This window comes from Suricata suricatta, chromosome 14, assembly GCF_006229205.1.
Source record: "Suricata suricatta isolate VVHF042 chromosome 14, meerkat_22Aug2017_6uvM2_HiC, whole genome shotgun sequence".
Classification (NCBI taxonomy): domain Eukaryota; kingdom Metazoa; phylum Chordata; class Mammalia; order Carnivora; family Herpestidae; genus Suricata; species Suricata suricatta.
The window spans coordinates 68,360,085-68,429,995 of NC_043713.1; the positions used below are offsets into that span (position 1 = coordinate 68,360,085).

The following is a 69,911-nucleotide window of genomic DNA, read 5'->3' on the forward strand; positions in this document are numbered from 1 at the left end:
AAGGGAAGAATACACATAGATTCCTGGGCAGTAATAGTTTGTCTGGTCAAGGGTCTGGAAAGGAAAGGATTAGAATGTAGAGATAAGGAGGTCTGGGGTAGAAGTATGTTGATGGATGTGATGGTGAAAGTAATAGAGAAAGCACTGATCCCTCAATATGCCACTGTACCTTGAGGTGGACAACTAGCCACTCGATGGCAGTTCAGCTACAATGCACACTTTTTGTCCTTTCAGTCACTGGTTTGTCCTCACAGGGGTAGATACATAATCTGGGTAGGGGCTTGTCTTTTTTTCCTGGGGAGTCTTAGCCAACACCACTATCCAGCAGCCTACGGAATTCTTGATACAGGCATGAGGAATTCCTGATACATGTCATTTTATTCAACCAGGGGACCCATTTCACATGTAAGGTTATACAGGAGTCAGCTCATGGCCATGGGATTCAGTGGTTTTATTACTTATTGTACCATCTAGAAGCAGCCAGCACCACAGAATACAGGAATGGCCTTCTAAAGGCATAGCTGAAGCATCAGGTTGGATAAAATACTCTGCAACCATGGGAAGCCATTCCAGTTATACCCAATGATCCAATGGGAAGATATTATGCTTCCCATCCTTGTAACTCTGGGCTCTGAAGAGTTGAAGACCCTGGTCCTCAAACAGGACATGATTTTTCCAGAATCCACAGAAAAAGTCCCATTGAACTGTAAGTTATGGCTGTCACCTGGATGCTTTGACCTCCTGTTGCCCAGGGACCACTGGATTTAAAGAGGAGTCCCTATACTGGTAGGAGTAATTGACTCTGACCAGCTGGAATAAAAGGTCAGTTCACTTTATACAGTGGGGATGGGGCAATATATACAGAGCACAGGTGAGCTGTGGGAGCCTCCTGGTACTTCACTGCCCATTGCAGCTGTGAGTGGATGTACAGAATGCCCCTGCCATGAAGACAGCATTCCAGGGGCTCAGGACCCCCAGCAATAGGTTTGGGTTATACCACTGAGTTAGCCATCAAGACCTGCTGAGGTGAGAGCTGAGGGTCAGGTAAATTTAGAATGAACAGTGGAAGACAGAGAGGGGGAGTACCAGTTGAGCCCCAAGAACAATGGAAACAATGTGAGGTTGTAACTTATTCCACTAACTTCCCTGTTTTAAAGTTCTCCTCAGGAAGTGAGGCCTGTGGAGCTATTCCCTGAACCTGTGTGGAGAAGCCAGTATATATAGCACAAGGGGTGGACTCTACTGGCTGCAAATACACCCCTTAGATCTCCTACTATGGGAAGCACAACTGTCCAACTGCCCCAGCTGTGCTATGAAATCTATCACATGTTAGTGCCAAGATGACACTTCCCATGGGGCTGCTCTCAGTCAATGACTGAGCACAGCAAGGATGCAGACTTGTTCCTTAGAGTCACAGGACTCCTCTACTGGGTGATTATTTTGTGCCCATCTCAGCTAGGAAGGCCTGGGGCAAACCCCTGGGGCTGTACAACTTGTGGTGGGCCCCCACAGACATTGCCCAGACTGGAGGCATGGTTGTGGTCAGACTGGCCTTTGTGCTTATTATGACTGCAAAACCTGTCTCAACAATAACCATCAGGGAACTAAAAAATGAAAAGAATAGAAAAGAAAAGAAAAAAAAGAAAAGAAAAAAAGAAAGAAAGAAAAGAAAGAAAGTTTATTACTTACAAATTCTAGAGGGTGCATGACATGCCCAGGGTCACACAGCAAGGTCATGGGTGGAGGGAGATAGAGCATGCATAGGGGTTTTGCCTTTATTAGAGTCAAGGGTGGGCTGCCTAGGGTTTTAAGGGTTCACTCTTCATTGGCAAATTAAAAACATAAGAACAGGAAATAGGCCACCGGAGGAGAAAAACAGGGTCACTCAATGGGCAGTCATATAGGTTATCCAGGGCTTTCTAACAGGGAGACTACATGAATGGGGACTGCTTGTCTCCACAGTTGGCAATAACATTATTTCAGATGGATGTCCTTGAAATGGATGCCTTGGCAATCAAAAGCTTGATGTCAGGCACTTATATTACAATTTTTAAAAAGCTCATTGTCAGACACGGTCACTGTAGTGTGCGCGCAGGGGCGCACAGAAGCAGGGATGTGAGGATAAGTGAATGAGGAAAAGAAGAGAGAATCAAAGAATGGGGACAGGAGGAACAACATGAGTGATGCCCATATTGTCACTTTATTTCTCACATGCAAGTAGTTTTATACAAACAGGCACAGCTAAGAGAAGGTTTTTTTCTAGACAAAACTTCTGTTTTCACGATTATTGTGCCATATTCCTGGGAACTTTATACCCTCTTCTTATTGTTATTATAAGAGTGCCAAAGCGTGAAGGACATTTGTACAATAACATTTCAACTCAAGAAGCTTGAAGGACATTGGTGCAATAACATCTTAACTCAAGTGAATTAACCTCTGAGGAACTGGATCAGCCGCAAGGGCTGTAAGGGCACGAGAGCTTTGCTCGATCACACTCTCCTTACTGGCTCCTTGCTGCTGCTGCTTCCCACAGGTCACTATAGTGACTGATTTGAGGGCTCATTATTGGTCTTCCTAAAGCTTTCTTAGAACTATATACCAGGCATTATCTCCCTTACTTATTTTCTTCCTTCCCTCTCTCCTTCACAGGTTCAGACCTGTACGCCAAGCTGATGGGTTTCCTGGCCTCCTCTATTTCCTCCCAGAGAATTCTCCCCAATCAATCCTATGCACCCTTAATCTCATCTTGGCATCTTCTCTTGGAGAATCTGGACTAACATAAGCAGTCATAGATTCATAGCTTGATGATTCACAAAGTAAGCATATCCATGGAATCAGCACCCAGATAAGGATGCCCTCCCAACTGTGTTCCTTTTAAGTTCCTATTCCTCAAAGCGAGTCACTAATTTGACTTCCCAAATCATATCTTAGCATTGCCTGTTTTTGAACTTTGTATCAATTGACTCAATTGTTTAGTTAAGAACTGTGAAGGGTCCAAGATGTTAACCCACTCTCACAAATAATGTAATTTTAAATATAAACACTGCAGAAACATGGGGTCTCTGGGTCAAGGGAAAGAATTTTTCTTGATACCCACAACCAGATCAATAGCCAGAGTAGCATTGCAGCATTGGTTCCCTGCACCTAGATCCACAGATATATCAGTAAGAGCTAATGGAGGCTTTCTATGTGAGTGGTAGGTCATACCTCATAAATGAGGAATAGAGGACAATGGATTTTCTCCATTTCTATATGTAAGAGAAAAGCAGCTGCGTTCTTCCCTCTTGAAAGAGAAACACCTCTGCTTATTGGACATTGAATGCAAAGCCTCCTAGGTACTTACCCTAATCTGACAGATTGTAAATACATCCTTCCAAGAACTAGATAAGCCCCAGTATCTGACTTTTATGATGTAGAGATGTTTGAGATGTCTGGGCTTTATCCATCTTGACAAGTAAGTACATGGGGAGAATAGCACTCTAGTCTTCCTGGAACCTTGCGAACCTAAACCAGGGACCTAGTTGGACTATCCCCATTTGGCCTTCTCAGGGAAATAAGAGAAGTTTTATTATGCTTTTGATAGGACCAATTAACTAGACAAATGGCTACAGATTAAAGTCTCATGGTACCTAAAATGTTGATTGTTGAAGTGAAAGTGAGCATTTCCTATATTTACATCATATGCATTTCCACATCTCAGGAAACTAGGGTTTTCTGTAGGAGCACCAAGACAGCCATGGAAATTTTATTTTCTTCCATATTGTTTTGTCTGGCTTCATTCAACATTATGTTTATGAAATTCATTTTTATTGTGTGAATGTCCATTCATTCTCATTGCTGTACAGAATATGCCATCCTTTATCCATTTTATTTTTGGTGGAGATTAGATAGTACAAATAGTTCACCAACTAGGAAGATAGGGAATAGTCCATACTTCTGACAATAATTGCAAATTCAGGGGTTCCCAAGATCATCCTCAGGTTTGATAATTTACTAGAAGGACTTTCAGAACTCAGTGAAAGCTGTTATACTCATGTTTACAATTTATTACAGGCAAAGGATGCAGATTAAAATCAGCCAAGAAAAGGGACCTTTAAGGTGGAGTCTAGGAAAGTACCAGACGTGGAGTTTCCAATCATCCTCTCCCGTAGACTCAAGACACTGTTAGCACATGGATTGTGATAGCTGATATATTTGTGTTTATGTCTTCTAACTTTTGTTCTACCTATTCACTTTATCTAGGTTTCTCCCCCACCACCCATTGCTGTTTTGTGTTCTTTGGGATTAAATTCTCCCCATACTAATTCTATTTTTCCCCTCTACTCGTTTATATACTGTTTTTGTTCTTTTAATGATTACCGCCAAATTTTAACCTACACTTTTGACTTAGCAGATCCTAAAGTTAATCATTATTTTATTCTTCTCAGGAAAAATACACCGACCTTCATATCTTTTAATTCCAATCTGAACCCTCTATGCTTACATACAATTGTTGTACTTTTTATCTTGATTTTTATGTCCTGTATATTAGACATTATTGGCATTGTTTTACGTAGTCAGTATTTGTTTACATTTGTCCTCAAGCTTGATATTTTCTTTGTTCTCATTCTTTCTTACATCCTGGACTTTCCTTCTATTATCATTTTCATTCTTCTGGAGGTATGTTAGTGAGGTTCTGTTTCAGGTAAACTCTTGATTTTTGGTTGTCTTAAAATGTCTTCATTTTACCCAATTTTGTTTTGAATGATAGATCCACTGAGTATAGAATTCCAGCCCATGGTACAGAATGCCATTCCAGTGGTATACTGTTGGGAGCTATCAGAACTCACCCGTAGAGTGAAAATTCCTGGTGAGAGTACGGCAAGTTTGCACTGTCTCTTGTCCCCAGACAGCTCCCAAAATCTACCCTCTTGAAACTTTCATTTCTGCTTGGGCACCAAACCTCGGAGTGCTTTACTGATTAGTGTCAGGAGCGGCCTGTCCCCCTGCCCTGTCCCTGAGGCGTGATTGCACCTGGTCAAGGAAAAGATAAGTTGCTGGGAGCAGTGTCGGCCTTGCTGGATGACACAGTCACAGCAAGAAAATGGCAAATGTTTGCATAGCTCCTGCCATGAAGCAAAACTGGTATCTCCTTCTACTACTGGCTCATATTGGAAATGGGATTCCTGTTATTAATTAGTCTTCACAATGTTTCAAATCAGACTGATATTTCCCACACAGATACCTCATGGGAAGAAGCATATTCCCACCTCTACAAAGAAGAATTTAGACAAAGCACTGCCGATGTTTGTTGAAAGGCTCTTCTAATGAGCTGCACAAACGCAAGACAGAGAAAATAAAGGAGGTTAAAAAACACAAGGGGTGCTATTAATTCTGGCCCAGAGAAAAAGAGCCTAACTTAGAGATAAGAAACAAACAAGAGCCAGACATAAGTTACTGCACATACCTTTGTTAATTGGTGCCACAAATACCTTCCCTTACACTGACATCCGTTATGAGGATGGGTAGGAGTAGTTAAAACTTAAACTCATACACAAAGGCCAGCACATCTAGGACCCTTATGGTGCTTACACCTTCAACATCAAATAACAAGGTTTACACAAGCAACTTACTAACCAGCGCAAATACATTCTTCCATTTGTGAGCCAGACAGAATGACTCCTAGCCTAGTCTATGCCTGAATCTTAGCGTTATTGATATAGACAAATGTATTTGCCACACTGTTATCTTCATATTTGTAAGATTTACTACCAGTTTAAACAAATGTGTATGTTATCTGCTTTTCACTGAGAATATCTTGTTATCCTATTTGTAAAAATTAACTACCTCACTGAAATTAGAGTAATCCAGCAAAAATGCCTCTGTAAAACCTGTTTCTGTACACTTTTAAAAACATTTTATCACTGAGAAGTATTTGTAGTAAAAATTCCACGTTTTTGATGTCATGTTAACACTTCATCTGTAAATAAAGCGATGCCTGCCAGAAGGGCAGAGACGCCTGACTGGTGATCACAAAGAAAGCCGAGGCTCTCTCACTTTCTCTTTCGCCAACACCGTCCAACCTTCAGGGGGCCCTGGGCTGGCTGGAGCCGGACTCGGACTCTCAACACAATGAAAACATTAATGTAGTGTGTTTTGGCTTCTATTGTTACTATTGAGAAGTTTCTATTTGTCAGTAGAATTATTGTTTCTTTGTAGAAAATGTGTCTTTTTCTAGCTTCTTTTAGGACATTCTCTTTATCTTTGAATTTTTAGTTATGTTATGATGTACCTTTTGGATTTGTTTTTATTATCTGGCTTGAGATTCACCGATATTCCTCATTCTGAGGATTTATATCTTTCCTCAACTGTAAAGGCGCCCTTCCTCCTACCTCCTTTCTATACTGTACTCTTCAGAAGGAAGTCACTGTGCACAGCCCATACTTCGAAGAGTGGGGAGTTATGCTCCCTCTCCAAGAGGGCAGAGTATCTACACACATTATTTGGAATTCTTCTGCATAAGATATTTGTCTCATCCATTTATCTTAGTCTATTCAGGCTGCTATAACAAAATACTGTAGCTTAGGTGGCTTGTAAACAGCAGAAATTTATTTCTCACAATTCTAGAGGCAGAAAGTCCATGATCAAGATGCCAGCAGATTTAGTATCTGGAGAGGACCTGCTTTCTGGTTTGTTGACAACTGTCTTTTTACTGTGTTCTTACGTGGTTGAAGGAGTCAGGGAGCTCCCTGGGGGCTTTTTCATAAAGGAACTAATCCCATTTATGAGAGCTCCTAATCACCTCTCAAAGGCAGCACCTCCAACTACCATCACATCGGGTGGAGATAGGATTAAGTTTCAATACATGAACTTTGGGGAGACATAAACATTCAGCCTTTGGCACCATTTATTTACTTTTTCAATCATTTATTAAATCAGTATGGACTCAATTATATTGTTGCTTGGGGGGTTATACTCTAATACTTCTTTATTTTGTTGCTCAAATTGTTCCAGCTTTGGGGTTCTTTTCATTGATTTCTATATTCCTAATGGCATACTCCATCAGTGTGCATACATGCCTCTGTGTGTGTGTGTGTGTGTGTGTGTGTGTGTGTGTGTGTGAGCTCTTGAATGCACACTTCTTTACTTTCTGGCACTATAAGAGGTTCTAGGCTCATCTTGTATATTTCTTGCCCCAGTCCTAGAATCAACCAATTCTCCAAAGACAATTCTCCTTGTCTCTCTTATTGGAGAATAGTATTATAAACCAAAATCTGGGCACTAGGTAATCTTATTGCTACTGTGGTGTCTTTGCTTCTAAACCTTCCCAGCTGACAGCATAAAATATATGCATGTACATTGTTAACCTTAGAAGTAAAAGTGCCATTATTGTACCAGTAAAAGATGGGTTTATTTGGAAATAGCTGAGAATTGCAATCCAGGACAGGCAAGCTACAGCAAAACCATCAATGAGTCAGGAGAACAAAGGAGAAGAACACTTTTTTTTTTAATAGAGAAAAGGGGCAATAGTCCATTGGAATAGACTGGGAATTCTAATTATAGTGACTTCTTATTGGCTGAACTGTGACTGTCTCTCATTGGCTATGTGGTTTCCAGGGAAGAAAGAAACCTTCCTTCCTCCAGCTAGGACTATGGTATCCATGTGCAAAATCTCTTACAGAGTCTGCAACTGAGGACAAGTGGTAGGGCATGAGAGTTTTCCCTGCTGGCCTCCCAATGCCATTGTAAACAAGAGTTCCTTCTATTAATTTTCACAATACTGTTGTTTTATACACACTATCTATACATGTTCTATATATAACCGTCTTTGTCTGCATTAAGCTAAACATGAGTTCATAGTGATGTCTTCAACACTAATCTATTATCGTATGGATCATCCTAGCCTCCCCTTGCTTATCTGTAAATTCCCACTCCAGCTGTGAGAAACCCACTTTCCATAATCTGCCATCCATTTACCTAACTGTTCAATCCAGTACGCATGTCTAATAGTATCAGAATTTACTCATACCTTCATGATATCCAACTTAGAGTCCAGTATGTGTGCAGATCCTTTTGTCATTATTCTTACAGAGCCCACTCATTTTCAAAGTTTCTTAGGTCAGCATCCTTTCCTCTACCCCTTCAGTGAGTTTTTTTTATATCTTCGTAAGACAAACTAGATTGCTTGTCACATTCTGCATTCTATCCTGGGATCTCCTGATCTCTTCAATGATTTTTTAAAAATTTGGATGTATTAAGTTCACTCTATGTGTTGTAAAGTTCCATAAGTGTTGGCAAATATATGGTATCATGTATCCACCATACTACTATCACACAGAATAGCATTACCGTGCTAAAAAGAATTCCCTGTTCTTGCTTTACCTATTCAACCCCTTTCCCCCAACCTCTGGGAACTCCTGATCTTACTATTTCTATAATTTTGCCTTTTCCAGAATGTTACATTATTACAATCATATACTAGGTAGACTTTTCAGACACTTCTTTAAGTTTCATTCGTGTGTCTTTGCGGCTTGATTTCCCATTTCTTTTGATTGCTATTTAAATTTATACCATAATTTATTATATATGTGTGTAAGAATTTGCTTACATTCACCCATTAAAGAATATCTTGGTTGCTTCCAGGTTTTGTTAATTATGAATAAAGTTGTAAATTTACACATACAGATTTCTATGTGGACCTCCACTTGGGTAAATAGCTAGGAATATAACTGCAGGATCTGATAGTAGGACTATGTTTTGCTTTTAAGAAACTGCAAATCTGTCTTCCAAAGTGACTGTTCTATTTTGCATTCCCACTAACAATGAGTGGCAGGTCCTGTTGATCTGCATGCTCACCAGCATTTGGTGTTGTCAGTGTTTTGGATTTTGACCACTATTGGTGTGTAGTGGTATCATTGTTTGAATTTCCAATTTCCTAGTAACATACGATGTGGAACACCTTTTCATATGCTTATATACCATTTATATATTGTCTTTGATGAGGTGTCTTTTGGCCTTTTGCCTATTAAAACAGTTTTTTAAATGTTTTTAATTTATTTTTGAGAGACAGAGAGAGACAGTGCAACCAGGGGAGGGTCAGAGAAAGAGGGATATACAGAATCCCAAGCAGGCTCCAGGCTCTGAGCTAGCTGTCAGCATAGAGCCAGATGTGGGGCTCGAACCCACGAACCTTGAGATCATAATCTGAGCTGAAGCCTGAGCCACCCAGGCGCCCCGCCCATTTTTAAATTGGATTGCTTGTTTTCTTAATGTTGGGTTTTAAGAGTTCTTTGTATGTTTTGGATAAAAGCCTTTTACCATAAATGTCTTTTGCAAGTATTTTCTCCCAGTCTATGGCTTGTCTTCTCATTCTCTTGACTGTGTCCTCAGCAGAGCAGAAGTTTTTAATTTTAATGAAGCTCAGCTTATCAGGTAATTCTTTCACAGATCATGACCTTGATGTTGTATCTAAAAAGTCATCACCTCAGGGCGCCTGGATGTCTCAGTCAGTAGAGCCTGAGCCTGTGACTCTTGATCTTTGGATTATAGGTTTGGGCCCCAGGTTGGAGGTAGAGATTACTTTCAAAAAATTAAAAACTCTTAGGGTGCCTGGGTAGCTCAGTTGGTTAAGCATCTGACTTTGGCGCAGGTCATGATCTCACAGTTTGTGGGTTTGAGCCCCGTATCAGGCTCTGTGCCGACAGCTCAGAGCCTGGAGCCTCCTTCAGATTCTGTGTCTCCTTCTCTCTCTGCCCTGCCCCCCCCATCCCCACAATCATGCTATGTTTCTCTGTGTCTCAATAAATAAACATTTTTTTTAAATTAAAAAAAAATTTTAAATCTTAAAAATAAAAAATCATCACCTCTTCTAGAAGCTTTATAGCTGTGTATCTTACATCTCATCTTTTCATAAGACGTGTCTAAATAGACTTTTTTTTTGCATATGGACATCTAATTTGTTCTAGCACTTTTGTTGTGCTAGAATTCAAAATTATTATCTTTTTTCCATTGTCAGTTTCCTTTAATCCTTTGTCAAGATATCAGTGGACAGTTTTTGTGTGGGTCTATTTCTGGGGTCTATATTCTGTTCCATTGGTCAATCCATGGATTCTTTGACCAGTTCTACACCATCTTTTTATTTTTTTTAATGTTTATTTATTTTTGAAAGAGACAGAGCACTAGCAGGGGAGGGGCAGAGAGAGAGAGAGGAAGACACAGAATCCAAAGCAGGTTCTAGACTCTGAGCTGACATCATCAGCACAGAGCCTGATGCAGGGATTGAACCCATGAATCACCAGATCATGACCTGAGTCGAAGTTGGATTCTTAAGCGACTGAGCCACCCAGGTGCCCCAACACCATCTTGATTACTGTAGCTTTATAGAGTAAATCTTGAAATTAGGTAGTGTCAGTCCTCCAACTTTTTTCTTTTACAGTAGTTTGTTGATTATTCTGTCTTTTGCCTCTCCATACAAGCTTTAGAATCAGTTTATCATCATCCACAAAACAGCTTCCTGGGATTTTGAATGGGGTCATTTGAATCTCTAGATCACATTGACATCAGTGTCACCATAACATCTTAACAATTTTGAATCTTCCAGTTCATGGACACAGAATATTTCTCCATTTATTTAGATCTTCCTTGATTTCTCTTATCAGAATTTTAGAGTTTTCTACATATAGATCTTATAGTTTTTTTTTTTTTTAAGTAAGCTCCACACCCAATGTGGCTTGAACTCATGACCCTGAGATCAAGAGTTGCATGCTCCACCAATTGAGCCAGCAGGAACTCCAATTCCATACATATTTTGTTCAGTTTACTGCTCACATTGTTTTATCTCTCTGACTTTTGGAATTCTTTGAAGCCTTTTTTAAAGTTGTTTTTTTCTTTTTGAGAGAGAGAAAGTGAGCTGGGGAAGGGCAAAGAGAGAGAGAGAGGGAGACACAGAATTAGAAACAGGTTCCAGACTCTGAGCTGTCAGCACAGAGCCTGATTTAGGGCTGAAACCCACGAGATCATGACCTGAGCTAATTAATGTTCAGTGTTCAACCAACTGAGCCACTTAGGTGCCCCTGAAGTACATTCTTAAAGAGCTACCATTTCATTCTGCCACGTGCTGAGATGTTTTTCCAAGCCCATTTCTTATAAAATGGGAGCGTAATACTGTACTCCTGAGTTTCTCAGGGCAAAAGAGAATGTTTGTGAAATGCTTAGCACAATGGTAGGCGTATGGTTTGAGCTCATTCCATTTTAGTGTTTATTAATGGCTAACTATCAAAATCCAGGAAAGAATGCTACAGGGAAAAGTTAAATGTCCACTTACCAAGTTTCCTGTCTCCAAAGGTCTGGATTCCAGCTTAGTAATAGAAAACAATCTTGCACTTTGTGACACAAGACTGTTAGACTATCTTAATCCATGCAGTGCTAGGCAACAATCAGACAATCTGAGTAATCCTGTCTGACAGCCTTTTTTTCTTTCCCCTGGACCCCCTCCATCCTCAAAGGCTGGATGTCCTGAGTAGGACCCTGGAGGGAACACATGGATCCCTTTGGGCAGGTCCCAAGAGAACTTCTTTTTTTTTTTTTTTTCTGTTTTTTATTTATTTTTGAGAGACAGACAGAGACAGCATGAGCAGGGGAGAGTCAGAGAGAGAGGGAGACACAGAATCTGAAACAGGCAGGCTCTGAGCTAGCTGTCAGCACAGAGCCCGATGCAGGGCTCGAACCCACGAACTGTGAGATCATGACCTGAGCTGAAGCCAGACACTTAACCGACTGAGCCCCCTAGGACCCCCCCCCCCAAGAGAACTTCTAAGACAGATCCTTGGGACTGTTTTGAATCTGCAGGTTCCTCTTGGAGCAGAGCAACTGTGGGGGTCTGACCACACAAACGGAGAGGTTATGGAAGTATTTGGCAAAAGGCTGTAAGTGAAATGTAACCCAAGCAGTGTTTTGCTAGGGTCAATGCATTGCAGGGCTGAATGAGAAGGGTCAACTAAAGACCTGGGCAGCAAAGTGGACCCAGAATCCTGTTCCCTTGGAAATTACAAGGAGAGGTATGTAATCTTTCACCCAGAAACTTTTGATCTGAAGCTGTTTGTGTCAAAGTGACTTAGCTCCTCCAGGCATGTTTCTTTCTTAAAATTATGATTTCAAACAGCAAATTTATGATTTTAGGGGGAAAATAAAGAAATCTCAGTAAAAAAGTAATAGTTACTCAAAGAACATGATTATTGGGACACTTCACAGCTGTAACATGACCTTGTGATGTTTCCTGTTAATGTTGCAGCTGACATTATTTGTATCTGTCCTGATGCATGGACAGGGCAAACTTTCACTTGTTCATTCCAAGCTAACTTTTATTTTCTCAGTGTAGACCCCTAAATAGAAATCCTGAACCAAACACTTTAGTCATCCTTCTTTTTTATTTTTCTGGATGGTATTACCTAAAACAGCCCAGCTTTGCCCCCATTCTGTTTCTGATAGCTATGAAAATGTGCGTCCTTCCAGGTTGGTCACTACAGTACTTTTGAGTTTGTGGGAATCAGAGGTGACCCTCCTAAAGGAAACTGTTTCTTACCAGAGGCTGGGCGATAGGGAGCCCCTCCATCACGGTCACCTCCTCCAGGCTGCCCTCCTGGAAGTGGCAGGAATCAGAATCACCACCCCCTGCCACAGGCAGAGGGTTGGGTGGGTCAGAGCAGTCCTGTCCCAGATCACAGCAGCTTTCTTGCACACAGATTGCTGAGGGTCCCCTGGAGGTCCAAGCCTGAGAATCTGCCAAAGTTGGGCCTCCAGCTGGCCTCTCTCCTTCCCCAGAACTTACTCCAATGGGCCACACCCAGCCTTCTTGCAGCAGACAATCTAATTTTAATTTGTGAAGTACTTCTGTAAACAGATACATATACCTGTATTTATCAATGACAAGAGCGTGAATTGTGATAAGTCAGGCACAAAGCCAGATTATCTTGAAAGGATAAACTCTAGCAATTAGCCATAATATGACTGCAATAGAAATCTCATTAGAGGAAATGATTATAGGTGTTTTAAGATCATAACATTTCTACAAGTTGAGCTGGAAGCGAGCTTAGTTAGAATGATCTTGTCCAACCCTCTCATATCACACAGAAGAAACTATTTCAAACTCAGGGAGGTTAAGTGACCTGGCCAAGGCCACACAGCACTGCCAGGGTTAACTTTTGGACATTGAACCTCCTGTGAGGTTAGGCAGATGAGGAATGCTTTGTTCTCTCTTATACTTACAGGTTTTGTTTGTTTGTTTGTTTTTTTAAGGTTACTTTCCTAGACCTAACAAGTAAGCCCTGCTGCAGGGCTTTGTGTCTCAAAAGATTAAATCCTGTTCCTTGTTTCCTTTTGTCTTCAGGAGGCCTCCAGCTTTCTGGTTGGTTGAGAAAACTGGCCCAGGTCCAGCCCCTCCCACTCCCAACTCTGGGCGGGCAGGCAGAAGACAGCTGACGCCAGCAGTTGCTCATGTGACCACTATAGTTTTCTGTTTGCTACCTGTCCCAGAACCGGGTGGGCACTTCTGTTGGGAGGGCACCAGATAGGCACCCTAGCCCTTCCTGTCCACCGCTGGAACAGTGAGAGGGCGCAGTTGGACAAACTTGGACAGCTCAGATGTCAGGCCTTCTGTGCCTGCCCAGGGCTCTTTAAGGCAGCAGGACAGAATGTGAGTGGCCTCAAGAAGTCTCACACCATTCCTACTTGCCCTCCCCCCGCCCCAGGCTCCCTACCTCCAGGAAGGCTGCTCTGCCCTTCCTTCCTCTGTTTTTTGGCCTTCCTTTTCCCTCAGCTACAGATATTATCCTCTTTGTTTCTGCTGATTTAGCAGCTTGCTGCCTGGTGTGGAGGGATTAATCAGTGACAGGAAGCTGCCTCTTCTAGAGCCGTGAGCAGCCGTGGTTAGGAAAGCTTCTACAAGACCAGCCCTAGGAGTCTGTCCAGCTTCCCGCCTGCTGCCCACCCACCTGCTCCTGCCATGGGGCACCTTGGGGCCTTCCTCTTCCTGCTGGGAAGCCTGGGGGCTCTTGCTGATATCTGTGGTGAGTAACAAGATCTACCCTGTGCCCCTTTCCTCTACCCTGTGCCCCTTTCCTCCAGGGTTCTTAGGCGGGAGGACTCTTTTGTCTGAGCCCCTCATTATATAATAGCTGGGAAAACAGGCTTGGGTGTGTGGGAGGGTGTGATTTATCTGCCCCATTTGGGCTTCCACAGCAGTTGAGACTTAGCTGGACCTCAGTGTTTGATACTAGAGTCGACCCTCAAAAAAAGTGGGTTAGGGCTGCCAACCCTCCATGCAGCCAAAAATCCGTAACTTTTGACTCCCCCAAAACTTAACTATCGATAGCCTACTGTTGACTGGAAGGAAACCTTACCGATAAGATAGTCAATTAACACATATTTTGTATGTTATATGTATTATATACTGTATTCTTATGATAAGGTAAGCTAGAAAAAAGAAAATGTTATTAATAAAATCATAAGGAGGGGTGCCTGGGTGGCTCAGTTGGTTAAGCTGTCCGACTCAGCCTAGGTCATGATCTCACCATTTCTGAGTTCAAGCCCAGCATCGGGCTCTGTGCTGACACCTCAGAGTCTGGAGCCTGCTTCCAATTCTGTGTCTCCCTCTCTCTCTGCCCCTCCCATGCTTGCACTCTGTCTCTTTCTCAAAAATAAATAAACGTTAAAAAAAAAAAAAAGAAAATCACAAGAAAATTAAAGTACATTTATTTTTTTAAGTTTATTTATTTATTTATTTATTTATTTTGAAACAGAGAAGGAGTGTGAGCAGGGGATGGGCTGAGAGAGAGGTCATGACTTGAGCTAAAACCAAGAGTCAGGTGCTTAACTGACTGAGCCACCCAGGCGCCCCAGGAAATACATTTAAAGTACTGTACTGTATTAAGAAAAATTCACATATAAGTGGACACATGTGGTTCAAACATGTCTTGTTCAAGGGTCAACTATATGTCTGATAGCCCACCATACAAAAATGTTCCTATTCATTCACTCATTTGTTTTTTTCTCATTCAACACATGTTGACTGAGACTTTTCTGTGTCAGTTCAGTGTTAGGATTTGGGGAAAGAACAAGGAGAAAGACAGGTCCTATCCTTGTCTTCCTAGTGCATCTGTTCTAGTAGAGGGGACAGACAAAAGAAGTCAAGAGACAAATCGATGCTGCGTTTGCGGGCCGTGGTGAGCACCAAGGCAGTGAACCAGACATGGAGGTGGAGAGCTGGGGGAAAGGAGATTCAGGGAGAGCATTCAGGGAAGGATTTCCAATCACCCAGAGGAGGAAAAGGAGCTAGCAAGAAAAGGAGTGTGTTTGGGGGGTGGTGGTGGTGGTGGAGCAGGCATCCCAGGCAGAGGGAAGCTAGTATGCGGGCACCCTTACAGGAGACAAGTCTGAGAGAGGCACAGGTGGCAGATTATAGCAAGGCTTTGCATTCTGTTGCGTGAGCAGGAGCTGGCTGCTTCAGCTCTGTGTTCCAGTGTCCCCGGGTCCCCAGGACCTCTTGGGAGTCAGGCACATAAGCATGGGGCTATTTGTGCACTGGCAAGAGGCAGGCAAGGAAGGCTCTGTATTCTGAGGCTACCCATCTCTCCTTCCTCTTTGTATTCTGTCCACGGCCTTACACTGTGCAATATGCTTTCACTCGCAGGATCTCTTATGATCTTTGGAGAAATCGAGAGGCAGGTTCAGTCATGTCCAAGTCATGGATGAGTCAGTTAAGGGTTGGAGGAGCCAGGTGACTTGTTGGGGCTTTGCTGGACTCAGTCCTCAGAATGCCAGGCTAGGGTCTTCCCTGGGCACCAGGAGCCTCCAACCTGCGTTCCATAAGTGCAACCAGACCCCTTGCCTTTGGATCTTAGTTCCTGTCCAGATGGTCCCCAGGGGAGACCTGGGATCCAGCCCTCATCCTCACTGGATCTGAACCATTCAATAGTTGGCCCATAGTCTCAACAGAAGTCCTGGATGGGGTTTGGGGCTGCAGCCCACTACTGCTGAGCCACTGCCCAACCCTCATTTCATTACGTGCAAAATGGGCTAAGAATGCTTCTTGGGCTTCCTCCTTGGTGTGGTATGAAGGATCCCGCAACACCTGCTTTACCAGCTTAAAGCTCTGTGCAGTTGTGAAACTGACAAGGATGCTGCACGAGTGCCCAGGGCCACTTTATTACTGAGGTGAATCCTATGCTTATGAATGTCAAAGCCAGTCAGCTGGCAGAGCTGGGTGGCCCTGTGAGCAGGAGGCACCATGGGAGGGAGCTTGCCTAGGGCCATGTTTATTACTGAAGTGAATCTGCCTGGCTCCTTCCTTTTAAGGAGGCTGAATTGTGGTTATCAGCCTCTCTTTATAGTTCTGGCTCCTCTTTTTATCAGTTATAACCCCAGAGCTGACTCACCTGCTGGAGGTCAAAGCCTGGAGTAGGGGTGAGGCTCCCCTACCAGTTTGAAGGAAAAAGAGAGGGAAAGAGAGGTACAGAGAGACAGATAATCAGAGAGATAGGCTGAAAGAGGTAGAGATTAAGACAGATCCAGAGGGAGCAGGGGAAATACCTAGAGAAATGGAGGCAGACACAGAAAGGCACTGAGAAAGAGAAAGGGGAAAGAAAAGCCACCCTTACCTCTTACCTCCGCCACCTCCACAGGTAGCAACAGATACCTGCGACTTTTGGGAAAAGAGGCATAAGATGGTGGGACCCGTGGGGCCTCTGGCTGGCTCAGTCTGTAGAGCATGGGACTCTCAATCTCAGGGTTCTGAATTCCAGCCCCACATTGAGAGTAGAGATTACTTAAAAGAAAAAAAAAAGTTGGTGGGACCCAAGCCAAGAAAGCTGAGCCTGTATGAGAGGAACCCTGTCCTCATGCCAGAAGAGGCAGGTGAAGAGCTCTGGGTGACACCTGGGAGGGGCAGGCTGCCCAGCATCCTAGGATGCGGCCCTGTGGAAATACCTGGAGCCCTGTTGCAACTGGGAGGCAGTAAATGGGGAAAAGTCCAAAGTGCCTCCAGGGCCACTTACTGAGCTCAGGTTTCCTTCCCTAAGGGAGGAAGACAGTGGTCAGCTGGAGCTGGGACATATCCCCGAGACTTCCATGGGTGTCAGCATTTTGGTTACACAGTTTCAGGCAAATGCCAAAGCACACAGAGAAATGATTGCAAACGATGGTGGCTTTCCAAGGATTCACCCCTCAGTCTCAGGTCCCATTCACCTAAACAGATGTGGTGGGAAAAGCATTATTTTGAGATCTCTACAGAGGAAGCTCACCAGGCAGCCCATTAGCTATGGGCAGCCTACAGACTTTTTAAATTGGGTATGTAACATGTTCTGCATGTGGGTTGCAGTCTTTGCAAATGCATAAAACATGCATTTAGCTGAGCACCAAAGACAGTGTTTTGCAGGCAGGTTTATCCGTGGCTGTGCAGCCTTCTGTAAGACACAGCATGACTTTGAACAGCTGTTTCCTCTTTTGTGCAAAGCAATGATGACAGTACTTATGTCACTGGGCTGGCATGAGGACCAAGTGAGGTTGGGCACAGTGGCTGGGGCATATCACACACTTGGCCTCCACTCTCTATTACTCCAGGTGGTTGCCTGGTACCAGTTTCCTCTGCCCTCAGCCCACCACCTCTCCCTGGCCCACTCCCACTGCTCTTTTGGAAAATCTGCTTTCCCCTATTTACATACTGTCTTTTATTACCGCCGTATTTCCCCCATACAAGTAGGGTATATGCTGGATGGAAAGGGGGTAAAGATGTTTATTTCCAGGAAAAGGCCCTGGTAAGGTAAAAGCAATTCCTTGATAGTGGCCTGGCCTTGAATCCTCACTTTGCCTGTTCTCTTTCCTAAGAAATACCACAGGTGGATAGCAAGCTGGTGGAGAGCCTGGGCCAGCACCTCTTGCCCTGGATGAACTGGCTCTCCCTGGAGCACCTGAACCCCAGTATCTACGTGGGTCTGCGCCTCTCCAACCTGCAGGCCGGGGCCAGGGAAGCCTTCTATCTGCACATTCTCAAGCTCAATTACCAGCACAGCCTCCTGGGGTACTGCTGTTCACTTTCTTCTCCTTTCCCCATACCTTGCTCCTAAGAGACAGGAGAACTGTTCTGATTTGGGCTGCCACTACTTTGTTGGGAGATTTTGGGCAAGTTTGTCTCCTTTGGCACTTTCTCCATCTGTAGAATGGGTCTGGCTTGACCAGATTGTACGCAGACATCACTAATCAATGACCACAGTTCTCCCCCTGCCCCCATACTGAGTCCAGAAGCAGCATCTGTCTGTGCTTCCCTCCTGTGCTGAGGCAGACATCACCAATCCACGACTGCATTGTTTGATGCTGAGCCCAGAAGCAGCATCTAGCAGTGTCTAACTCTGTGCTCCTTTTACAGGGGCATTAAGGAAGGCCTGTTTTGAGGCTCCCTGTGGGAGTTTGAATGAGAGGTGAAGGATCAGGGATACCATGAAGCCTGTCCTGCTTGGACTCTTTCTCAAAAAGTGGACACAGGGCAGGGATAGGGAAGAAAGGGAAGACTGTGTAGGCAAAGTATGATCAAAATGGTGGGGTCAGCACAGGTCATTTGGATGTGAGAGTCCTCAGGGTTTGTCCTTGAGTCTAATTTTTTATCTTTATGAAATATGTGTGGCATGCACCTTACAATTTGCACAGCTGGTTTTATCTGCTTTTGGCAGTTCTAGCAGTTTCTCATCGCTAGGACTTTTTTCACTTTATGATGTTGAGGGTGGGTGCCCCAAGCCAGGCTCACCAGGGGGGCAATTTCTTACAGAAGTGTTGTTAACTGGCTTTTTCCTAGGCTTACCTTCAGCGATGACAACAGTGACTCCCAGGACAAGCCCTCTATGGGCCAGCTGGCCCTCTACCTGCTAGCTCTCAGAGCTAACTGTGAGCTTGTTGAGGGCCGCAAGGGGGACAGGCTGGTCTCACAGTTGAAACGTTTCCTGGAGGACGAGAAGAAGGCCATTGGTGAGGGAGACATGGTCTGCCACGTATTGGGGGGTGGGGCTCATCAGATAATATTCTGTGGGGAAGCATCTGAGTCAGAACTTTGGGTTTTCTCCCCAGGCTTCTTTCCTGTCCCCCGTTCTGCCTGTCTCACTGTCCACCTAGAGGCCTGGGCCTGCTCCAGTAGCCATCCTTGATCGAGCATTTCCTGCACACCACATATACTCTGTTGGCAAGTTCTACTGCTCAGCCATCACGATTGACCTGACTATCTACCTCTGGACAACTGCATAGCCCATGTTCTTCTTACTCCTCAGTCTCTCTCTGCGAACAGTTCTGCCTCTTGATTTGACCCAGCACATGACAGCCACAGCAGGCGTTTTAAATATAAATCTGATCTTGTTAGTCCTACTCAAACCCACTGCTGTGTCCACAGCCCCTCAAGCCCAGCCTGTCTGCCCTTTTTCTCCTCTCTAGGACCTGCTCTCCCACTCTCTGGCTCACTCACTCACCTGCCCCTCTGGTCTGGCCACACCAATCTCTCAGCTTGCAGATCAGGGTCTTCATATATGTTCTCTCTATATAGAAGATTTCCCGCCCCTTCTAGCTTACTCCTGCTCCACCTTAGCTCCCCCCACTCCTCCTCAACATCAGTGCCTTAGGGAATCCTGGTCCTACTCCCCAGCTACTCAAGACCTCTATTATATGGCCCCAGAGACCTCGGTCGACATTTCAATTCTAATCATACTGTCACGAGTGCAGGTTGTATTACTGTTGGAGACCCTGGCTGTGCTGTGCCTGGCTGGTCACCACGGGCTTGGTCATCACTCTGAGCACAACACCTGACACGTAGTGGATCCTCAGTAAGAGTGGATTGAGGGGATGAAGGAGTGGAGGATCCTGTGACCCAAAGGAGGGTGTCAGGAAGTGTAGGCAACGGGGGTGCTGTGTGCTGGCTGGGCCGGTTGCTGGGAGTGGGCAGAGAGGCCTGGCATGAAGCCCCTGCCCCATGGTTTTCTCCCTCCCAGGGCACAACAACAGGGGCCAGCCCCGCACCAGCTACTACCAGTATGGCCTGGGGATCCTGGCTCTGTGTGTTCACCAGAAGCGGCTCCATGACAGTGTGGTGGGAAAGCTCCTGTATGCCGTGGAACATGAACAGCATCTCCACCAGGGCCACCTTTCTGTGGGTGAGTGGGCTAGACCTGCTAACGCCAGGCTGGCACTCCTCCAGCCCCCAGCCCAACTGAAGGCTTCCACCCCTTGGCCCCAAGCTCACCTTTCCTTGGGGCCCCTCCTCATGAGGCCCTTAGGAGTGAAAGAGCCTTAGGGCTCTTGAGTGTGGTACAGTGGTAGTGAGCCGTGTTGGGGCTGAACTGGGATCCTGACCCCAGCTCTGTCACACACTTACTATAGGACACCCTGGGCAAGTCAGCTGGCCTTTCTGGTCCAGCTTGTCCTGTAAAATAACCTCTCAGCAGTATCTTGATAGAAGATGCCTTATAAATAAAGGGCTTAGATTGGTGCTTGGCACAGAGAAACTTCTGGATACATGGTTATGATCTTGTCATTATATGAGCTGGGAAGTCTGAGACCTGGATTCTGGAACTGCTACCTCACTATGTGACCTTGGGCCTCCAGTGCCCTTTCTTGTCAATGTGATTCAAGGGCTGTTCTAGTCCTGGTATTCTGTGAGTGAGTGTGTGTGCTTCGCATATAGTGGGGGTAGGATGGAGTTGGTTGGGAGGGTGAGGAGCTGCCCCAGAGAGAAGGAAGCAGGGAGCTCGCTCTGCCCAAGGCTTGTAGAAAAACCACTGTGGACACAGTAATCACCTCAGGGCCCAGGCAGCCCGGGACCTATTAAATCTACCTGGAGGTGGACCCAGCCATCAGTGTATTCCAGATTTCCCTGATGATTTCAACGTGCAGGCAGGTTTGGGAATGAGTGGTGTAAGATAAAGTCCTTTTGGATCTCTCTCCTCCAGGCTCTCTCCCTAACCTCTAACAAACAGTAGACAGGGATAGGGTGACCAGTCGTCCCCATTTGCCTGGAACTAAGGGGCTTCCAGGACACTGGACTTACAGTGGTCACACTGGGCAAGTTCTGGACAAACTGGGCTGAGTTGGTCCCCTTACCTGGTGAAAACTTTCTAAATTGCTGATCTGACTATGGCCCTTCTTCAAGGCCTCTGGTGGCCGCCCATTGCCCCAGGGCTCTCTGGTCTGATCCCCATTGACTCTGTCCCCTGCAGACACACTGGCCATGGCAGGCTTGGCCTTCACCTGTTTAGAACATTCCAACCTCAAACCCAATCAGAAACACCAGATCACCCTGGCCATCAGGAAAGTACGAGAGAAGATCCTGAAGGCCCAGACACCTGAGGGCCACTTTGGGAATGTCTACAGCACCCCTCTGGCGCTACAGGTAGGAGGGAGAGCTTGGGGCCACAGTCCACCCTCGTTTTGGTGGGTGGGGGCCTGGTCAGGGGTTGGAAGACCCGGCTCCTCCATGACAGCTGACCCACCTCCTCCTTCTCTTCCCCCTTCTATCTCCAGTTACTGATGAAGTCCTCCATGCATGGGGTGGAGCTGGGTACAGCGTGCCTCAAGGCAAGGGCTGCTCTGTTGGCCAGTCTGCAGGATGGGGCCTTCCAGAATGCTCTGGTGATTTCTCAGCTGCTGCCTGTCCTGAATGGCAAGAGCTATGTGGATCTCATCTCCCCGGACTGCAAGGCACCAAGAGGTAGCTGCGCCTTTCACAGCAGCCTTGTTCTTTTCAGTCTGCAGAGCGCTCCCTGAACTCTGCACGTCCCAGGGAAGGGGGGTTGCTTAGTCCTGATTTGCTGAGTCAGCAGGGGTTCGTGGTATATGTGGAACACGCTGGCAGCTAAGATGCATTCACAGCTTCTAGAAAGCCACAGTGTGAGGAAAGAGATACCAAATAGCTCTGGGTGGGCCATGAATCTGCAGCCCCTTGTGTGATACCCAGCACAGAAATGTTTGAATGGATGAATGAGAAGAGACCTATTTTGGGTAGCTCTGATACATCATAATGAGTTACAATTAGCAGCTTGAATCAGGCTTCATCTTGAAGAAGGACTTGAGTTGGAGAGTGAGTGGGATTTGTTAGTGGAGGAAGAAGGTAGCAAGAGCAGAGCAAAGAGGAGGCAGCAAGAACAAAGGCACCAAGGTGGAAAAGACTGGGATTTGGGGGAAGGGTCTTACTAGAGGTGGGGCCTGGGAGAATGAGCTGGGCTTGCAGGCAGGAGAATGAAGAGGGGAGACCCTTGGAGGTAATAGGGGAGTCATATGAACAAATGCATGTTCTAGAAAGAGCCCTCTGGGATGCTACGTGGGGTGCTATGTGGGGAGGGAGATACTGGAGGCAGAAAAACCAGTGATGGACCCAACTTTGAGCAGCCGGGGGATTTGGGGGCTAAGAGACAGAGGAGGCTGGAATGACTGGTGGTGGTGCTGGCTGAGATGGGATCATGGGATAGGAAGAGGTGCTGATAGGCGATAGTGTCTTCAAGGGAAGAAAGGAAGACCAACACCTGGCTCCTTGCCCTCACACCAGCTGCCCCTTCCTCTCTCCCTGACATAGTCATGTTGGAACCAGTTGTGGAGACCCCTTCACAGACTCAACAGGTCATCAGAGTCGTGCTGAAGGTCCCCAGTGTCTCGCCACAATACATAAACTCCATCTCTGTCCCTGCTGGATCCTCCTTGGAAGATGTCCTTAAGAAGGCCCAGAAGTTCCGAGGATTCACGTGAGACCCCCCACCTCGCAGCCCTCACTCCCACCTGACCTCACATCCCTGAAACAGGACTTGGATGGGACAAGGATGGAAGAGACACTTCCTTTAGGAGAGGTGCTGGCGTAGGCTCTGCTTCCACCTTCTCCAGTCCTGATACCCCACGCTGCAGTGGAAACAGACAACTGTAGGCCAGCATTGTTCTGCAGCTATGAGAACATGGTCTGGAGGCAGAGCACCCACATTGGAATCCCAGCTCCAACACTCCCCAGTTAGGCGCCCAGAACCAGTTCTTTCCAGCAAGTCAGCGAGGACACCAGCTGTGCCCTGCTCCTCAGAGGGTCCATGCAGGGAGTGCAGGAATTAGTGCACAAAGAAGGCATGGAACATGCTTATTGTATATGCAGGATCCTGCACTTAGTAAGCTCAATACAGGTTAGCTTTCACTAGAATAAGAATTTTTATTATCAGATGGCCTTGATCTACTCCCTGTGATTAATTACCTACTAAGCCCACCTCAGTTCTCTTTCCGGTAGCCTGCAACCCATACTGCTGGGAGCCAACAAAGTCCCAGATGGCCACTCAGTGTGTGTTAGGCTGCAGTCTAACAGGCGCTGAGATTACTCAGAACCTGCTGGCATTCCTGTCTGTATAATGTCATCAAAATGAAAAAAAAAAAATAGAACTTAACGTTTTAGTGTAGAATTCCAAAGCCTCTGAGAACACATCAGGGATACTAATCAGAGAAGCAATTCTGTTAGTGAAAGTAGGTGTTTGAACTGGGTACAGAGGCAAGGCAGCAAGGCCATGTCTGGAGGCAAATGAATGCATGGCAGGGAAAAATGGACAGCAGAGAGATCCTAAGAGAAAGAGAGGAGAGAGAGAGAGAGAGAGAGAGAGAGAGAGATGTGCTCCAAGAAGCCACACGGACCCAGAGACCTAGGGAGTGACAAGGCAGTGGGGGCTGCTCCATGGCACCCCCTCAAATAACACTTTCCTTTTGACTAAGTCACCCTGAGTGGTTTTCTGTTTTTTAAACCTATACAAACCCTCCCTCTCTAAGACAGAAACATTATAAGCCTTTTGGGGAGAGGAAGAACATGACCCATGGGTTTAAGAAGATCCCTTTGGCAGTAGCATCCACATGGTTTGGAGAAACAAAAAGAGGGGAGTGCCACTGAGCCATAGAAACTTCCAGAACCAGAGACCCAGTGCCACCATCAGGGGTTTCCGTCTTGCATGTCCCTGCTTCTGTTTGCATGCTGGCTACACCCTCTCTTATTGGGCATTGGCATCTCATATATGGTGCTGGCAGCTTCTCATCCTCACCCCTGCAACATCAGCTCCCACAGAGGGGGCAGCTGCTGAGTCGAAAATGTAATAGGTGTCCCTTCCTGTAGGCCATGGTCCTGGTCCATGTAGAGGGGGTAAAATCCCCCGGGTGGGCAGTGTCAGGGAGCTGTAGAGGAGGTGTGGAGGTGAAGCCCGTGGCCTGGAAAGGACTCTGGCTCTGAGAGAAAGGCCAGGACTTTCCTGGTGGGGGCACTTCTGCTCCTGCCATTGGGTCAGTGGAAGCAAAAGTCACTTCTCCCTCTGTCTGTCGCTTTGGTAGGTATGGAACACAGAACACCTTGTCAGGCCCCTTCCTGACCTCAGTGATGGGAAAAACAGCTGGGGAACGTGAGTTCTGGCAGCTCCTCCGAGCCCCTGACACCCCACTGCTACAAGGTAAGTCGTGGCCACCCACCTCTGGACATCTCCCCCAACCAGCCTTGTAGTGAGGCCAGCTCACCTCAGCTTTCCCCTGCACTTTCTAGGCCTCAGCCTCAGATAATCACTGATGCTCAAGGTTGCTTGTACATTATTTAACTGAATGCTTAAGAATTTTTATGTAAGTTATTATGGTAACTCTAGGAAATCAGATAGGCAAAAAAGAAGAAAGTTAAAATTACCTATAGTTTGCTACCTGGAAATAACTTCTTTTAACGATTGGTGTGTTTTTTTCTTTTCTTTTCTTTTCTTTTCCTTTCCTTTCCTTTCTTTTCTTTGTTTTTGTTTTTTGTTTTTAACTCTTAGTGTATTTTCATCCAGCTAATTTTTTAAATATATAAGTTAATTTTTTCATACAAATAGAGCCATACTCTGTAGCAATGCTGTCCAACAGAAGTAAAATGCAAGGCACATGAGTAGTTCTAAATTTTCTAGTTGGTGACACTAATATTAATAATGGATCTTATGTAACCAAATATATCCAAAATATTATCATTCCAAGATATAATCAATGTAAGATTATTAACGACATATTTTGCATGCTTTTTCTTTTTTTTAATTTTTTTATTAAAATTTTTTTTTACATTTATTTGTCTTTGAGAGAGAGAGACAGACAGAGCACAAGTAGGGGAGGAACAGAGAGAGAGGGAGACACAGAATCTGAAGCAGGCTCCAGGTTCTGAGCTGTCAGCACAGAGCCTGATGCAGATCTCAAACTCACAAACCGTGAGATCACAACCTGACCCAAAGTTGGATGCTTAACCAACTGAGCCACCCAGGCTCCCCTTGCATGCTTTTTCTGTACTAAGATTTCAAATACTCTATAGCTGCATGTGGCTAATGCTAGCATACTGCATGGCACGGCTCTGTGTACTGTTTTGCAACTTATTTTTTAAATTTATGCTTTTTTTTTTTTTAACATTTTATTTGTTTTAAAGTAAGCTCTGTATCCAGTGTGGGACTTAAACTCATGACCCTGAGATCAAGAGTTGCATGTTTGGGGCGCCTGGGTGGCTCAGTCAGTTAAGCGTCTGGCTTCGGCTCAGGTCATGATCTCACGGTTTGTGGGTTTGAGCCCCGTGTCAGGCTCTGTGCTGACAGCTCAGAGCCTGGAGCCTGCTTCAGATTCTGTGTCTCCCTCTCTCTCTGCCCCTCCCCTGCTCACACTGTCTCTCTGTGTCTCTCAGAAATAAATTAAAAACATTAAAAAAATAAATAAATAAAAAGAGTTGTTGGACCAACCGAGCCAGCCAGATGCCCTGATGCCCCGCAACTTATTTTTTCACTCTTTAAAAAAATTTTTTTTTAATGTTTGTTTTTGAGAGACAGAGGCAGAGCATGAGCAGGGGAGGAGCAGACACACACACACACACACACACACACACACACACAATCTGAATCAGGCTCCAGGCTCTGAGCTGCCAGCACAGATCCCAACACAGGGGTTAAACCCACGGTCCGTGAGATCCTAACCTGAGCTGAAGTTGGATGTTCAACCAACTGAGCCACCCAGGCGCTCCTTTCTTCATTCTTAATGTATTGTAGACATATCTCTCTGTTGCTGTATGTAGATCTTTCCCTTCCTTTGTAATAGTCACGTAGAATATATCACTCAGGAGGGTGCTTTGGGCTGCAAGTAACAGGAAACACAATGCAAACTAGCTTCCAATGTATGACATCCAATGGCTCCTGTGACCAGAGTCCAGAGGGAGTGAGGACTTCAGGGCTGATGTAACCTGGACTCCAGCTCTGCTCCTCTGTGACTCCATTCTCCTCTCTCTGTTGGCTTTCTTACCCTTCTTGTGCCTTCCCAGGACTGTTCCCTTTTAGAACTTTGTTTGCCCCCAGTAGACAAAGGTGGAATTGGGGCACAGGCATGTTTCCTGGACCCATCCCTGTTGCTAGGAGCTGGCTCAGGTTCTGCACTCACCATTGGCTAGAGAGCAAGGATTGCCACACACCTGGCTGAGGCCAGTCAGGGCCTGCCCTGGCACTGATACTCCGGCGGGGTATGGAGTGAGATGCAGCTTCTGATTCCTGCTAGATATTAGGGTGTCTCCAGTTTTAACTCTTACACCTCAAGCTGTCATGAGCATCCTTGTGCATCATCCCCCAGTCACCAGGCAGTCTCTTACGGTCATCTATCCCTGCTCTTCCTACCTGGAGCTTCTGTTGGGCACCTGTCATGTGCCAGACATTGAGCTAAGTGCTTTCTGGAATGTGGGACTTTCTGAGGGAGCCCAAGAGAAAGCATTCTCTTTCCCTGCCTCGCTTCTGAGAAGAATGAGAACTAAAACAAAGAGGTGGCAGATGGAGACCCCAGATCTGGTCTCTATTGCTGATAAAGGCTGGTCTGTGAGGGGGCAGCTTGGGGAGGGCAGCCTGTGGCAGCTCAATCATGAGGCAGATGGGGGCCTCTGTGTCCTCTGTCTCCCACCCCCTAGCCCTGCAGTCCAGCTCGAAGCCCACTCTCATGGGGAAAAAGGAATACCTGGTTGTTGATACCATTATTGTCCTCATTTCAGAAATGGGAAAACTAGCACTCAAGTTAAATAACTTGCTCAAAGTCATACTGCTGATAAGTGCAGAGCTGGGGCTTGAACCCAGGTACCATGCTGGAGCCTGGTTTGTCTCTAGTGAGCAGAGTCTGGCTCCGGGAGACTTCACTCATGGTCTTGATTCTTCCTTCAGACCACACTGAGCAAGTGCCTCTTCCCATTGGCCCCTCAGGGGACTATGAAGACAGTGACCCTGCCCATCAGGTGTTGTCAAGGGGTCTCTGGTTCCTTTCACCCCATGTTGGTTATCCAGAATGCTGTTCTGTATACCCCCCTGGTGGAGGGGAGCTCCCCCACCTTAAAATGAGCCTGTGGGTTTTAGGGACCCTGAGGTCACAGCTGATTTCAGAGTTTCCAAACTGGCTCTGGACAGCTCCCACTTTCGTACCACCAAGCCCTGAGTGGATCTTAGACCCTGGCCTCAGGATGCTTGTCCTTAAGAAGAGATGGGGAGGGGCGGGATTCTCTGCCCTATTAACACCCCTGCTCAACCTGTTTCTGCAGGTATTGCTGAATACACCCCCAAGGACGGAGAAACCATCGAGATGAGGCTGACTAGCTGGTAGCCTCTGCACTCACCTACCCCAGCAGCCTTGTCCACTCCCTGGGCTTCTGCCTTCCCTCCAGACATCACTGTAACATGCACATGCCCAACCCTGCTGCTACCTCATGTGCACTTGGATAACGTCCTCTGGATCACCCCAGCTACCACCCTTGCGAATGCCCTAAGCCACCGTCTACCCTGGATCAGGGAACCAAGTACCTTCCTTGGGAGGGCTGTCTGCTCCAGTCTGTCCTGGCCTGGCCACACAGGAATCCCTTGAAGGCCACGCATGGTCTGTAGGGTGTAAAGCATCTCAGACTCCTCAACACAAGGAGGAGAAGTCACTGGCTACTGGTGCTATGAGGACTGTCACCTCTGGGATTGGGGCCCTGCAAGACCTCTGTGGCCCAGGGGCTGCAGTCCTGATCCCAGCTCTCAACTCCACCTTCAAGGCAGTGGCCCTAATGCTGGCCCTGGCATGGTAGCTGATGGGGGCTCAAAACCTGCCTCTGAAATGATTAAAGTATTTGTGCACCTGCCCCGGCGTCCTGATGCCTCAAGCTGGCCAGTGAGTGCCGGGGGCTGGAACACAGAAGGAGGAAGTACCTGCAGGGGAGAGCAGAGGAAGGTGGGTGAGCCCCTGGGTGCTGGGGGCAGTGATGTGGGCCGTGGCAACAGTGATCGCTGTTTAGGGAACATGTACCTGCTAGAAACTTTCTTGTATGACTCTGAGGTTGTGGATATTTTTGTATGTATCTCTGCTTTGAGATAAGGAAATTGATACTCAAAGAAAAACTCACCCACAATGTCAGGTAGGGGGTGTGCCTTAGGAGACAGACAGACCTGGCCTGGGGTGGCCTCCTGGCTCTTCCACTCAAACACTGGAAATTGGGTGCTCTCACGGTTGTTATGATTATATGGCAGAACCCAAAGGCAGTCTGAGGCCCAGGACCCTAGAGCTTGGGCTCTGGCTTCTGCTTTGCCCAACACACAGTCAGGGTACCACCCCAGGCCCCAGCAGCCAGGGGCCAGGACCTTGCCTGTTAGTGGGAGGGTCCTGAACCCCGGGCTGACCTCTAGGAAGTGGAGTTCAGGCCAAGGAGGCATCCCACATGCCCCACCTCACCAAGGTTAGGAAGGGGGCCTGCTTCAGATGTTCTCTCTCATAGACAGTGTGTCAAGTTTTACAGCGCTACAAAGTCATCACACCTGCGTATATGCCTCTTCCTAGGGCGCCAGCTTCAAATATTTAGTGTGTAGACCAGGAGAAGAGGGCGATTTAAAGATTCTTATATTAAAACAAATGTCAAAATACCAGAAAGCTAAATAAAGATATGCAGCTTGCTTTGAAGGTGAAATGTATGTTCCCAGAACCCCAGAGTGCTTGTTCCCTTGCCCCTCCTTAGTCACCATCAGGGGACATCTCAGAGGCTTCAGGACCTGCTCTGTGCTCTTTGGTTCTTCTACAGCCCTGTCAAAGAAGGGTAGAGACTCAGAGAGGCCAGCTCAGGTCATGTAGCCTGGAGGTGGCAGAGCCATTGGCCCCAGCCCTCACGCACTTGCCACTGTACCACCCTGCTGCCTCCTCACCTGCCTCCTCACTGGTTGGCAGTGGCAGGTCTCAGTCTGGGGTGGGGAGAGCCCCCAGCACTGGGCTTTCAAGGGCACATGAACTGGGTGTGATATGCCTCTTCCAAAGGGATTATTATAGTCAAGGGTGTGTTGGGCTCTAAGGAGCAGCAACTATTGACTCCTGCTCAAATCAAAGCTATTCGCTGAAAAAAAAATTCAGCCCACCAACTCAGGGGCAGTCAAGGGTGGTAGGGAAATAGAAGTTGGGGCTCAAAGTTCCTTCAGCTCTGCTAATGCTCCCTACTCTCTGCATCTTCCCCCTCAGTCAGCTTCTTCCGAGTGTGGCCCCAGCAGTGACTCACTTTGCAGTTCAAGTTTCCAGCCCTCTCTTGTTTTCTCAGCCCATGTCCCAAAGCCTGGAGAGGAGCCTGCCTAGCCCAGCCCACCTGTGGATTCTGGGTCAGGTGTCTAGTCTGGCACAGTCTGCTGGGTCCCTGAGAAGTGGTGTGTGTGTGAGAGCACACTCATGTCTGGTGCAGGGCCCCACGTAAGAGTCTGATAAACAGAGGCCCTCCGGGGGGATTGGGGACCAGGTTTGTGTTTAGCCTGCATTTAGATCTGTAGACCTCCAGACAAACCACTTGCCCTCTCTCACAGGTATGGGATGGTGCCTGGGTTTACATAGCATGTTCATGCCTATGAGCTCATCATGTTGCAGGATCTTTTTTACCACAATACCCAGGATTCCTTGTGTCTCAGCAGCTTCAAAGAGTGAAAAAGTGGACACAAAATGAAGAGCAGGCAAGTTTATTACAATATAAGATTAGAAAGGAAGAATAGTAGGAAAGCTCTCTCTGCAGAGAGGGAGCATTCAAAAGTGAATGCTCAAGGACTATAGGCAAGGGTCCTTGTTTTATAAGGTTCTGGTCAGCCCTTCCCCTTCCCTCCCACCTTGTTCCTTCCCAGGTTCTGCCCTTATTGGCTTGATAGTTCTAGATGCTGGGCTGTCCATTCCTGATTGGCTCATGAGGGGTGCTCTATGGCCATACTTAGGTCTTTTGTTAAATTCCAGAGGGGAAACCTGAGGGGGAGTAGTTGGGGTCTGTTACATTCTTAAGAGGAACCTTATGCCTGAGGGGGCTTGCTATGGTTAAGATACTCCCAGCATTGCTCCAAAATTGGTGTTTTTCCCCACCCAGGGACTCAGGCCCTAATCTTTCCCTCTCTGCCTACTGAATCCTATCTTCTATCGTAATCGTATCACAGATGGGGAAACTGAGGTCCTAGCAGGAGTTTATCTAGGGAAATACAGTGACCAGAGGAGAGGTCTCTCCCACAGCCTCGGCCAGCAGTTACTAAAAATGGGTTCTTCTCTTGCCCCTGGTGCCTCCCAGAGTCTTTCCTTAAATTACCTGCTTCCCATAGCAGCCTGGGTCCTCCAAGGGGAGAACTCAGATCTAAGGGATTCGGGAATCTATGGGCAAGGGCAGACTGTTCTGAGCTTTTGGGTGGACCCCAAGGATATAGAATGAGCCCCCCTGCTCCCACTTTTGCACAAAGGAATATCCTATAGAGAGTGTTGCGGCCTTCAAGTCAAGGCAGGTTAAAAACTGGGGCTCTGGACTCAAGCAGACCTAATCTGAATGCCCCCCCCCCACCAGCACTCAGGCTGCACAACCCCTGCTTTGGGCTGTGCTCTCAGCCTCTGCCTCACCTCCCATTGCAGCATTGGCAGCTGTCTCTATCCTACCATGGCCCACTCAGGCCTCATCTTGATTAATCTTCATTACTCATAGCCCATCCCTTACCAGGCAAGGCAGATAGGAGCTGAGCTGCTTTGTGGCAGCCTCGGAGGAGTTGTAAACACTGTTTACCACTCCCTGTGAGCTCAGCTCTGAGAAGGTCAGGGTATTTACTATTTTTAAAATCATTATTATTATTTTTTTAATTAAAGGAGACTTCCTGGAAAAGTGACAGAATCTCAAAAAGAATCTTTTTTTTTTTTTTTTTTTTTTTGAGAGACAGAGAGTGAGAGTGAGAGCAGGGCAGGGTCAGAGAGAAGGAGACACAGAATCCGAAGCAGGCTCCAGGCTCTGAGCTGTCAGCACAGAGCCCAATGTAGGGCTTGAACCCAAGAACTGTGAGATCATGACCTGAGCCAAAGCCAGCTGCTTAACCGACTGAGCCACCCAGACGCCCCTCAAAAAGAATCTTAGAGGGGCACCTGGGTGGCTCAGTCGGTTAAGCATCTGGCTTCGGCTCAGGTCAGATCTCACAGTTCGTGGGTTCGCGCCCCACGTCGGGCTCTGTGCTGACAGCTAGCTCAGAGCCTGGAGCCTGTTTCGGATTCTGTGTCTCCCTCTCTCTCTGACCCTCCCCTGCTCCAGCTGTCTCTGTCTTTCAAAAATAAATTTTAAAAAAGCATTAAAAAAAAAAGAATCTTAGAGGGCACTGATTCCTTTTCTTCAGGAAGTATGGAAGAAGGGAGCTTGCCCCCTTGGCCGGCTCAGTTTCTCTCCCAAATACGCGTGTCCAAATACGCCCTTATTTTAGTCCTTGCCCTAGAAATCCCTTGCCCTGCAATTTGAACTATTAAGCAGCTATTTGCAGCCTCCAGCAGGCATCGGAATCACCAGATGCAAATGTAAAAATGCAGATTCCGGGGTCCACTAGAGACCGTGTGATTCAGCAGGTCTCCGGTGAAGCTGGGGGCAAGCGTCAGGGGAGGACAGGGTACCAATCCTTGTCCCGTCATTGTGATGGAGTTTAGGGGTCATTTGCTGTCATTCCGCGGTCTGACCACGGGGGGGCGCTGCGGACCGAGCTAAGTGGTTCCCCTTTGAGGTCTTGTTCCCCAGAACAGGCTGCGGTCATCAGGACGTGCTGATCAGACAACAGCTAAGGGTGAGCCGTGTCAGTAAAGAGGCTCAGAGCTGGCAGCGGGCACCTGCCTGGTTCCTGGGCACACTTAGGAGCTCAGAGTCTATGGTCCAGCCTGGAATCCGAAACAGCTTGTTCTGCTCTGGGGTGCGCTGTTTATCCAACCCTGCGCTCAGAGAGCATCCGTTGTTCAGATGGCAAAGCAGAAATCCAAACACGGTCAAGGGTTTAGTGGCAGGTGCTCTGGTTCCCAGCCCACCCAGGGCTCTTTGTCCTGTTAGGGCTGGGAGCAGAGGGTGGACCCCAGGAAGTCCAGCTATGAGTCAGCTCTGAGTACCCAGGGGTCAGGACAGGGGCTGTTGGCTAAGTATAGGATAGATGCTGGCCGGCACCCCGCTTCCACAAATGTGGTGTGGCCTTAGTGATTCAGTTTCCTTGCGCCTGCCTAGAGGAAGCCGGCCCTGGGCTGGGAGAGGGAGGAGGTGCTGCGAGTAGGGAGGGCCTATGGAAAGGCCTAAGGGGCTCGGAGGTTCAACTCACCTGGATGCTGAGGTTCCACGGAGTAACTGTAGCCAGAGATCATGTGGCCCTGAGACTGGTCCTGTGGTGGGGGTTCCTGGGTGGGGGTTCTTGAAGGTGCAGTCTCCTGTGAGGCTGGGGGATTTTATCGAGCTTCCTCAGAAAGGCACCCTACTGTCCCCGCCTTGTGTTGGTCTCTATAAGGGGGGGGCTTGCTTTGATGCTGGGTGTGGAGGGGCCTGATTCCTCACTGGTAGGGGAGAATGAACAGGCAGCCTGACCGCAGAAGGGGAGCTCTGCTAGAGGGAAGGACTGTGAGCTTGAGGAGGGTCTGTGAGCCGGCGATGTGTGGGCGGAGCGAGACCGCCCTCCTGACTCCGAAGGCGGTGCCTGGCCAGGGGGCGGGGCTGGGGGCTCCTCCCCAACTTTCCGGGTGGGGCGCGGGCGGCGGCGGTGGGGCGCGGGCGGCGGCGGTGGAGGCGGGGTCTAGAGCGCTCGGCCTCGCCCGCAGGGCCGGCTCGGGCTGAAGCCTGGCGGGAGCTGCTGCCGGAGCAGGAGCCGCAGCCGCAGCCCGAGCGGCTGGGAGCCGGAGCCGCCAAGAGCTGGAGCCGGGAGTCCGGGCTGAAGTACAGGCCCTGCCGCAGCCTAGCCGAGCCGAGCTCGCCGCCGGGCACCAGCTTGAGGGCGGGCGGGTTTGTCAGCCAGCCTCAGGGCCTGGGTGCACTGTCGGAGAGAGCGAGCTGAGACCACCAGGCACCACCGGGAGCGCGTGGCCGGATTGCCCCTGCCAGGCCTGGCCCGGTCTGAACAAGCATTAGGTCGCGGAGTCTGGACCAAAGAGAAAAAGGAACGAGGATTCCATCTAATTGTGGAGTGGGCTTAAAAGCGGGAAGAAGAGTGGAGGCTTCATCTGGGACTGGGCAGAGGTGCTGGCACCTTACTAGGCCAGGCTGGAGCACCAGAGAGCCTGGCATACCAGCAGCTACGACCTGGGTTCTGCCCTGCCTGAGCCAAGAACACGGCATAGCTCCTGGACCTTGGCTGGCACAGGCCTGGCACAAGAAGCTGCGCCTTCACCTGTCTGAGACTGGGCCCAGGATCCGAGGAACTGGGATCCGGCCTGGCCCACAGTGGGACTCTCTGGTGGCCCAGAGCTGGTCACTAGGGAGCTGTCTTTCTGTCCCAGACCCACTGGTACGGATGTGTCGCTGCCCACTGGAGCACCATGATGGCAGGATGACCTCAGCGGAGGCAGTGGCAGTGGCCAGTGGTGCTCGGGTGGCTGGGTCCCCCGAGTGGCCCCCCGACACCCCCCAGGCCCTTGGTCGGCCTGGCCGGGTCAGGGTGGCAGTGGCAGCGCTGGTGTGGCTACTGGCAGGAGCCAGCATGTCGAGCCTCAACAAGTGGATCTTCACTGTGCACGGCTTTGGGCGGCCCCTCCTGCTTTCAGCGCTGCACATGCTGGCAGCGGCATTGGCATGCCGCAGGGGGGCACAGCGCCCCATGCCCAGCCGCACCCGCCGCCAAGTGCTGCTGCTCAGCTTCACCTTCGGCACCTCCATGGCCTGTGGCAATGTGGGCCTGAGCGCTGTGCCCCTGGACCTGGCACAGCTGGCCACCACTACTACACCACTGATCACATTGGCCCTGTCAGCGCTGCTGCTCGGTCGACGCCACCACCCGCTACAATTTGCTGCCATGGGCCCACTCTGCCTGGGGGCTGCCTGCAGCCTGGCTGGTGAGCTCCGGACACCTCCCGCTGGCTGTGGCTTCCTGCTGGCTGCTACCTGCCTCCGCGGCCTCAAGTCCATTCAGCAGAGTGAGTGCCTGGGTCAGTGGTCTAGGAGGTGGGGACTGGGGTGGATGTGTGGTCTGGGTCTGGGAGGGGTATGGCTGTTATCCCATTTTCCCGATGAAGAACCTGAGGTTCATGAGTTTGGAAAGGCAGAAACGGAGGCTCAGAAAGGGTCAACAGCTCAGTGAATTCCAGGCCCCAAACTTAGACTCTAGACCCCAACCGATATTTAATAATAGTTGCCATTGATCTGTATCTCATGTTTTTTTCAAGCCCTTTATCTCTTTGGATCTTCATACTGCTCTGAAGGCACAGATTGTTCCCACTGGCAGGTAGAGAGACTTGCTCTGGGTCATGTGGTCAGTGAGCAGCAGAGGCATGATCTGAACCCAGACAGTCAGACTCCTGCTGTCCAAGTAATGTGGTGTAAGGCTGTGGACCCAGAGAGGAAGCTGATAGTGGGGACCCCAGAGAGAGAAAGAGGGCGAGGCCTTGAGCAGGGATTTGGAAGGTGAGGGCTTTGGCTAAGTCTGGGAAGAGCTGATATTTACTGGGAGCTGCAGTGTAACAGGCCCCATGCTAGGTATCGACCTTGAATTGTCATGGCAACCACCACCTTCATCCCTGTTTTATAGTCCATGGAACTGAGACATAGAGGTGCCCCATGTCACCTCACCTCTGAAGAAAGGAGACAGGGGACTCTGGGAGAAGGTGAGGTGGAGGCTCCAGGCCTAGACCCTGCTAGATCACTGTGTCTGATGGTGGAGGATGCCTTCCCGTGGCTTACTGAGGGCCATCTGAGTCACGGTTCCCACTCTCCCTTCCTCAACCGAAGGGAGATGTTGGGGAGGGCAAGGTGCCCATTTGGGGCAAGAGACCACACCTTTGCTCATACTTGCTGGTCAGCCTTGAGCAGAACTAGGTTTTATCTGGGCCTCAGTCTCCCCATGTGTTCAGTGGAGGAGAGTTGGAGTTGTTGGAGTACCAGGGGTCACTTGCTCTCTCTCCCTTCCTGCTCCGAGATCTGTGACCCTGTCCTGGGAGAAAGTAGAGGGGGCTCCAGGGGTCCTAGGCTGGGGTTTGGGACAGCCTGAGGCAAGAGAAGCTTGAAGTCAGGGCTCAGCCCTGTCCTGGCATCTTCAGAACCAGGACTCAGAGGCCTTGTTGCCATCCTGGGCCCTGAGGCACAGCCAAAGCTCAGTTCTATTTTTGCCCTCCCAGTTACATGAGAGCTGGTGACCGAGCTCGAGCCTGAGCTCTGGGCAAGAGTCGGCAGTGGGAAACCGGACCTCTTACTCCCCCAACTTCCCCACTCCAAGCAGGGTCACAAGGCTGGGAAGGCCCCAGCTTCCGGGCCCACACCATGCCTGCTGAGGCCAGTGCTTCTCACCCAGGCCGCAGGCACACGGGCACGGAACAGCAGGTGCCTGGCATTGGGCTGCTTCTTGGCTTCTCTGCCACCCTTCTCTTTCAAATGTCAACTGCCTGGCCCTCGAGGTGGGTCATGGCACCTCCTAGTTCCCCTGTCACAACTCTGAATGTCCTGTATTGTAGGCATTTGGTTACCTGCCTATATCCTCCCAGACAGGAGCTCTGAGTGGGCATGGACTGGTTTGGGGCATCTCCATGTCCCCAGCACCCGGCCTGAGACCTGCCACAGGGCAAGTACTCTTTAGGTGATAGGGTTATTAATGGCCCTGACAGTATAATTGGCAGACTGGTTAGGCTACATGGCCTAGGGTGCTAAGGAGGGAGCTTAGGAAGCTTTAGGTGGGGTGGGAAGGGACAGACTGGAGCCAGGAAATGAGTTGGGCTTTGGACAAGAGGAGGTTTCTGCTTCCAGGGGTTCCAGATTCAGACTAGAGTATAAATGGCAGATGCCAGCTCCTTTTCTGAGAGTAGACTCCATGGCAATAGGGGTAAAAGTCCAGGAAGAGGAGCATCCAGGCAGCCTTTGGCAGGGCAAATAGCTCCCTTCTGATCTGTGCCAGTTGCAGGCCCAGGGGGCCTACACTCACAGAAAGGCTGGAAGGCGGGGGGCCAGCTTGCTGAACTTGCTTTTAGCTGTACCCACCTGCATCAGATAACAACCTCATCCGATCCCTGCCTGAGCTCTCGGGCTGGTCGGGAGATGCACTCAGAAGCAGAGATTACAATGGCAGGAGAAAAGTTCTAGAGCCAAGATAGGCACAGGTGTGGTCAAGGGCAGTTTCTTCCTCCTGGGGAGACCAGAGGAGGCTGCCTGGTAGGATGAGGCACGCAGTGATGATAATAATATCATAGTAGTAGCGAACACTTGCTGAGCCCTCACAATGTGCCCCTGTGTGCCCAACTCTCGGTATGGCCAAAGCAGGAGGGCATTCTGGGAGTGGGAAGTAGGCCTTGCCAGGGCACAGGTGTCTGCTGGCAGGAGCTGTGCTGAGGATCATGACAGCTGTCATGTGAGCAGTTGCCACTGGACACCAAGCCCTAAGCTCAGCATCTCACACACTCTAATGAGGGAGCTGTTGTCACCTTCCCTGGGCACACATGAGGAGACAAGATACAGAGTGACTTGTGTGATATCACACAGCAAGTGAAGGAGCCAGCAGGAAGTGGGACAGAGAATCTGGAGAACATGTCTGAAAGTGGCAGAACCCTGGGTGTGTTCAGATGCTGAAACAAAAAATGCCTTTAGAGGAGAGGTGGATATAGAAGGTTCGATGGGACTAGCTGGGGAGGGGTCACTAAGGAGGCAGGACAAGAGGCTGGCATTTGGTGGGGCAAGCGGCCTATGGCAGAGGATTACTGCTTTTTCCCTGGGCTGCAGGGAGGGTTGGGAGGCAGAGGGCTGAGTGGGATATAGAATAGGTACAAGAGGCTGGGGACGGTGAGGGGAGGTTAGGACTTCCCTCCCAGGCTGCCTCACAGAGGTGAAGTTCACCTGAAACCCTAAATACCTTACAACGATTGGACCTTTAATGTACAAGCCACTCGCTGCTTTTATAATGGTGCTAAATTTGGAGTGAACGAGCAGGAGGCATTCTAATTATCTGTTCATTTCTAGAAATACTTGAGCTAGAGGGACTGTTGCCTAGAGAACAAAGCCAAAACATCAAAATGAAATTGAGAGAGAAATACAGTTTTCCTATTCTAGCCTATGAGTAAGCACCCCTGTAGCTCTTTGGAAAGTGTGTGTCAGAAAATGCAGAGACTCCAAGAACCCTGGGAGGGGGGCCCTCAATCGATTACTCATCTCTCTACACTAAAGCTTGGAGAAGGCCCCAAAACATCATTGTCTGTGTGCAAATACTATCATCTCACCGGCGCAGCTTCTGACTTGGGTGATGGGCACTGCTTCCTTTGCGAACCAGCTGGGCAGGAACGTGTATATGGGTGCACACATGCACGCGGGCAGACATTCACACATACACCAGCTGGTCAGATCCTCTCCTTCTCTGCAAAACTGAAAGGTTTCCTCTTCGTCCTGGATCTTGACAAGCCTTAGTGATCAGTTATAAACAGTGAGTGACGTCAAGCACAATGATTTTCTTGTTGTTCTCAGTCATCCCAGGGATCATAAGCGAATGAAGCAATGAATGAACGTACCATTGGACTCAGACAATACATTATTGTAACATTCTTTTTTTTTGACTAGTAAGTGGCGGAGCTGGGACTTTCTACTGGTCTGTTCCTGCTTTGGTGGTGGGAGCTGCAGTGTGAGGTAGTGGGTATGGTAAGGACTGAGGCCAAGAAAGGTGGGTTGGGGTCCCTTGGCACAGGGCCTTCCAAGCAGGTTAAGAACGTAGGATATTTTTCTCCAAGGCCTGGGGACCCCCTGAAGATTTTTTTTTTTAGAGCCATGTTTCATGTTTATTGATCCTATCTTTTTGTATTTACTGAGCATTTACTTATAAAGGCTTTATAAATGCTATCTATTTTAATCTTTACAACATTGCTGCATATTAAGTGTGGTTATCACCCAACTTTGCAGGTGATACAGAGGCTAAGTACCAGATCACAGCTGGTAAGGAGTGGATACAGGTCACAACCCAGGTTGTGTGACTGGATTGTCTGTCATGTTATGGAGCAGGACCCACTAATTCTGCCTGAGGGACTTCCTGGGTGATGGGCCTCCGAGGCCATGCCGGGTCTGCCAAGTGGGGGTTGTCTGCCTGGGTTGCTGATGGCTGCTGTCCTGGTTGCAGGTGCCCTGCTGCAGGAGGAGAGGCTGGACGCGGTGACCCTGCTGTATGCCACCTCGCTGCCCAGCTTCTGCCTGCTGGCGGGTGCGGCCTTGGTGCTGGAGGCTGGTGTGGCAGCACCGCCTGCCCCCACTGACTCCCACCTCTGGGCCTGCATCCTGCTCAGCTGTCTCCTGTCTGTGCTCTACAATTTGGCCAGCTTCTCTCTGCTGGCTCTCACCTCTGCCCTCACTGTCCATGTCCTGGGCAACCTCACTGTCGTGGGCAACCTCGTCCTGTCCCGGCTCCTGTTTGGCAGCCACCTCAGCACCCTCAGCTATGTGGGCATTGCACTCACCCTTTCAGGAATGTTCCTTTACCACAACTGCGAGTTCGTGGCCTCCTGGGCTGTCCGCCGTGGCTTCTGGCAGAGGGACCAGACTGGCAAGGGTCTATGACATCTAGGGGAACATGTGGGCTCCCTGGCACAGCCTGAATCCAACCTTGGCCAGTGGCCATGGGAAACATGGAGAGCAGGCAGATACTGGGGCCATGGGAGAGAGAGGGGCCTTCTGGAAGGGCCACCTTGGAGGCTGGAATGGGGACTCCTGGAGAGACCCACCTCCTGTCCCTGCCTGCCTCTCATCACAGACCTCACTCACCACTGGATGGTGGGTCCAGACCTGGCACAGTCACGTGCTTGTTGGACTGATTGTTAGGATTAGCATCAACTACTACTCCAAAAATTGCTGGCCAAACTTTGAAAACCTCACCACGTTCTGATGACGACGATGATGATTCTTGGCGATTGCACAATCCTTCCTCCAGGAAGTGGGGGAGGCAGCTAGGGGGCCCAGGGAAGGGCTTCTTTGTTGCTGGGATCCCCTGGGGATTGGGCTCATCTATGCCAATTCCAGGCAGCTGCTGTAGCCTCACCACTGGGCCCCCCAATTTTGGATCTTCCATCCTCAAATAAACTATTTTTGCTTGTATACCTGTGTCATTCCTCAGTTACAGCCAAGGGAATACAGGGTGACCTCTGGGTCCACTGGCCACCAGCCAGCTACCCAGAAACAAGTACATCCTCCCTTACCCATCATGGCCTGTCCGGGTCCCCAACCTAGCCCTCTTCTCTAAAGTTCCTCCACTGGTCAGGCCGCCATTGCTCATATTCTGGATGCTGGCAGTAGCTTCTTCCCTGCCTGCTCTGGCCCCTCCACTCCACCTTCCACATTGCCTCAGAGGGATCTTTCTAAAACATACACATACTGCTTCTGCGACAAAGTCAGAATTTTCTGCCCCAGACCATAAGACCCCCAGGGTCTGACCCCTGAGGTCTCACCAGGCTTCTCCTTGCTTCTCCTCTCCTTGGGCTCTCCTTTCATCCTTGCTGGCTTCCCTCAGGTGCCTGGCCTGGGAAGGGCAGGCACAGGGTTTCCTGGCCCTGGGCTCCACCCGGCTAGCCTTGCAGAGGGGAAGTGGGCCCAGGCTGAGTCATTCACTACCCACCCTGCCTGTGACTCAGAGATGCCGCTGGCCCAGCCCTGTCCCTGTGCAGCCGGGCATTTCCAGCCTCTGCTCTGAGGCTTGGCCAGAGAGGACAGATCTTTGGTTGGGCAGAACCTCACTGGTACCTGGGACCCTTTCCTATTCAAGGGAACCCATAGCCATAGCAGGAGGCTCCCTGCAGCACCCTTGCCCTGGCTCCTGGGTCCCCATGGAATGCTTGGCTGAAGAGTGAGCCTATCCCGCTCCCCGAAACCCCCATCAGATCAAAGCCAGCCTTTGGTGTTTGTGGGGGCAGGACAGGGGCGAATTGGACCTGTGCTTGGCTTGGGGGCTAGCTTGTCACCAGACTCAGGACCACCCAGCACTGAGGAGATTCCCTCAAGGTCATGTTTAAAGCCCCCTCTATCAGAAAACCTGGGTTTGTATCTTGGCTCCCTTTCTCACACTGTGACCTGTTTTGGTCTCTCTTGACTCACAGTGTCAATTCATTAGGTGTGGGCAGTGAGGATTTCTGGAATAACTGGTAGGAAGGGCTTAGTGATTCCCAACACTGGCCGCTGCCCCTCTAGGCTCTGCTTTTTACTAGTTGATGCCCCAGGCAAGTCTCTCCACCTCTCCAAGCCTCCATCTTTGTACCCCGAAGAACCAATGGCCCCTTCCTTGGGAAGCTCTTTCCTAATCCCACGGCTGCCCTGCCCCATGCCAAGCTGAGGTGAGAGCCGCAGCTAAAGGTCAGCCCAGCTCCCTGTACTTCAGACAGGGCACTGAGCACATCCCACTCTCAGAATTTGTTTATGACCACTTTTCACCGGACAGGGCTCTGGGAGGGCCAAGACAGCTGTTCTGCTCACTGCTGTCTCCCAGTACCAGCACCGTACCTGGCATGGATACAGTAGGTGGAAGAAAATACTGGGGGACAGAGTTGGGTTCAAACCCCAGCTCTGGTGTGTCTTAACTGTGTGACCCCAGGCAAAGGCCTTCTCCTGTGCCTCTGTGTTAAGTGGGGGCAGCAGTAGAACCTAACCCTGCTAGCTCCAGGAGGCTGCAGTGGACTAATGTATAGTAAGCGCTTAGCAATAGTGCCTGAAACCTAATAGGTCCTTAAGAAACATTAGCAGTCTAACAACAGACACTTCACAGTTCCTTCCCGAGGCTTTTCACACTAGCCATCCCCCTCCCTCCCAGCCTTCCACTGCACATTTAGAGCCCCCAGAGCCTGCTCTTGGAGCACAGTGGGGTGGATGCCCCAGCTACCATCCCCTTGCCCTGCTTTGGAGGAAGCCAGGGAAGCTGGGTCTGTGCTGGGCATCCTGCCATTATAGATTCAGAACAAAGCCGCTGCCTTGTCTTAGCCCCAGCTGCCAGGGGGCCCCTCCCAACCTCCCCAGGGGGCCCTTGGATTGTCATTCCAGGGGGCCAGAGCAAACAAGGACTCTTCTTACTCCCTGCTCTGCTCCGGAATCCGTTCTGGGATACCAGAAACTCCAGCATCACACTGCTTGCTCCTACTCAGTTGCAAATACAACCTGGAAATAACACGAAATATAATGAAGAGTCATGGGAGGTTTTGAGCAAGCAAGAGCCATGATGTTCAATAAGCATTTCCTGATAATGGCCCTTTAGTACTGTCTGGATCCTATGTGGAAGGGAAATTGACAGGAGGTAGAAAGACCAGGGAAGAGGTATTGCAGTGGTTCACATCACAATGGGAACAGTGTTTTGGACACAGCACAGAGTACAGGAGTTGTATAGGTTCAGGGTAACAAATTATCCCTAAACATTATGACTTAAAACAACACACATGAATTATCTCAGTTTCTGTGAATCAGGTATTTGGGAGTGGCTTAGTGGAATCGTTCTGGATGTCAGTCAGGGCTGTGGTCATATGCAAGCTTGGCTGGGGCTGGAGGGTCCACTTCCAAGATGGATCATTCGCATGGCTGTTGGCAGCCAGCCTCGGTTCCTTGACATATGGGTCTCTCTACAGGGCATCTTGAGTGTCCTCATGACATGGTAGCTGGCTTCCATCAAAGTGAGTGAGAAAGAGAGCAAAACCCACAATGTCCTTCGTGACCCCGTCTCAAAAGTTCACTCATTTCTCTAATATCTTCATTTATTATTTAATTCTAAAACTGTTATTTCTCTGATGGCTTAGGCCAACCCTATTCAGTATGGGTTGACCTTGACCACCATTAGGGCATGAATACCAAGAGAGGGGATCTTTGAGGTCATCTCAGGCTGGCTACCACATCAGTGAATGTTGGTTGAGTGAGTGATTGAGGAGGACACAGCTTGGAGCCTGGGAGCCTCCTGCTCCAGGTGGGATCTGGTCAGCCACACCTCTGCTTCCTCCCTGATACAATACTGTGCCTGCCGTGGGCACTTGGCAAATGTTTGTTCAGTGAGAGTTGGAGGCTGCTTTCTCTGCTCCCCACTTGCAGACTAAGTCTGGACTTCTTTGTCTATTTGAAGCCCTGGATGCTCTGATATCTCCAAGCCCACTCCCTGTGATTTCTTCCAACTAGATGAGGCCAGCCCTCCTCCCTGTGCCTGATGGAATCTTCCAGTATCTAGACCTCCTACTGCCTGCTCCTGATAGCCACAACCTTCGTGTGCCCCTCCCTCCTTCTCTAAGCACTGCCAGCATCCCAACTGGGTAGATTCTGGCCCGGCAGTACCTGCTGCTTGGACTAGGCACTTCTCTTTGGACATAAACTTTCTTTGGTGGAAGAACACTGGTCTGTGCATATTATACTAGAACCTGATAGCAAACAAATGAAAGCTGAGTGGCCTTAGATGAACCAGGAAACCCCTCACCCCTGAGGCAATGCTGCTAAATTTCCCACGAACCCTGCTTGAAAACCACAGATCTAGTTCAATCCTTGTCATACCTATAGGGAAATTGGAGCCCAAAGAGGAGGGAGAGCCAAGATGATTATCTTAGTCTGTTCGTGCTGCTTTAATAAAATTCCACAGGCTCCAAAATTGTAAGAAATAAACAACAGAAACTTCTTAAGAGCCAGCATGGTCGGGTGAGGGGCCTCTTCTGAGTCACTTTGTTGTATCCTTTCAGGGCAGACAGGGCTAGCTGGCTCTCTAAGGCCTCTTCTATAAGGGCACTAATCTCATTTATGATGGGTACACCCTCATGACCTCATCACCTCCCAAAACCCTGCCTCCTCATACCATCACCTTGGGCATTAAGTTTTCAACATATGAATGAGGGGGGCGGGCACAAATATTCAGACCATAGCAAAAATCTTATGCAAAGAATGAACTGCAGGGAGGGCTAGGACTTCATCTCCTAAGGTTTTGGATGCTGGCGTGGCCTGCTCCCTACTGTGCTCTGAGCCAGGGAGAGAAGTTACCGAGGTATGCAGGGTCTGGCCCAGGTTCACAAGGGAGTGTCTGCCGTAAAAGCCACCAGCCAGGTATTCCCCAGCTCAGTCAACAAAACATTTTTGTCTTCAGGAGGAAAGTAGTTCAAGTGTTTTGCCGAGGAAGTTTAAAAAGATTTGTGGTAAGAGGCTTTTACATGTGTTGATAGCTTTCTGCTTTTGGTGTCTTTTGGCACCTCTGAGGGATGGGTAGTTAAGTATATTAATTTGGGTCTTCTGAGAAGCAGACACCAAGATGGAATGAAAAGCGCAAGGGTTTTATGAGGGCACATGTTTGTGAGAGAAGATGGGAAGGAAGCTGGAGAGGCCGAGAGAGTGGTCAGATATTGATTTAAATCAAACTCTGAGTGGAGGAGTGAAGGGAGCATGGTTGGGTAGAAATGTTCCTGACCATGCTGCGGTCTAAGGATGGTTCGGAAGGGCCATTCGAATCCTTGAGGCAAAGAAACCCACCAGAAGAGCCTGAGGCCTCCCTAGACCGGGTCTGCTTACTGAGTACTTCCCTGCTGTACTCAGAAAGGGGCTAGAAGGAGCTTGAGGCATAAACATGGTGATGGATTTCACCCTGCCCTTGGACAGTTTTGCTTTCTGCTTTGGAGGTCTGTGGGACACATTCTTAGAATCACCATAGATGCCACTATCACTCCCATTTTGCAGAGTAGGCAGAATTCCAGAGAAATTCCAGGATCTGCCTGAACTCACAAAGTGGCTGAAAAATCTATCTTTCAATTCTCTTTCAAGATTCTTAAGTGATATAGGTCCTAAATCCAGAGGTGGAGTTTGATGGATTCTTATGGCATTTGGATGTAACACCCCAGAGACAGGTAAGCAGGATTGTGTGCTTCATGGTCGAGAGCTACCTGTCCTCGGGGTTTGTAATGGTATCACCAGCTTAACAGAGGTTGTTCAGGGAAATCACCAGGGTCACTACCTGACAGGCATGATGAACTTCACAGAAACTTCTTAAGCCACATTTCATTCTTTAATTCATCATAAGAAAGAAATAAATTCTGGACTTTTAAGGTGGGAAAGTTAGGGGTGCCTGGGTGGCTCAGTTGGTTAAGCGTCTGACTCTTGGTTTGGGCTCAGGTCATGATCTCACAGGTTTCTGAGTTTGAGCCCTGAATCGGGCTCTGTGCTGGCAGTGCAGAGCCTGCTTGGGATTCTCTCTCTCTCCCTCTCTCTCTCCCCCTCCCACACTCTGTCTCTGTCTCTCTCAAAATAAATAAATAAACTTAAAAAAATAAAGTGGGAAAGTTAAAGGTTCATAAAATCACACAGAGATCTGGAATCCCTGCTCCAAGCTAGTATGTTGGGCTGTGAGGATCATTTCATTGTTCCCTATTACAGGACTGCCAAAACTCCAACATGGCCCACTTTTCCTATGTTGTTTGAGTAAAGGGCCAGTCTACTGAGTCTGAAGGAACGGAGTGAACTATTTGGGAAAAACTTGGATCCTCCCCTCAATCTCAACCTCCTCCAGTTAGCATGTGAAATTCTGGTCCTACCACAACCAGTTCTGAAAATTAAAAATATTTTTAAAAGGAGGATCCAAAATTGTATTTCTTCAACAACAACAAAAAAAAAAAAGAAAGAAAGAAAAAATGCATAAAATATACCATTACACCAAAATGTTGACTTGGTTATTGCCTCAAGATATTATTGTAGGTGGACCATATTTGTTTTCCTTTTTCTGCAAATGGGCATACATTTTAAAAAATACATTTCTTAGGGTTCCAGTTCTGAGTAAGACAGAGTAAGCATCATCTGTCCTTCCCCCAAATGCAACTAAAAACACTGGACAGAATGGAGCAGCTCTCTGAGGACTCTGAAAACGAAATGGTAGCAGGTGGTTCGGGAAAGGGAATTAGAACTTGAAATATAAACAATCTGGCGGTGAGCTTCCTGTTTGGTTTTTTTGTTCCTGTATCTCCTGGCCTGGTCTCAGAGGCAGCATGACTCCTGGAACTGTGCACTGGACGTGGAAGAAAACATTCCAAGAAAAGCCATCTTCCTGGTCTGAGGAGTAGAAAGGAAGGCCCCTTTAGGACAAAGTAAGGGAAATCCTTCTCCCCCTTTTCACTTCTTCTGCCCTATCCCCAGGCAAGCCTCATATTAAGTTAAAACTCAGAGCAGCAGCAGTGGCAGCTGGGATAGCACACCAAACTCTGAGGGGAATCCTGCTCTGTGACCAAAAAAACCGTCGCCTGAAAAGTGTGTATGGAGAGAGGGAGGGAGGGGCAGGAGGAGGAATTCCCATCGCCTTTTCTCTCTTCATCCTGTCACTTTGCCCCCCCCCCCCCAGCAGACCCAGTCACAGAATGTATGCCACAGAGCAGGCAGACAAAAAGGCCCTGATTTCTAGCTGGAGAAACAGGGAATGATGGTCTTGAAAACTCAGAAGTGTGGCAGAGATCACAGAGAGGAGGGAGCTTGAGAAATGGATCCCATAAAGTTGCATAGGAACTGCTAGGCTCCATGCATGGATCTGACTCTGAACAGTTTTCCAATGAATGAGTTTCAGAACTAAAGTAGGTAGACCACCCAGATTTCAGACTGGCCCCTGGGTGGCACAAACATAGGACAGATCTAAACCATATTGCAAAAGTTTTGATAATTGAACTGACAGTGGGAGTATAGCCCATTTAAAACACAACATTCAATTGACTAGATTTTAAAAATCTTATTGGCTTTATTCAACAGTTCATGAATGTGGCAGCATCCAATCTAGCAGGAGCTCCAAGGAACTGTACAAAATGAAAGACATTTTTAGATAGAAGGGAGCAGGTACAAGAAAGTTATTTTAGACAAATAAGTGGCTAGGTTATTGCAAGGTTGTTTTTCTTTAGGGGATGGCAGGGATTTATCAGGCAGATTACCTAACTAGTACTGATCAGGCAACTCCTGATTGGTTTAACATTCCATTTCTGGTAAAGCCAAAACTGTAATTAAATTAAGTCTCAGTTTGGCGACATGGGGCTCAGCATAAATGACTCCATTTTGTGCTTTGTGGTTGTAGTAGTGTTTTAACAGTCCATAGGAGGCAGATCAGAACTGAACCTCAATGGGGCAACTGCCTTTTAAACAAAAATTCATTATTTTCCATAGGATTTAACTAAGACCTACAGTCTCATAACATAATATTAAAAATGTCAGGATACAATCCAAAATTACTCTACATTGAAAAAAATCAAGAAAGTCTGAACACTGAAATGACCTGGGTGGAATTATTGGAAGAAGACTTTAGAAATGAAAAAAATTAGCACAAATATAGAAGACATAGAAAATAGCCAAATAGAAAATTTAAAACTAAGAAATTATATTCATCAGAATTAGAAAATATACTAGATGGCCTTAGTAGCAGAATGGAGATGATAGAGGAAAGTCTGTGAACTTGTAGATCAATAGAAATTAACTGTGATGGGTGAATGCCCATAAAAGATGTCCCTGCCCAATTCCCTGGAAACAGTGAGTGTTCCTTTATATGACAAAAGGGACTTTGTAGATCTAATTGAGCTTATAGACTTTAAAATGAGGATTAGCTGGGATGCCTGGATGGCCTAGTCGTTAATGTGTTAATGTCGAGGTTCACAAATTCAAGCCCTGCGTTGGGCTCTGTGCTGACAGCTCAGAGCCTGCAGCCTGCTTCGGATTCTGTGTCTCCCTCTCCCTGTCCCAACCACCCCCCTGCCCCAAATCATACTCTGTCTCACTCTCTCTCAAAAATAAAAAAATAAATAAAAACATTAAAACTAAAATGAGGATTATCTGGAATATTGGGTGAGCCTAATCCAATCACATGAATCCTTAACAGCAGAAAATTTTCTCTACCTAGATTCAGAGTGATGCAACAAAGGGAAAAGCCAGAGGTATTCAAGCAGCTTCCAGGAGAAAAGACCAGTCCCCAGCTGATAGTTAATAAGGAAATGGGGTCTTTTGTTTTACAACTACAAGAAACTGAATTCAGCCAACTTCAAAAAAACCTGGAAGCAGATCCTTCCTTCCTAGTGCCTCCAGGCACAAACAGAAAACAGAATGGTAGACCTAAATCCAAATATTGATAATTTTGGTCTAAACACACCAATTTAAAGACAGATTGGATGTGTAAAAACGACCCAACTATATGGTGTCTCCAAGAAACCCATTTCAATATAATGATAGAGTAGGTTCAAAGTAAAAGGATGTAAAAGTATGCAAATACTACTCAAAACAAAGCTGGAGTAGCTATATTAATATCAAACAAAGTAGACTTCAAAAACTTAAGAAGGATAAAGAGACATTGGATATTGAAAAAGGGTCAACTCACCATTAAGACATAACAACCCTAATATGTGTGTACCTAACAACAAAGCTTCAAAATACATGAAACTAAAATTAATAGAATTGAAAGGAGGCATAGATAAATCTACAACTTCTGTTAAATATCTCAACAGTCTTTTCTTGGTAACCAGTAGAACAAGTAAACAGAAAATCAGAATGAGTGTAAAAGAATTGAAATTACCATAACCATCAATCAATAAATTTACATTTATTGATCACTCTATCCAAAATAACATTTTTTCCCTTAAGTGCACATGAAGTATTCATCACGATAGACCATATCCTACATGATAATGTAAACATTGACAAATTTAAAAGAAATGAAAGCATATGAATTACGATGTCCTCTTATGATGTTCCATCATGATGTAATTAACTAGAAACCAATAAGAGAGAGATGTTGTAAAAAATTCCAAATACTTAGAAATTAAACAATATACTTTTAAATAATACATGGGTAAAAGAGGACATTTCAGAGAAATTAGAAAATATTTTGAAATGAACAAAATGAAAATGCAGCATATTAAAATTTGTGGGATGTAGGTCTGAAATCAATAATCTATTTCCACTTTATGAAATTAGAAAAAATAACAATAAATTTGAAACAAGGAGAACTATGGAAATAATAAAGAACAGAAATCAAGAAGTAGAAAAGGGGGTGCGCCTGGGTGGTTCAGTTGGTTGAACCTCTGACTTCAGCTTCGAGCCCCGTGTCAAGCTCTGTGCTGACAGCTCAGAGCCTGGAGCCTGCTTCTGATTCTGTGCCTCCCTCTCTCTCTGTCCCTCCCTGCTAATGCTTTGAATCTCTCTGTCTCAAAAATAAATAAAACACACACAAATTTTTTTTAAGTAGAAAAGGGAAGAATAGAGAAAATAAAAAACAAGGTAGGTAGTTCTTTATTTCTTCTAATGTTTATTTATTTTTGAGAGATTGAGAGGGGGAGAGAGAGAGACGGGGTGGCGGGGAGCAAGAGCAGACGAGGGGCAGAGAGAGAGAGAGAGAGGGAGACACATAAATTGAAACGGGCTCCAGGCTCTGAGCTGTCAGCACAGAGCCCAATACAGGCTAGAACTCACAGACCATGAGATCATGACCTGAGCCAAAGTGTGATGCTTAGCTGACTAAGTCACCCAGGTGCCCCAGTATGTAGTTCTTTAAAAAGATTTTAAAAATTGATAAACCTGTAGCCAGACTAATAAAGAAAGAAAGCGAGAAGACAAATTATCAACACGAAGAATGAAAAGGTGATATCTCTGTGGACCCTGCAGATAATAAAGATAATAAGGAATACTACAAACTTTACATGCATAAATTTGACAATTTCAATGAAATGGAGCTATTCCTCAAAATTCACAAAATACCAAAACTCACCTGAGACAAAATAGATAATTTGAGTAGTCCCTTAACTATTAAAAGAATTAAATTTGGGCCACCTGGGTGGCTCAGTCAGTTGAGCGTCTGACTTCAGCTCAGCTCATAATCTCATAGTTCATGGGTTCAAGCCCTGCGTCGGGCTCTGTGCAGGCAGCTCAGCGCATGGAGCCTGCTTCAGACTGTCTCCCTCTCTCTCTTTGTACCTCCCCTTCTTGTACTCTGTCTCTCTAAAATAAATAAACGTTAAAAAAATTAAAAATAAAAGAATTGAATTTATTCTAATTCTAAATTCATTCTAAGAATTCTAAATTCTTCTGAAAAAGAAATCTCCAGGTCCAGATGATTTCCCTGGTGAATTCTATCAAACATTTAAAGAAATAACACCAATTCACACATCTCTTTCAGTAAATAGAAGAGGAGAAAATACTTTCCTACTCTTCCCTAACTTCCTTAACTTAATAAAGGGTTTCCTTCTCTACAAAAACCTATAGTTAACATCATAATTCGTGGCAAAAGACTGAACATTTTCTAAGATAAGGAACAAAGCAAGAAGGTCTGTTTTCATCACTTATACTCATCATACTGGAAGTTGTAGCCAGTGTAATAAAATAATAAAGACGTTCAGATTGGAAAGGAAGAAATAAAACTATTTCTATTTGAAGATTATGTGATTGTCTACATGTAGATTGCCAAGGAATCTACAAAAATGCTCTTAGCAAGGTCATAGGATACAAGGTGAACACACAAAAATCAATCATATTTCCATATAGTACCAACAATGAACAATTGGAAACCAACATTAAATTTTTTTTTTTTACAATTCCCTCTCTCAGTGAAATACTAAGGTTTAAATACAGTAAAATATATAAGATTTGTATGCTGAAAACCACAAAACACTGATGAAAGACCTCAAAGACTAACTAAATGGGGAGACACACTATAATCATGGATCAGAAGATTCAACAGAGTAAAGATGGCAATTCTCTCCCAAACTGGCCAATAATTTAACACACTTTCATTTGAAATCTCAGTAGTTTATTACTGTTGTTGATACAGATAAGTTGGTTCTAAAGTTTATTTGAAAGGCAAAGAAACCAGAATAATTCAAACAATTTTTAAAGAAGAAAAATTGGAGGACTCATTCTATCTGACTTTAAAACTTACTATAAAGCTACAGTACTCAAGATAGTTATGGTACTGGTGAAGAGAAAGATACACATATTTCACAGAATAAAGAATTCAAAACAAACCTACATAAAGGAGCAAAGGCAGCTCAATAAAGGATAGTCTTCAACAAATGTAGTTGAAACCATTAGACATCTATATGAAAAAAACATGAACCTGAAACTAAACCTCACACCTTATACCAAAGGATAATACAAATAAGTGAAAACTTTAAACCTTCAATCCTTAACACTGGAGAAAATATTTGTGTTCTGAAGTCAGACAAAGTGTTCTTAGACATGACACCAAAACAACAATCTATAAAAGGAAAATTTGGCAAGTAGTACTTCATCAAAATTAAAAACTTTTGCTCCGCAAAAGACATTTCTAAGACAGATGCAAAGACAAAACAGGCTGAGAAAAATATTTACAAATCTATATCCAACAAAGGACTTGTATCCAGAATATTTAAAGAATTCTAAACACTAAGACTGAGAAAACAGCCCAATTTTAAAATGGGCAAAAGAGTTGAATAGACATTTCACCTAAGAGTGTAGGTGGAAGGCAATTAAGCACACAGGACTGACATCATGAGCTCACCATCATGAGCCATTAGGAAAATGCAAATTGAGCTAATACTTCACATCTATTAGAATGGCTAAAATAAAAAATATTGGCAGTACCAAATCCTAGTGAGAAAGTGGATCTCTTATTGTGGAACACAAAATGGTATGTAGCCACTCTGGAAGTCTGGTAGTTTTCTATCAAGTTAAATATAGTCTTTATCATCTAACTGATCAATCCCACTTCTAGATATATACCCAAGATAAGTGAAAATTTATGTTCACATAAAAACCTATACACAAATGTTTGTAGCAGTTTTATTGAAAATTGCCCCAAACTGGAAACAACCCAAATATCCTTCAATGGGTGAATGTTAAAACAGACTGTGGTACATCGGAACAACACTTAGCTGTAAAAAGCAACACAAATGAATCTCAAAGACTTGCTGAAAGAAGCCAGTCTCCAGAGGTTACATCCTCTATGATGTTATGTTTGTGACATTCTAGAAAAGGCAAATCTACAGGAATGGAGAACAGATTGCTGTGTGCCAGAGGCTAGGGTGGGGTGAAGGGTTGATAACAAACAAATGGCATCAGAGAATTTTTGGGCTGATGGAACTGCTGTGTTCTAATTGCAAAGGTAGTTACACAAACGTGTTAAAACTGAATTGTACACACAAAAAAGTTAATTTTATGGTATGTTAATTCAAAGTTTTTAAAATGAAGCTAAAACATGTCCCAATTTCTTTTTAAGAAGGCTATCGAAGAAATTTTCCACCTGGGTTTCTTCCAGAAAGGCTTCTTTGTGGGGGCTCTGCCACACCAGCCCTGGTATTTGTGGGTCTGTTTATTTGCATGTAAAACGAGAAGTCAGTCTACAGCAGTGATTTTCCTTCTCCCCCACACTCTAAAATTGTACCCTTAGGCATGCCCTTCATGGAAGTGGGGGTGGGGTAGGTTTGGAAGAAGACATTTGGCTTCCACTGTGCTCTGGACCCACAGAGAAGTTGTGCTTTTGTCTGTCTCCTATATTGTTCATTTGAAAACCTCAGGACTAGAATTGTGGGTCTTGAGTAAGATCTTCAGGCCGCCAAGAGGTCTGAACAATCTTGGATTTCAGGGCCTATAGGTTCGGTCCACTCATTTGTCCCTTTGGCATGTGCCTTCATAGACCCAGGTGGTTAGCCAGACCAGGACATTGGCTTTAGTGGTCAGAAATCTAAACAAGGCCTGGAGGGGGGGAACTGGAAGTATGCTCCTTGCTTTAGGACCCCCAGGGCATGCACATGGATTAAACACAATGAGAACTCGGAGAAGGCTAAGATGCCTAGGCCTCCCCTAAAGTAGGGTATGAAAGGACTTAAACCTTTTTTTTTCTTCACATAGGAGGACTTTTTGGAAGAGCATTTTGTAAATTGTAAGGGGCTGTGCAAAGACAGGGGAAATGCCATTGTGAGGATGACCGTGCTGACTGGGACCAGCAGGGCCAAAGCAACATTCATGCCGAGAATTGCTACCATAAGCACTGACCATTTGTCAGGCACACGTTCAGGAGCTGTTGAATCTTCATGACAACGCTGTGAGAAAAAGGCTGTCATTGCTTGGACAGATGAGAAGGCTGAGGCTCCAAAAGGTCCCAGATCGTGTGGGGAGGAGGTGGTTCTGGTCTGCAGCTCTGGCCTTCCAGATCAATACCTGTGAGAGGAACCCCTGAAGCCTGATATCAGTCCTGCCTCCAGATGTGCCTCTAAGAAGGAAACGAATGCCACCATCGAGGGCTGGCGGGGACTGCCATGGGTACTTTGAGACCTTGTCACCTACAATATCACTCAAAAAATATTTTAACAAAATTTTATACAGTGGAATGCTTTCTTTGAAAACTATGTCATGTGTAAATCCAATCCGGAAAACCAGAGTTGGGCCCCCGTGGTTTAAGGTGGAAGCAGAGTTGTCCTGGGCCCCCAGCGCTCCCAGAGCACCACCCAAAGACCACTTATCTAGTAGGTGGGCACTTACTGTGAGTGGCACAGGAGGCGCCATGATGTTTAAGGCTCTGGCTTTGGGTTTGAGAGTGAAGTGGAATGGTGACTGACTAATTCGTGGTGGGTCTGTAGGAGGGCAGCAGGTTCCAGGCTTGCCATATGCTTTAGGCACTGGTCCATTTGACCTGGGCACTGGCCTCACTCTCCCATCTAGCCAGCGGCCATGACCTGTCACTCATAGGGTAGGAAACTTATCTGCACCATTGTACAGTTAGTGGATTTAATCTTTGAATATAAGGATAATAAGGTTAAAAGCTACAGCACCTTTCCTTTATTTTCTGGCCCTTATAAAAGGCATCATGTGTTTTTTGTGTATCGACAACAAGATGTTTAAATTAAGATCTCGGTCAACAGCAGATCTGCACCTCTGACCTGAGCATAGGGGCTGGTGAGACGGCTCACAGTGGAATCATCAAACGGACTTCCTTCTCGTAGATGTCAGGGATCACTCCCATTGGGGAGCTGACCATGTGCACGGTGTTCTTGCCAAACAGCTGAAACTCATAGTGGATGAGCTGCTCCCAAAAGCCACTGTTGGGCCGGATGATGGGCCGGCATGACTTGGTCCATGTGTGGGCATCCAGCAGGGACATGGCATGGTACTTCATGAGGTAGGCAAGGCAGAGGGCAGCTGAGCGGCTCACGCCAGCAGCGCAGTGCAGCAGTGTGCGGCCCTGCCTCAACTCCACGCTGTGGATGTGGTCAGCAATGGGGTCAAAGAAGTCACAGAGACGTGCGATGGGTGTGTCAGCCACAGGCACCTGTACATACTGGATGTCCTCGTATAAAGTGTTCACCACCTCTACTGAGACGTTGATGACCGTGGTGATCTGGTTGCTGGAGAGCAGGAGCTTGTTGTTGGCAGCCACCGCATTGCTGATATATAGGCTGCTGGTGATCTGTGAGAGGCCGCTGACCGAGGGCTGCCGGAACTGAACCAGAAAGGTACACGGGGGCGCTGTCATCAGGCTAGTGGGTCAGCGTCCAAGGAGGCACAAAGGCTGCATCTTTCTGCTAGGCTGTGCCGTGGGAAACTGCAAGGACGGAGAGAATGTTTAAAGAGAGCAGGAGCCCAGCTGGGCCAGAAAGCCAACTGCAGGGGATTCCTGGGAAATGAATAGATGGGTCTACAGCAGGATCCCCAAGATGGTCTTCTGACCATCACAGCAGAATTACCCAGAGAACTCAACTCCAAGTCTGGAACTCAAGGCCTCCCTTGAGGGGTCCATGTCTCTAGCTGGACAGGCTGACTTGTGTCCATCAGCTGTCCGCTGGCCTATCTAGGTTCACACAGCCCTCTTCTCCCTCTAAGTGGGAACCCTCACACAGCTTTCCTTCTCTTCTGACTTTATGCTTCAATCATGAGACTCTGAACCTGTGATATGGTACCAGAACCTACTGTGCTTCTCAGCTTCCCCTTTTCAAGAACTACCCGTCTGAAGAGGCCAGATGTGCTCCTCTGAAAGTGACGTCAAATTACAAAGCACTACATCACTAACCAAGTTCCTGCACCTTGCATCTAAGGAATGCCTGGGGAAGACGGAGGCTGAAAGCTTCCTGGAAGCCAGCATAAGGGGCACTATAGCAGCTCCCAGGAACAAGTGCATAGAAGCAGAGGGGCCTCAGGTAGACAAACTATACCAGCATGATGCTGCGCGCAGCAGGGCTGTGGCATGCACCCCAAGGAGGGGCATGACCCTGCTTTCTCCTAGAAATCCCTGGCCCTCCACTCTCCTGGTCTTGAACATAGCTGCAAAACTAGCACATTTTCACATGTTCCACTGAAATAGGAGTATTCACATCTATACCACACTTCTCAAGGCCAAATAGCAGTCTTCATCAGGCATAGACAAATTAGGAGCAGAAGTTCTGTTCCTTTGCTTAATATATTTAACTGGCTACCACTGTCAGGATGAGATAGAGCCCCTCAGCTTGGCTGTCCAGGCCATTTGTGGTCTGGCTCCTGCCCATCTCTAGCCTCTTTAATAAAAGCTATGCTTCTCCAATGTCCTGAAGGGCCTTCGCTAGGCAGAGCCATTAGTGGTGCCATATGGACACCGGTTCTCCCTGGCCCAGGGCCTTTGCCTTTGGTGCTCTTTCAGCCCACAACCCTCTTTCCCTACAAGCCTATCAGATCCTGATCTGTTCCATGCAGCAGAGGATTTGGGATCTTGGCCAAGGGTCACTTCCCGAGGGAAATCTCCTGGAACCAGACCCCTCTCCCATGTTTGATCAAGTCCCTGCTCCAGGCTTTCTAAGCCCTAAGTGTTCTTCCTACCACTATGGGGTTTTGCCTTGATTTGTCTGTGAGTTCTACTGAGATTCTCTGTAATGGTATCTTTCCTCCTACCATATCACCAATGCTAAGTTCTGTGTCCCTACAAGTAGGTGCTTGATAATATTTGTTAAACAAAGGAATGACTCTAATAGCCACAACTCTGCCTTCTGAGAGATCTGTGGAAAAGATGAGTTCCCTGGCTCTTTGTCTAGAATTTGAGAGGAGAGCTTAGTAGAGGTAAGAATGATTCCAAGCTGCTGGAGGGGAAGGCAAAAGGCCACAGAGGCAAATCCTACTAGCCAATGGCCCAAAGCATCAGACTCACCTCAGGAATGGCTAATGGGGCTGTTTGTTCTCAAGGTCATGTGGGGGCAGAGAAAAAGCCCCTCAAAATTCAGCTGAAAGCCCAAATGCTATGGGATGTTCATTACCCAAAATGACAGATCTTTATCACCTGAAAATCCAGAGAAAAGTGGACTGAGGCTCCCCAAAATTAGTGTCCAGTGGGCAAGAGGAATAGAGGATACGATTGATCACAGAGACAAAAAGTTTGCAGAGAAGATACTTCTCTTGAAGGTGAGGCTAGTCATGGAAGGAGAGACATTTTCATGCTAGTCAAGAAATATTTATCAGGCTCTGTATTAGGTGCTGGGAATATTGAAAAGTACAAGATAGTCATGGCCCCTCCTCTCACAGAGCTCAACGTCTAGTAAGAGACAGAAGACATTAAATGGACAATAATAGGGGCGCCTGGGTGGCTAAGTCGGTTAAACGACTGACTTCGGCTCAGGTCAGAATCTCACAGTTCATGGGATTGAGCCCGGTGTCAGGCTCTGTGCTGACAGCTCAGAGCCTGGAGCCTGCTTCAGATTCTGTGTCTCCCTCTCTCTCTGCCCCTTCCCCACTCATGCTCTGTTTGTCTCAATAATAAATAAACATAAAAAATTAAAAAAATAAATGGACAATAATTAGCACAACAGAGCTGGACAACAGGGATAACAGTGCCTATCTTATAAGGATCTTCTGAGGGTGAAATGAGGTAACCTAGGTTAAGTGTTTAACACAGGGCCTGGCACAGAATAAGCCATGGTAACTAGCTGCTGTTAGGAACGTTGAAATGCAGGGCATTGTGGGAGTGAAAAGTAAAGAGATTTATTTCAGGCTCGGGGTGAGGGAGTTGCAATGATTGCCTCAAGATATGACACAAAGATGTGAAAAGCAGTCAGCAAGAAAGGGAAGGTGGTGGAGATTAGTTTCACCGTTTTATAGACTTCAAAGCCTTTGGCTTCACTTATCTGGTTCCACCTTCAAACCAACATAATAGGCCGGTGTCTGAGGTTATACCTCCATTATACACACGGGGAAAGCGAGGTAGAGAGGAGAAAAGGACCTATCTAGGGTCACAAAGCAAGGTCCTAAAGCTGATTTTTCTGCTCTCGTTATGATCGGGAAATGTCGGCAAACACCGCGGGGCGTTCATTATTACTGGGTTATAAGCGTGGAACGAAGTCCACGGGTTGACAAGAGCAAAGAACCCCTTCCAGGAATGAGTCACATAGGTTTCCTGGGGAGTTAGAGTTGGAATAGGCTTCTTCGCCTGCTGGTTGTCAAGACCCCCATAGTCTTACCTCTCTCTCGTGGGCAGGAGAGCAGGTTCGTTCAAAAAGCAACCTCGCCCGATGTGGGCGAGGGTCTTGGGGAGAAAGAAGACCGGTCACTATCCGGGATCCACACGCTCTGGTTTCCATAGCAATGGTCCTTCCTCGCGTAGAGAGATCCTCAGGGTCGGGTTTTCGAAGAAACCCCGGCCTCCTCTTCGCTCTCTGGAGCTGCTCCTCCCATCCTCTCCAGGTTAGTCGCCCCGCGATCACGCCGGGGCCATATCGGTTTTAGCGGAGAGGTAGTGTCAGCTCCGTTCCCCGTAGCGGGTTTAGTTTTGCCCAGCTCGTCTCCAAGGCAACGCACCGAGCCACATTACGGAGGCCGCCGAGGGACAATCCTGCTGCGTCCGTAGCCTCCGGGGTTTAGCGCACAAGTCCCGCCTCCCGGCACCACCCTCCGTCACTTGTCCCCAGGGTAAAGCACTCGGCTTTGTGCAACATTTCTGCCCTAGGACTCACTCTGTCTCAGCCAGGGCCCTCCGAGCCTGTCTCATCATCTGGCTCCTATTCCCGAGTCGTCCTCGAGGGTGGAAGACGCGGCTGCCCTGCAGCCTAGGTCCTCGGTCGCGTGGAACCTGGGCTCGCCTTTGGGTAATTCGGCCGCCGCCCAGACGACCGCCAGTTCCGGGCATCACCCCGGCCAGGGCCTTCCGGCACAATAGGCTTAGCACCTACACCAAAATCAACGTAGGGACCCACCCGAAGATCTGCTTCCTGTGGCCGCGGACGGCAAAGCAGCCGGTGCTGTTCAGGTGTATCCTGGGTGCCCAGGCCTTTTCTCAGACCTGGAAATCTCTCAGACCCCTGCTCCCCCAGCGGCTCTTGCCTCTTCCAGAGCCCCGTGACCCTCAGAGCCTGATGCTTTGTTAAACTACAAGAAGAGAGTATGGATTTCTCGCAGGTGCAAGCCCCTGCTCCTTTCCAGTCCAGCCCCTCGCATCCCCGGGAGCCCAATTGCCCTCAGCCGGGACCCCCAAGAGAAGCTGGAATCCCCATCTCCCACCCACGCGTCTTCCAAATCCCCGGGCCCTTCAGTCTCCCAAGCTTGACATCGCGTGGCCCCAGGGTTCCCAGTGCCCTTTGGGACAGCCTTGAATTTCCTTAAAGCCTAGAAAGTCCCAGGTCCCCTCAGGCCTGATATCCCTCTCCTCAGCCTCTCTGTTCCCCAGTAGTCCTGGGAAAGCCCCTCAGCTCAGCTCCATGCCCCGCAGACTCAAACTTCCCCTCCTTCCCTCCCATTCCACAACTCTGGTGGCATTCTCTAGGCTCCCACAAAGGCCTTGGGTTGGAAAGCAATTTGGTTCAAAACGACCATTTATTACTTGAAAGGGAATATTTACAGTCACTGTCCCCACATCCCCACCCCCCCGCCTTTTTTTTAACCTCGGGAAGTATTGGTAAATTTTGTACACCACTGTGCGGGTGAAGAGTGTTTTATGTTATCATAAGTATTTTCGGTCTTTGTTGTTGTTGTTGTTTAAACAGGAATTAGACATTTGTATGTGAGAATTTTTCATTTTTTGCCTTTGCTGTCAGAAAAAATGTATATGGGAGACTGGGGACATTTGTTTACCAGTCTGAAAATGTAAAAACATTCATAAAACTATAGTTTGAAATTGGCTGAAAGTAAATTAGAAAAACATTTTTTAATCCTTCAAAATGTTTTAACCTTTAAATTTTGCCTTTTTTTGTCCTGTCAAAGTAGTATACACTTACAGGAAAACCAGACCAGACAAACAAGCAAAATGTATGGCCGCAGACAACCACTGTGTATATTTTTCCAGATCCACTCATACATATGCACCACAACATAGTACATCTTTTAGGGGAAACGTTTGTCACAAGAAAGTTCACTCTTGTGTTACCTACCTGCTCCCCAGAGCCACCTAATATACCATGGATGTCTGTTTTATTCATGGCTGCATAGTATTTTATTGTATGAACAAATTATAATTTATTCAATTGTATCCCTGTTGTACATTTACCTTACATTTTAGGATGAAAATATGACGAATTATTTTGAAATAGGCAAAAACACTTAAAGGTAAATATTTGCAAAACCACTTTATGGTGCAATCAAATTATCAAAAAGTGAAGACCTGGCGTGTCCATTTTTGACCAATTCTTCATTTTGGCCAAATTTGTATCTCTACTTTCACCTGGAGCACTTGGTTCTGTTCCGTACCCCTCCCTCAACCTGCCTCCCTCCCATCTCATCTTTATTTCTAATCTTAGGGAGTCTCCTCAAATCTTTCTCCCCCATAGACTTCCCTCTTTTCTAGACTTTTTCCAAACCTTCTTCCCTTAGAATTCCCCTATTAATCAGCCTAAGCTCCAAACCTCTCTTTTTCCCTGCTTCCTAGGATGCCTCCCCTTTCCAATCTTTCTTAGACCTAGGCTCTGGAGCAGATGCTCCCCATCTCACTTCCTTCTGACCCCTGTTGTACAACTTCTGCTCCTCTCCACTTAGACCCCTGCCTCGCATATCATTCTATATTTTCTCCTTAAAATGGCTGCTTCTGAGGACAGGTCTGAGTCCTGTTCTCACTTTTCTTGTGAACTGCTCTGGGCCTTTCCACATCCTTCTCAGGATGGCTTTTCCTTTCAGTATCCAGAAAATACCCCCTTAGTGCATGTTTTCTGCAAGAGGAGTAGCCTAGGCCTACTCCCTTGCCCCTCTGACAATTATGACAGAGCTGCGCCTCTCCTAAGATTATCCTGGAGAAGCCTTAGTCACTCCCCTAGGCCCCAGCAAACCTGTCCCTGTCCCGGCCCTGACATTTGGACTCAGCCATCTCACCTTGCACCCCTTTTCCCTCTCATTTCCAGCTTAATGAACTCCAATGAAGCAGCAATGAAAAAATGTTTACCCAACAGCAACTTACCCCGGGTGATTTTTCATGACAATCCCAGGATACAGCGAGTCTATGAGATGGAGGTAAAGTCGTTAAAAGCTTTTGGCTTAGAATGCGTTAGTGGCTTGATCCATGTTCACCTCACTCTCCCCAGTAGCCTTGGGGGGTGCAGATCACAGACCTCAGAAGTGATAGGGGGCCACCAAGGTGTTTTAAAGCTAGTCCCATTTTACAGAGGAGACAGCTGAGATTCAGGGTTACTGATTTGCCCCAGATGTCTTAGCTATTCTTGGGCCGAGAGAGTTAGGGAGAAGAATTCCATGATTCTTGGCTCTTTTTGCATTTCCCCCCTCCAATCATGTTATTTCTCTATTTAGGGAATCCATAAGTAGGTTCTACTATATCCTGTAGAAAGAAATCTTGGGTCTTCGAGCTCAAAGTGGCATCAACACTTTTAGGTCTGTCTTCCCCCTGTTTTCTGGAGGAGAACTGAGACCCTTCCCCTTTTTTGCGTATAAGTAGGGTTGAACCTGCTTATCCAAAAGCCCACAGAGGAAGGCGAGGGAAAACAGGGTTTTCATCCCACAGGTTCAAATAATTCATTAAATATATCATTAGGGGCTCTTTGGGATAGGCCCTATGTTGGGCACCAGGAAGAGGCTGGAGAACATGATGGACTATGAGAATGTATTCCTTTCTTCAAGCAGAGCAGAGAGCCCAACATTGAGTTCCTGCCCACTTCTTGACTCTGTTGACTTCTCTCCAGTGTTCCAGGCCCAAATCTGAATGTGCCTATGAGATTCTGACATTAAAAAGAGTAGAAGAGGCTTGGGAGATTATGTTAAATCCTCTTAAAGCCCATAGAGGCCAAAAGAAGAGTAGGGGTTTGGGTGTTTCTCCTTCTGCTAAACTTCAGTGGCACAGTGTAATGGAAAGAGGGTGGACTTGGCAATGGGCAAGCTAGCTTTATGTGATCTTGGGAATCACATTTCCTCCAGGACTCTCTTTTCTCATTTGTAAACTAGGATCTATTAGGATCCTCTCTGTTGCAGGTGACTCACACTGAACTTGAACTAGTACAAGTAAATAGAGAACAATGTGTTTATGTAATCAAGGATAGGTAGGGCAGGATTACCAATGTTTGGAATCAGGAGCCAGGGGCTCCCATACCACTGGATGTGTTTTCCACTTTCCCTTTTCATCTCTTTTCTGTGTCTTTCTGCATGTTGGCTGGCTATCCCCGGAGAGCATGGCCCTAGGAAACCTTGGCCTATAGCCTAGAAAGGAAATGGAGTGCTTCCACTGTTTCTCACATTAAACAATTCCTGGAGAAAGACTACCATTGGCCCAGGGTGTGTCACCGGCCCATTGTTGCCCCAATCAGTGTGGCCAGCGGGTATGAGCTATTCTAACTGGCCCGGGATAGATTGGGGGTCAATTCCTATAGCCAGTGGGGAAGGGGATGTTCTATCTGGCAAGTGGGTTGAGGATCCCAGAGATGCTGTAACTGGAGACTCTCCTGAGGTGCTTTATATGTACCAGAGGGCTGTGCCAAACACCCTCCAGTCATCCAGAACTTCTTTCAAAGCTATATTGAGCCTTTATGTGTTTTAGGTACTCAATGTCTATTATGTATTATTAACTCACTTTGTAGTTCAGGAAATTGAGGGTCAGAGGGATGGAGTAACCTCACTAAGGTCATGCAGTGCATCATTGTAGAGTTGCAAACCTGTGTCTGATTGACCTCAGTACGGGACATCTTCCTTTAAGGACAAAGACTATCTTCTCCTTATTTGTAAACCTGGTGACTTGCTAAAAGCCCAGCATGGCAGTCTTTCTGTCTCCCCACAGAAAGGAAAAGAGGCATCTTTGGCTAGCCACTGATTTCTCAGGACCTTGACAAGAACAGCTAAGACAGTGTGTCTTGGGAATAATCTGAGCACACTCAGATAACATACCCCCCTCCCTCTTTATCCCTTGTTCCCAAGATCCACTTAGGTTCTTTGACTCCCTCTGTCAACATCATCATGGCAACACTGACTGCCCTTTATGGAGTTCTCCTTTGCTTACATCATGCTGGGTTTTGAGACAATGTCAGTGGTTAGAATTCCCAGGAGAGTTTGGGAAAATGTCACTTCCCAGGATCACCTCCCACCTGGTTCTGGTTTCACAGGCCCAACACTTCCCCATCTTTCAAAATCCAACCCCAATTTATATGCACTCTTCTAGGAGGCTTTTCGTGACATCTCCCTTCTCTGAACTCTGTACTTTTAGGGATGTGGCATTCTGTACCTCACTTAGAAGTATTTGGGCATGTGTCCCGCCTTCCTGACTATGTTGTAGTCACTGATTTTTGTTAGTATCCTCTTCACAGCTTGCTCACTGGGATCAGTACATGAGCACATAAGATAGAGAATGTGCCTTCCCAGAGCTTACAGTCTTGTTGGGGAAAGGACAGAAATGATGTGCTAGATGAAATAAGTAGAGTTCAGTGTGATATAGATGATGTCGCAGACAATACGTGGTAAGCACGAAATCAGTAATAGGGACAGAATGATAGGGTTTGAGGAGGAGGAGGAACAAAAAGGTCCTTTCTTTCGCCTTCCCTACCCCGCCCCTCTTTCTGACCAGTTTTCAAATAGAGATGTCAAAATCAGGCCCCTGGGCTGCAGACTGTTGGAGGTACTGTAGGGGTAATCTAGCTCAATGCCCACATTTTACAAATAGGGAAATTGAGGCTCCCTATAAGTCAATAGATTTATGGAATATTGAGTCCAGTTGGCAGATTTCCACCCCGTATCAGCAGCATGGTCATTTCTCTTTCTGTGAAAGAGCTTCTTCATCCTAACATCACCTCTGTTTTTTGTCAGATGAGAACTGCAGACAAGATCCAGAGAAAGATGAGCCACTTCTATGACCACCTGAAGAAAAAGTTCATGACCGACCAGCTCAGAAAGCTGGAGCTCTGGAGACAGGGATCCATTAGCATCCAGCAGTGCCTGGTTAGCATCCGAGGGCACAAGGTCCAACCTCTACCCTCCCAGGAAGAACCAGCCACCCTAGTCAAGGCAGAGTAATCTGTCCCTGAGCCATGACGACACTAGACTACAGGAAGAAGAAAGGTAGAAACTAGCCACCTAGACCATGACAGAGCCACAATAAACTAACACCAGCAGACAGTGGACCACCAAAACTCTCAGCATCCATAATATTCCTTGCCCTACCCCATCCCATCTGTTCTGGTAAAGGTGATCCTGATGGTCTTGTAGCTGCCTAACTGGGAGGAGGCTGAATCAAGCGGGCTTCCACGGTTAAGGCAAAGATCAACCTCTGGTACCCGCGTGTCTGAAGTGAAATGCTAGGCCAGGTGTCCTGGGACAGTGGTACCTTTGATGGGAAGCATTCAATAGTGCCGCTGCCTCGTGGTCAAGGTGGGGCATTGGACAGACCTAGGTGGAGGGCTATATCTGCCACCCCTCAGCTGTGTGACTTTGTAACCTCTCTGAGCCTCTGTTTCCTTATCTGAAAGAGTGGGCTAGTAGTGAGGGAGCCAACCTCTAAGAACTGGTGTGATGATGTGGTGTGTGGTGTGGTGGGCCTGTCACTGCTGATGGCTCTTACCATGATGGCTCCCACTGGCTTTCAGCCTTGCTAGTTCTCACTTCCGGGCCTGCCTGCTGTTCTGATACGCTCTGACAGGCCCCACCATGTGCCTGATACTCTGGCAGTCCCCACATTGTGCTTTTACATGCACAGGCCTCTCATCCAGATCACCCCTTTGGCCCTCCAGGACTGTCAGGAAATTCTTCATCCCTCAAAGCTTATCTCAATGCCATTTCCTGCAAAGTGTTTCTGGCCTCCTTCTGCCTCCTGCCTGCTCCTTACCCTACTCTGCCTTTGTCACATGGGTTTCTTCTCCCCTCTGGACTTGGATTACCCAGGGTGGCTTCATTTCGCCTTGTGTGGTAGCTGTTTGGGCATTTGTCCTAACCCCCACTTAGATGGTATGGACTTCGAGAGCAGGGATGAAAGATCTTTCAAGATTCAGTCCAGGCTTCTTCTGTGACACTTGCCCCACCTGGCCCCAGTGGAAAAGGCCACGCATTCCTGTGCCCACACCTCTGTCTGCACTGAGTATGTGGTTGGCCATTTCTTGTTTGCTCACTGTCTCCCTAACCTGGCAGCAGGCCTTCCTCTAAGCTGAATATCCAGGAGTCCGCAGCCCAGGTGGCCTGGGGATGGAGGGTGAGGAAGAGATGTTCATGATGTTTTTCTTTTCCTCCTTTATGGTCTTCCTTTGAGAACTGGAGTGTGCTGCTTTTCAGTAGGGGTAAGAGCAGTTTTTTTCCAGACTCTTAACTGTTTTCTTGACTGATCACAACTGACTAGAATAATTTATTTTTAATATTTAAATTTTATTTTAATATTTTCTATATTTACATTTTATCATACAAGCAATATGACTACATTTGCCAAAAACCTCTTCTGTTAGACCAATCGCTGCTAGCACTTTAGTGTCTTTCCTAAATTTGGCGTATTTTGTTTCCTTTCTGCAAATATTTTCCCTTGACCATCAGCTGATGTGCCAGGAAAGGGGAAAGGCTCTGGGGATCCTGGAGTCTCTACAGGGCACCCAGAGCAGCCCCGGCCCCTCTTTCTCCAAACTGTCCCTGGGGTCTCCCTACTTCCTGCATCTCATGTAATGCATTCTCTCTGAGCCTTACCCCAATATGGCCTCCAGCCATGTGCACCCTTCTCCCCCGGCCAGCTGGTCTTAGCTGAGGGTCTTTGCATCCTCATGCTGTGGCCGGAAGGACTGGGGATCCCTGGGAGTGGAGCAGATAGTGGAGTTGAGATGTCAACCTAACAAGTCATGTTATAAGTCACTACTTCACCTCTGATTGCGTGGACTTTGTCTTCCCATTTTCTCATTAAAAACCAGGGGAGGTTGCATTTAAGCAGGGAACAAGAAGTGATGGAATTCTAGAGAGCCCACTTAATTGTTGGGAGGGAAAAGAAGTTTAAAGAGAAGAAAAATCAGCAAGGAAAGAATGGAGGGGTGTTAGATGGGAAGATATTGTTCAAGAAATAGAATCTTGAAGCTAAGGAGGCTTAGAGATTCTTTAGTTCAGTGGATACACAAACATGATGCACACACGTGTGAAACTATTAGTTCAACTGAAATCTTGCCTGGAAGCCCAGTCTGGTAATCAAGACTTCTGCCATATTAACATTTATTTAGCACTCATGTGTCAGGCACAAGCCTCAGCTCTTTTCAAACATGATTCATTGAATCCTCCCAATGACAAAGTAGGTAATTTTATCAGCCCCGTTTTACAGGTGAGAAGTTGAGGCTCAGAGAGTAAGAATCCCACCTAAGGTCGGGCACCTAGTAAGTGACAAAGGCTATCCTAAGCCTGTCTCACTTTGAAGACCATCTCCTGACCACCATGTGTTAAGTTCCCCATCTTTATTACTCTAGTTGAAAGTGGAGGACCTGGGACCTAGAGCCTTCTGGAGCATGATTTCACAGATGGTGTTGCAGGAGCCTCAGCTGCAATATTAGCTAGACTAAAGCCCAAGTCTGCCTTCTGCCAGGTGGCTACATAGACCTTGTCCGTGATTCTGGGACAGACAGGCTGTTTAGAGAGAGTTAGGCTGGGTTAGGGAGATGGAGATGAGGGGGATGCAGTCGGGCACAGGAGTCCAACCTATGGCCAATTAACTCTGAAGACATGTTCCCAGCTTCAACCTCAGGAAAGCCCTGTGGGGTATCCTTTGTGTCTGAAGAACTATGCTGAGAGCAGGGCACAGCTGATATAATCTCTTTGAAGGGGATCATGTCTGTTTGAGCCCACCTTTAATTCTTGCTGAAAGTACATTTCATTCCCTCCTCCTCTATCACCACATGCATGTCACTACTTTAGAGTACTCAGAAAAAACTTCTAGCGTTTAAAACATACTGAGTGCACAGTGGACCTTGTTTTCCTTCCAGAATTTCTCCATGACCTGGAGAAAAAGGAGGGAACTTCTATTTACCAAGCACCTGTTACATGCAAGGCATTTCATATTTTACCTCATTCAGTCCTCAAATTTTTTCAGGTATTATGCCCATTTCACAGGTGAGAAAAACCAAGGCACAGAGAGGCTAAGGAACTTGCCCAGAGTAAGGAGGTTTGAGCCAGGCTGTGAGATGCATAGGGTACACTCTTTCCATAGCATCCAGTCACTCTGGTGATACTTGGCCTCACTGTGAGCACCGAACTCAATTCCAGCCATTGTTGGCTGCAGAAATTGCTCTGTGAGCGATACCCATATTGTGGGCTTGTTCATGGCCTTGGCCCCTGACTTTCCTCCTGGGCTACTGCTGTTGACCACAGTGGTCAGTGACATGGTGGGGAGGAAGTCTTAGATGAGGACTCATTCTCCTCATGGCAGGTCCCAGCTCCAGGCCGTCAGGCAGGGGCAGTGGCTTCGGAACCCCAGAAGGTGGATGTGGAGCAGGCTTCCAAGGGGCTAGGCAGCTGGAATTATAGCCACAGCTTGTCAGGGAATGGGGGAGGCAGCTGGCTGCTACAGCTGCAGCTCAGAGTGAACCCAGAGTTCTTATATATCCACTCCAGTAGTCTGTCCATCCATCTATCCATCCATCCATCCATCCACTCAACTATCCATGTGGCCCTTTAGCACACAGTCAGAACACAAAGGTGAAAGAACTCTTTTCCTTTTCGCTGTGATACCTCTCACTTTTCCTGATCATTGTGGGGAAGTGGGGTGACTTGCCCGTGGGAGTGCTTCTGCCTGACTTCACTCTGACCTTGAGCAAGTCACCTGCCCACTCTGAGAGTTTGTGGGGCTTAAAAATCCTTAGGGCTGCCTTGTGCAGGTCACTTCTCTTATTTTACTGGTGGGTAAGTGAGGCAGGGAGTTGGGAAACTGACTTGTCAAGGTTAGGTAAGGAATTCATGGTCAATTTGGGACTGGATCGCAGGACTCTGCCACTCATTTGTAAAGTGGGAGTGGGGATCCTGGCTCCCTTGGCTTCCTGGGATTGTAGGGAGGACCCCACAAGGTAAGTGGTGGGAAAGTGCTTTGAGAAGTGAGGTTACTAGGACAGAATGTCCCAGAGGAGCAACTGAAGCCCAGGCTACTGGGCCAGGACAGATCCCACAGTAACCACAAGGGGTCAGCAGACAGTTGGGAGCTCAGCCAGGATCTGCTGGAAGGCATAAGCTTGTGTCCTGGGGTCTGGGAGGGAAGCCAAGTCATTCAATTCCTGGGAACCCATAACACAAAGAGATGGGGACCTATCCCAGTCCAGCCCCTTGTTGAATCAAGGTGTTACTCCTGCTGTTGTAGCTCTGGTCCAGCTGCTGACTTTGGAATTCTGCAGGGCTTCGAGGGCTGAGGTGGGCAGAGCTGGGAGCAAGCCTGGGGGCTCTGTACCTTCTCAAGTAATCTTTCTCTGGGCCTTAGCTTTCCCACCTGCAACCTGGTGCTGCTACCTTCACTTCCTTCCAGTTCTCAGCTTCTGAGATGTGGCAAAGGGCTTTGCACTCATAATGCCCCATAAATACCTGCATTTGAATGGATGGGAGAAATTCCTGTTCTTAGCAAGTCCCGGCTTATACCAAATGATAATTCAGGCTGAGTTTTGCTTTACTAATGTTACTTATCACTTGGCAGAATAACTCCTAATGAGATTACTTTAGCCAGTCTGCACATCTGGGAGCATTTTTAAAAATGTTTTATTTATTTTTGATACAGAAAGAGACAGAGCATGAGAAGGGGAGGAGCAGAGAGAAGGAGACACAGAACCGGAAGCAGGCTCCAGGCTTCTAGCTAGCTGTCAGCACAGAGCCTGACTCGGGGCTCTAACCCACGAATGTGAGATCTGACCTGAGCTGAAGTTGGAGGCTTAACCGACTGAGCCACCCAGGCACCCCATTTGGGAGCATTTTAAAGGTTCTGTCACCAAGTCGCTGTCATTCAAGTGCATGTGCCCTCCTGCCCTCCGTTCATGTTAGATCTCTCAGCTGCTGGCTTCCTCAAATCCTTTGCCCTCATGGAACTTACATTTGAACAGGCCCAAGGAGTAAAAAAAAAAAAAAAAAAAAAGAATCGGATGAAAACCCTGGCTGTTGGTGCCTGGTGCCTCCTTTGGGTTCTATAGGAGGAACTATTTTGGGTTGCATTTACCCTGTTCAACATTTTGATCCCTAGAACTGCTGCCCACCAGCCTTGAGGGTTGCATGTGTCCTCATTCTTCACTGCCACAGTGGGGCTTTGTTCATCTGATGTATGTGGGCTCTGTAGTCTGATGACTCTAAGTTGGAATCTCAGCTCTCTCTCTCAGGAGAAAGTTTTTTACTCCCTCACCGCCCCCCTCCCCACCTTGGAGCTTTAGTTCTTCATCTGATAACGGGAATAATTGTGGTATCTACATTGTAGGCTTGTTCTGAGAACTCAGTGAGCTAATGTTCACATCGGGAACGTGGCATGAGGCCTGGCACCTCACTGGGTAAATGGGAAGAGGATTGTGGTGGCAATTGTAATCGTTGTGATGTACTTGGAGTTGACATGTAAACCTCACGAGGAAGCCTGGTGCAGGGCGCCTAGGTGGCTCAGTTGGTTAAGCTAAAGTCATGATCTCATGGTTTGTGGGATCGAACCCCGTGTCAGGCAGTATGTGGGCGGTGAGAAGCCTGTTTGGGATTCTCTCCCTCTCTCTCTGCCCCTCCCCTGCTTGTGTTATCTCTTTCTCAAAATAAATAAATAAATAAACTTTTTTTTTTTAAAGAAGGAGCCTGAGCAAAGAAGAAGAGAGTGAGCCCCTCAATTTGCTCTGAGACCCTGGGCAACATACATCCCATCTCTGGGTCTTGGTGGAACTTCTCTCTTCCCTGCATTTCAGTCAATCACTCAGGTGGAAGAGGTTGGACTAAGATACATCCATAGCCCATTGGGGGCCTTGGAGCCTCTGTAAGTCAATGAGTGCCTGGTGGGAACCTGGTCATGGAGCAGTGACTAGTCACTGGGATCCCAGCCAAGCCTTCCTCTGATAGTTCTGTGGGGCCAAGTACACAGGCTCTACAGGATGAAGCGGGCACTGGGAAAAACAGTTCCTCAGCTTTATTCAAAATGCAAATTAGAGGATTAGGAGCCCCTGATCTTGTGGAGCCCAGCTTTCCAAGCTTACTTCCTGTACTTCTTTCCATGAGCCAAGCCTCATGAGTTCTCTCTTCTCCAAATAGGCCTCTTGATTTTCTACCTAGAACCTTTGATCCTACTGTTTACACTGCTAGGAATACAGCCCTCCCACCTCTCCACTTGACATTCAGCCCAGACCTTTCAGGGCCTGGCTCCTGGTCTCCTTCTTGAAGCCTGTCCTGAGGTTAGCTCTCCTTTCCTGGACCTAGACCCATCCTATCTGCCATACCTGGTGTTATCATTGTCCACCATCCTCCCTTTGTTCTCTGATGGGACCAGGAGGTCCTACTAGGGAGGGGCTGGACAAATCAGCAAAAGGGAGGCTTGGCTACCCCTTTGTAAAATTTGTGTCATGTACCACCAACCCTTTTCTCTGGAGCTCCTAGGTCATTTCTATTTTATCTTTCCTCCTACTGCTTCAGAGATTCTGCATCCTCTATCACTGAGGATTCATTGATACCCAGAAAGGCTTTCAAACACAACCTAAGATTTCTATCACTTTTAGCAGGAGGCAAAACAGAGGTTGCTAACCAATAGTCCTCTCAGGGCTGACAGTGGGGATGTCGAGTTTGATCAACACCATGTTTTCCGTGCTGTTAAAGTTAAGCACTTTGAGTAGGGTGTGCAAGTCCTGATTAGCAACAGCCCCAACCACCACCATTGGCCAAGTGTGTTTGCCTCCCTGGCCCCTGAAGACATGTGAATTTGTGATCACTCTGAAGTGCTAGAACATAGATTCTTTTAAAACATTTAACTAGTTTCTACAACTTTAAACTTACACTTTATACGAAGTTGAAATGTACGGAGTATATAATGAAATGAGATCTCCCCACTTCCTCCTCTCTGGGACCACCAAGATAACAGTTTCTATGTGTCTTTCCAGAAATGTTCTTTTTTTTTTTTAATTTAAAAAATGTCTTTATTTTATTTTGGGAGACAAAGCAAACAGGAGAGGGGCAGAGAGAGAGGGAGACACAGAATCTGAAGCAGGCTCCAGGCTCTGAGCTGTCAGCA

General features: G+C 47.3%; 4 protein-coding genes across 7 annotated transcripts; 3 read left to right on the forward strand and 1 right to left on the reverse strand.

Moving 5' to 3' along the window:
- Window positions 1-13,479: 13,479 nt before the first annotated feature.
- On the forward strand, window positions 13,480-28,944 carry TCN2 (transcobalamin 2). 3 transcript variants are annotated; one of them, XM_029922549.1, is made up of 10 exons: window positions 13,480-13,669; window positions 13,829-14,042; window positions 17,857-18,049; window positions 18,818-18,987; window positions 19,995-20,156; window positions 21,219-21,391; window positions 21,523-21,709; window positions 22,571-22,736; window positions 24,334-24,449; window positions 27,554-28,944. In XM_029922549.1, exons 2-10 carry the CDS (start codon window positions 13,979-13,981, stop codon window positions 27,613-27,615), a joined length of 1,293 nt encoding a protein of 430 aa, XP_029778409.1. In that variant the 5' UTR covers window positions 13,480-13,669; window positions 13,829-13,978; the 3' UTR covers window positions 27,616-28,944. The 3 variants fall into 3 exon arrangements, with proteins under 3 accessions (XP_029778409.1, XP_029778410.1, XP_029778411.1); XM_029922550.1 differs by having other exon boundaries at window positions 13,832-14,042; XM_029922551.1 differs by having other exon boundaries at window positions 13,885-14,042.
- Window positions 28,945-33,046: 4,102 nt separating this feature from the next.
- SLC35E4 (solute carrier family 35 member E4) lies at window positions 33,047-39,514 on the forward strand. Of its 2 annotated transcripts, none has more exons than XM_029922208.1 (2): window positions 33,047-34,395; window positions 38,547-39,514. In XM_029922208.1, the coding sequence occupies exons 1-2, from the start codon at window positions 33,765-33,767 to the stop codon at window positions 38,978-38,980; spliced, it is 1,065 nt and encodes a 354-aa protein (XP_029778068.1). In that variant the 5' UTR covers window positions 33,047-33,764; the 3' UTR covers window positions 38,981-39,514. The 2 variants fall into 2 exon arrangements, with proteins under 2 accessions (XP_029778068.1, XP_029778069.1); XM_029922209.1 differs by having other exon boundaries at window positions 33,048-34,383.
- Window positions 39,515-53,141: 13,627 nt separating this feature from the next.
- On the reverse strand, window positions 53,142-57,140 carry DUSP18 (dual specificity phosphatase 18). The gene is made up of 2 exons (XM_029922210.1): window positions 56,800-57,140; window positions 53,142-53,927 (listed from the first exon to the last, which is right to left on the reverse strand). The coding sequence occupies exon 2, from the start codon at window positions 53,856-53,858 to the stop codon at window positions 53,292-53,294; it is 567 nt and encodes a 188-aa protein (XP_029778070.1). The 5' UTR covers window positions 53,859-53,927; window positions 56,800-57,140; the 3' UTR covers window positions 53,142-53,291.
- Window positions 56,924-62,880, forward strand: C14H5orf52 (chromosome 14 C5orf52 homolog). The gene is given in 5 exon segments (XM_029921607.1): window positions 56,924-57,022; window positions 57,285-57,458; window positions 57,460-57,584; window positions 59,662-59,770; window positions 62,558-62,880. Coding segments are annotated over 5 exon segments (714 nt in total). The 3' UTR covers window positions 62,765-62,880.
- Window positions 62,881-69,911: the final 7,031 nt, after the last annotated feature.

What these genes read in the sequence shown, in the direction of transcription:
- TCN2 (XM_029922549.1), top strand. Translation starts at nt 13,979, where the DNA reads ATGGGGCACCTTGGGGCCTTCCTCTTCCTGCTGGGAAGCCTGGGGGCT. An exon ending in GCACCCCTCTGGCGCTACAG is followed by an intron (nt 21,392 to 21,522) that starts GTAGGAGGGAGA and finishes TTCTATCTCCAG; the next exon opens with TTACTGATGAAGTCCTCCAT. An exon ending in GGACTGCAAGGCACCAAGAG is followed by an intron (nt 21,710 to 22,570) that starts GTAGCTGCGCCT and finishes TCCCTGACATAG; the next exon opens with TCATGTTGGAACCAGTTGTG.
- SLC35E4 (XM_029922208.1), top strand. Translation starts at nt 33,765, where the DNA reads ATGTGTCGCTGCCCACTGGAGCACCATGATGGCAGGATGACCTCAGCG. An exon ending in TCAGCAGAGTGAGTGCCTGG is followed by an intron (nt 34,396 to 38,546) that starts GTCAGTGGTCTA and finishes TCCTGGTTGCAG; the next exon opens with GTGCCCTGCTGCAGGAGGAG.
- DUSP18 (XM_029922210.1), bottom strand. Translation starts at nt 53,858, where the DNA reads ATGACAGCGCCCCCGTGTACCTTTCTGGTTCAGTTCCGGCAGCCCTCG.